Here is a 72089-nt window from a genome sequence, read left to right as displayed (position 1 = left end):
GATCTGGACAACTCATTCTTAGTTTTAATTTTCCACTTGAGAGTTCACTTGCTAGATTACTCCAAGCCTGGGATTTGGCCCGAAATTACACACTTCTTCCACTTATTCTCCTTCTTTGTTCAGCTCCTTCCAGTTCCTTTGCAATTCTGCTGAGGACACTTTCTTAACAGATCATTTGCTTATGAATTCTTGTATTGGATTCTGGGGATTTTAAAAGAGTGATAGAAGACCTGAGAGGACAGTACTACTTGGGAACCCAAAGCACTCTCATGGCTCCTCTGTTAGAATGAAGGAGAATGGAAGTTGGATGATATATGAAGTTCTGGCTTAGGACCATCTCAAATTGGGTCCAGTTGGTCTCTGGACCCATCTGGTAGTCATTTTCCAATTTCCTGACTGAATAATCAGGTGAACATATTTAGCATCTGGAAGCATACTCATGTTCATTCCCTAACCTGTGGAATAAGAGCTATTTTATAGGAGAGACCAAGTGGAAATTACCCAGGCCAAGATGGTAAATAAAAAATAATCTGTCCCCCAACCCCTGTGTAGATGGCAGAGATTAGTACCATCCTCAACACAGATGGTTGACTTGATTTTATTCTCATTTAATACATCATTCTATTTCCGGCAGAAATGAGATGAATCTTAGCAGGTGACAGTAGACTACCAGAAACTTTAGTGGACTACCAGAAGCTTAACCAAGCAGTAGCCCTAATGCAGCTGCTGTGCTGCATGTAGTATCTTTATAAGAACAGATTAACACTCCTTCTCATTCGGCTATTGAGTTGGCATATGCGTTCTTTTCAATATCTGTTATGAGTGAAGATCAGAAGCAGTTCACCAGGGTTAATAACAGTATGCATTTATAGACTTTTCCTAGGCCTTGGTTAACTCTCCTGCTCCCTGTCACAGTATATTTTGAAGGAATCTTTATCATCTGGATGTTCTACAAAATATCACTTCAGTTCATTGTTTTGGTGGTAGCATGTTCGTCACACATAAGCAGGAAATGGCAAGTACTTTGGACGGCCTGGTAAGATACATGTACTCCAGAGATTGAGAGAAACTCTATAAGGAGTTAGGAGTCTACCATATTAGTAAAGCTCTTAAAGCTCTATTAGTTTGGGACCATGCTAGGACTTCACAGCAAAAGAAGTGCATGCAGCAATGGGCCCATGTTCATGGAACTCACTGTCTTACCATATTCTCTACAGTCCTGTAGCAGCTGGTTTGATAGAGTGATGAAATGGCCTTTTGAAGACAAACACCAGCTGGGTGGCAATATCTTTCAAGGTTAAGGCAAGATTCTCCAGAAGCCTATGTATACTTTGAGTCAGTGCCCAATATATGATGCTATTTCTCTAATAGCCAGGATTCATGGGTTCAGGAATAAAGGGGTGGAAATGGGAGTGGCACCACTTAACTTAACTATTACACCTAGTGATCCACTAGGAAAATTTTTGCTTCCTCTTTTTGCAATTTTATGCTTTTCTGACCTAGAGGTTTTAGTTCCAGAGGGAAGAATGCTTCCACCAGGAGACGCAACAATGATTTCACTGAACTGTAAGTTAAGACTCCTGCCCAGGCACTTCGGGCTTTTGATGCCTTTGAATCAACAGACAAAGAAGGGAGTTAGTATGCTGGCTAGGATGAATGATCCTTACTATGAAGGGGAAATTGGACTGCTACTCCATAATGGAAGTAAGGAAGAATAGTATGTCTGGGATATAGGAGATCCCTAAGGGCATCCCTTAATATTACCATGTTTTGTGATTAAGGTTAATAGAAAACTACAAAAACCCAATCTATGCAGGGCTATACTAATAGTTCAGAACCTTCAGGTCTACCCCACCAGGTGAAGAACCATGATCAACTGACATGTTTGCAGAAGGCAAAGGGAATACAGAATGAGTAGTGGAAGAAGGTAATTATAAATATCAGCTATAACTTTTTTCTTTCTTTTCTTATTCTCTTATTATATAATATAAAATTATTGATGTTATATCATAGTATTTAAGTATTGTTAATTTTACATCATGGTATTTAAGTTATAAGACATCAAGGGAAGAGTAAATATCAAAGAATTACCTCCTCTTCTAGGGAAAAGGTTAGTGTGTTTTTCTTTGCATGTACAATAGTTTATGACCTTGTTATTGTCTTTATTTGGAGATTAGGTATGGTTTAAGGAGATGTATATGGGTGCCAAGCTGACAAGGGATAGACTTGTGATGGTTAATTTTATGTGTTGATTGGCCATGAGGTGCCTACATTAAACATTGTTTCTGAGTGTTTTTGTGAGAATGTTTCCAGATGAGATTAGCATTAGAATCAGTGGGCTCACTAAAGTAGATTGTCCTCCTCACTGTAGGAGCGCATCATCTAATCCTTTGAGGGCCTAAATAGAACAAAAGTTTTAAGAAATTTGTCCCTTTTTTCCCCTGCCTCATTTACTTGAGCTGGGCCATCTCACCTCCTTTCTGGCCCTTGGACTGGGATTTGCACCATCAGCTCACCTGGTTCTCAGGTCTTCAGACTAGGAGTGCATTACATCATCAGCTTTCCTAGATTTCCAGTTTGTAGCCAAAAGAACATGGGACTTCTCAGCCTCCATAATCATATGAGCCAATTCTTCATAATAAGTATTCTTTCTATAAAAAATATACTTTTAACAAGTGTCATATATATATATGTGTGTGTGTCATATATGTATGTCACATATATATATGTCATATATATATATGAAGAACCTTTGACTAATATCCTCTAAATACATCCTAAATAACATGTTTTGGCACCTTCAATTTCCTACCACTTAAAAAATAGGCACAATATTTGTTAAACCTCTTTGTATTTTAGTAGCAGCATATACCACACTTGGAAATATTTCTCTGATCCATTTATTGGATAGCATGGAAGACTTCCAATTTTGAGTGGGGCACAGAAAAATTAAGGGCTGTAGAGTAGTTTCAGGCTATAGTAGAAGTCCTTAATTTTTTTTAAGACTTCATTTATTTATTCTACAGCCCTTACAGCCCTTAATTTTTTTTTAAGACTTCATTTATTTATTCATGAGAGACACATACAGAGAGAGGCAGAGACATAGGCAGAGGGAGACGCAGGCTCCCTGCAGGGAAGCCTGATGTGGGACTCAATCCCTGGACCCCAAGATCATGACTGAGCCAAAGGCAGACACTCAACCACTGAGCCACCCAGGTGCCCCGGTGCCAAAAGACCCTGCTTCCTGGGTCTTTTGACTGAGTAGATCCCATTGTTCTAGAGGAATAGGTGGTAAGATACTACATGGCATCTCTGGCAGATCAAAAGGAGAATCCTAGATTAGTGTAGAACCCAAGTTTCTGGAACAGCCATATACAGCTGAGTACTGCATCATTTACAAAGCAGCTCCTGATCTGCTACTGGTTCTGGTAGATGTTGGTCATATGAAGATGGAACACCAAGTGATTACATGACCAGAGCTGCCCAACATGAGGTGGGTGTTTTCAGATCCACTAGGTGATAAGTTTTGGTGGGCCCAGCAGCAATCCATAAATACAGTGGAAGTGGTAGGTCCAGAAGCAGTTACCAGCAGGTTCTAAGGGCACATATAATTCTGACAAATAGGTGACTCAAATCCTCATGTCACCTATCTCTATGGTATTAATGCTTCTTCCTCAGTTTACACCTAGAGCTTTATGACTAGCTGCTGGAGGAAGAAAAAGTCCTGAGCTTAGTTCACAGATAGGTCTGCTTAGTAGGTTGTTTTGGTAAAGATCATTCATGAGTGGCCCAGAAGAACAGTGGTAGAAAGAAATTCTTTCAGTAGGCAAGGCTTTGGGCAGTGTAGTTGGTTATCTACTTTGTCTGGAGAGAAAGGTGGACCAATGTTAAGGGTATATACCAACTCCAGGGTGGTGGAGACTGGCTTATCTGTTTAGTCAGAGATGTGAAAGCAGCACGATTGGAAGATTGAGGTTAAGAGGATGGGTTAGAGGCAGCTGGATGGACTTATAGGAGTGGGCAAAAGGTGTTGGAATTTTTCTTTTTCTTTTTTTTTTTTTTGTTTTTGAATTTTTCTGTTGCATGTTAATGCCCACCAGATATCAGCTAGTCGTAGATCAGGTGAACAGGATGACTTAACCAGTAGATGCCAGCCATCCTTTGTTTTTGGCTACCCTAGTATGTTGTCTTTGGTTCCCCAAATGAACTGGGTATAACATCGTGGCAGAGACAAAAGGCATATGTTCTTCTAGCTATTGTTGCTGAATGTGCAACTTGTCAGCAGCATAGCCCCCTGCTACAGTGTGATGCTGAACACCTAATGTACTACTATTTCTCAAAGAGACCAACAAATCACTTAGTGACAAATTATTTACGTTGGACACCTTCTGTAGTGGAGAGAGCAGTGATTTATCATGACTAGGATTTACATGTATTTCTTGAGATGGATTTTCTTTCCTTCCTGACTGCAGTTCTCAGCTTCCCTGCTATCCAAGGGCTCATGGAGTATCTGATTTATCTGCATGAGATCTGACATAACATTTCTTTGAACCAAGCAACCTACCTAACTGCAAAGGAGGTATAGTAGTGGGTAAATGATCATGGGATCCTAGTGTATCACAAGTTCCAGAAGCTGTGGCCTGATAAAACTTTGTAATAGTCTTTTGTAAGCAGAGCTAAGGCATCAGCTTGGAAATTATACCCTGTGAGTCTGGCCACTGTCCTTCAGGATGCAGTATATACTTTGTGATGGTTAATATTATATGTCAGTTTGTTTAGGCCATGGTGTCCAGATATTTGGTCAAACATTATTTTGGGATGTTTCTGTGAGGGTATTATTATGAGATTAAAATTTAAATTGGTGAATTTTGAGTAAAAACAGATTGTCCTCCATAATGTAGGTGAGCCTCATCCAATCAATTGAAGGCCTGAATAGAACAAGTCAGCTCTTTGAAAGATTTTAGAGCAAAAAACCATGTTGACTATTCTGTCTGAGTGGTTGTACCCTTTTTTGGGGTCACAGAGCCCTTTAAAAATCTGATAAAAGAAAAAAAAACTGATAAAAGTGCTAGATGTTCTCACTAGTAAATTGTATATATGAATCATACACAGTTTATTTTGCGTATAAATTCAGGATGGATACTACGAGAAATCCCTTATTAATCTGCCAGGTTAAGAACTCTTTTCTGTATCTTCAGTGAAGGAAGGTCCTAGTTTTGTTATGAAAGCCAAGATATCCACAAGAAGTCAACAGATGGAATCAGTTAACACTGTAGTATCAAGGTTTGGACTAAGACATAAGTCTCCCTCCCAGATCATCCTACTTAATCTTCCAGAAGACAGAGATTTAAAAGGTGTAAAAAATATTTTATTTGACTTTATAAGTAGTCACTAAGAGGCCTAAACAGCATTGGGTTTACCATCAGTGGAATGCTTCCAGTCTGTTTAGTTTCAGAGCTCTTTTCTTCTCCTTCTCCTTCTCCTTCTCCTTCTCCTTCTCCTTCTTCCTCTTCTTCTTCTTCTTCTTTTCTTCTTCTTTTCTTTTTCTTTTCTTTTCTTTTCTTTTCTTTTCTTTTTTTTCTTTTCTTCTTTTCTTTTCTTTTCTTTTTTTTCTTTTCTTTCTTTTTTTTTTAAGAGAGGGAAAAAGGGAGAAAGAGAGCATGAGCAGGAAGGGGCAGAGGAAGAGAGAATCTTAAGTGGAGCTCGAACCCATGACCCTGAGATCATGACCTGAACTGAAATCAAGAGTGGGTCGCTTAATCAACTGAGCTACCTAGGAACCCCTCAGAACTGTTTTCTTACCCAACAAGTTTCTTCCTAAATGTTCTTCAGGGAAGAAGTGCTTATGCATCCAACATCTGAAGATATTCCATATTGGCTATTATAATATTCTCTTAATTTTCTTTTTACCATATTTGACACTAGCAATTATATTACTTGTTGATTCACCTGTGTCTGTTGACTGTCTTGCCATAGAATTTAAGCTCGATCAACAGGAAGACCTTGTTTACCTTACATAATCGTGCATCCCTAGAGTATTGTACAGTGCCATACATAAGTTAGAAGCTAAAAATATGTGTCGAATGAGTAACACATTTGCAGAGTTCACGGTAAGATTCAAGGTTATTTAATTTTCTTGAATGAGTACTTAGGAAAGCTCTCTGGGTCATTAATTGTGTTTGAAATAAATTCTTTTCTTGATGATGATGAAGATGTTAATGTCAGCTGCCTCGGCAGCTGCTGGGTAGTAAGCTGAAGTGAGTTGACCAGAAGAAAGAAAAGGACACACTAAAGCACAGCTTCAAACAGTATCCTTTAATCTCTGACTATTGGGAAGACCTGCCACGGATAAATTAGTCTATGTGCCAGGATCCCAAGGGAGCTGGTGAACTATGAGCAAAGTTAGCTTTGGCAGAAAGAAAGGCAAAGTCATGGATAGCAACAGATACTGAAAACCCTGGTCATAGTTGCTATTGAGAGGATGGGCTGATGTGGATATAGAACACAAAGCTCTATTCTTTTCTCACAGGTTTCCAACTAGTCTTTCCAACTAGTCTTTCCAACTAGTCTTGGGAAACAGCCATGTCAACACTATTAACTTCCAAAGGGAAAGACCATGATGTCATACTTACTCATTTCTATCTATTTTTTTTTTTTTTTTTTTTTTTAAATTTTAAATTTTTTTTTTTTTTTAAATTTATTTATGATAGTCATACAGAGAGAGAGAGAGAGAGGCAGAGACACAGGCAGAGGGAGAAGCAGGCTCCATGCACCGGGAGCCTGACGTGGGATTCGATCCCGGGTCTCCAGGATCACGCCCTGGGCCAAAGGCAGGCGCCAAACCGCTGCGCCACCCAGGGATCCCTTCTATCTATTTTTTATACAACTCTAATTTATCCAGAAATACGTGGAGGTACATTTATTGCAATTATTATTAATACCTTTCCCCCTAATACTTTAACATTTATTTTATATGAGTGGAAAGTCCATACCATGTAAACAAAACTTTTTTTCACATGTCTTATGTTACATGGTAAGTCACAGTTTATTATTTGTTGGAATGTTCATCTTAAGCATTAGGACACATGCATATTTCTTGCTGTTTACAATTTTAAACAGAACAAAACCTCAAATTAAAAAAAAAATTAAACACATGCTTGTAAAGCCCATCCTACACTTTTGTAACCAAATAAATACCCATAATCTTATGAACACACATACACAAAGAAAAGAAAAAGAGAAAGAAAGAGACTTGGCTTAGCATTTCTTGTTCCATTTTGCTCTGACTTGATTGTTTCCCTGGCCCACATCTAGGTCTGGAAAGTGGTGGCTTATTGTATCTGAGGTTAAGCTGATGGTTTTTATTTCCTGCTTCAACCATAAGCAAGATATCCAATGAGTATGTTTGGGAAGACTTGTTTTTTAACTCCATGGCTTGTTTTTAGCCCTATGGCTCAGTCCCATGGAGTATGGAGGAGTCTGAGCAAACTCTAGAAGACAGCTTCAGAGAACCTCTGACCATGAGGTCACATGTACACACAATTATTCTCATGGAATAGGTGGTAAATCCTCAAGATGATCTTGTTTGTGAGATACAAGTATCTCTAGGACATTTTCAAAGCCAGCTTCATACTATAATTAGCCCCAGAGTCGAAGTATACTGGAAATTACTAAGTTATGGGCAAAAGAATTAGTTAGGTGTGAAGGTAAGCTGGGCTGCTCTCTACTGTGTAGTTAAAAACAAAAAAGTGGGCACAGAGAGAGTACTTGTTCAGCCCTTTCTTCACCCACTGCATTTTCATTTCCCCTTCCACCACCCCAGAGGTCTAATAATGGAGTCTAACATCCTATATTCAGTGGAGCTTTAAAAATCCACAGAGTACAAAACTGTAGCAGGAATTTGGGGTTTGCTTTTCTTTCGGGTTTAATGTGACTTCCTAGGCTCAGGATCCATTATAATATATTCCTGAAACCTTGGGATCACGGAGGCAAATTCCCGTGGGGGAGCGTGGCTCTGCGAGTTGATTAGCACCATTTGCCTGCTTCGTCCGTCTCTTCTGCTCAGGTATTAGTTGTTCAGACAGCTGCGCTGGTGCTCTGCTCCCCAAGTCCCTCGCTCCATTTTAATGTGAGCCAGTGATGCAAAGTCCCCAGCTTGGCCTGTCAGAACTTGATAGCTCTGTAAACATTGAAATCTTTGTTGCCATAACACCAGGAAAAATAATATGGGATCCTGCATATAAATATAGTGGAGGCCTTGGGAAATGGGAGCATTTCTAAATGACTTGAAGCTCTGTCATAGCATAATCTCTTATAAATAAATGTCAACCCAGTCGCTGAATGCAGACTGGATTTTTGCCTGCCTATGGTGCTCAGCCTTCTAGACAATAGTTATGCTAAGGGATTATCTTTTAACATAGTGCAGTTATCTCCTTTGTTTGTTTTCTTTTTTCATTATTCACATAAGCCAAGGGAAATGAAAAGCATCTTATTTCAGGCAATAGGGCCTGTGAATGATTAACTCTGATTCCATGCGTTGGGACTTTGCATAGCAACCCCTTGGCTTATAACTAGAGAAAGACTCAAGGCAGCAACAGCAGCCCAGGGACCTGAGACTAACATTCTCCAACCAAGGTGGCGAGGAACAGATTAAGTCTAAGGACTGTGTTTATGAGTAGAATTCTCTGTAGCCGGCTCATTTAATTTTGCATTGCTTCTATTGCACTTTTTTTTGGTGAAGGTACATTTTGCTGACCTTTACTCTTATATTTACTCTTGCTTTTGGAGTACACTTGAAGGTCTGAGTGAAACTTGGCTATGATTAGGGCTTAATCTGGTTCATGCCACCATATTGTATGTTTTCTCCCTAATACTATCCAAAACTAGACTAACGCTGGCAAAATTTTACATGAAGAAGTGGAGTTAATGTAATGGCCTTAAGTTTTAATTTTAGCTCAACGAAATTTTTGTTGGTAAATTTTGACAGTCTTGTGATGATCTATATAGTACAAAGCATTATATGAATGGAAGAGAAGCAAATGGTGTGATTATATGGCTTCAATTAAAAAAATATGAGTCTGTAAAGGACCCAGATTATGCAATATGAGAGATGAAATCAAGACCAATTCCATATCTTTTATGGACATTTGGTGCTTAAGCATTTATATAACAAGGTCCATTTTCAAAGAAAACAAGATCTGAGTTAAAAGACTCAAGAAGAAAATGAAATGTAGGGTAAGGACAGAAGAAACAGTGGAGAATTTTGGAAAATGCATACAGTTATAATGGAGCCAAAATATTTAGGACACTTAAATTTAGACTGCAAGTCAATCCAGATGTTTATTTATTAACGTTAATAATGTTTCCAGTCTTGTTATAGAATACCAAATCCCGGGGGGCTCCACTTCTGAGTTTAAAGACAAATGCATGGTCTTTATTCTTTTCCAGTTCTGTTTTAATTTTAGAGGTTTTCTATAGCCATGATTTTCCTGTAAAAGTGTTTGCAAAATCTTGAGCAGCTCCCGATGCCTAGCAGAAATTCTGAGCGAAACATTGGGTCTAGCAAAGCTTTCCCCTCTCTGCATTTCTCTTCTTGCTTCCATGGCAATAAAGAAAGAAACTTGGCATAAGAATATAATCTGTTCCTGCCTGTTTCTCATCTGAAGTTGTAAACCTCTGCCATCCCACCCAAGACTAGAATTTCAGCTGGCATGGAACAGCTGTCTGCTTACAGGTTTATTCCGGTAGTAACCAAAGACAAAACTATTTTAATTGAAGGCCCTAGGCTGTTCTCCAAACCCTCACAATCTTTGGGTCATTCCCAAGAGGAAACCATTGAGGAAAAGGTACACATTACACCCTTTCTTATAGTTTTGACACACTGTATGTTTATGAAGTTCAGAACATTTTACCTTCTAATTTTTCTAGATGGGATGCCATTGAGAAAAGGAAGAAAAGAAAGAGGTGACAAGTACAAGAGCTCAGGCACACCAGCTATGTCAGTGGAAAGTAGGCTGTGGTGTATGGGAGAGGGAGTGTCTTAACCAAAGGAGCATCTGTTGCTCAGCTTCCCTCATAGTTATCATGTGGGAATGTGGAACCCTGGTGTGGCCAGATATGCTGGTTTGCCAGTAGAAGTTCTTGATCCTGATTTTATTTTTTAAAGATTTTATTTCTTTATTCATGAGAGATGCAGAGAGGGGCAGAGACATAGGCAGAGGGAGAAGCAGGCTCCCTGCGGGGAGACCCATGTGGGACTCAACCCTAGGACCCTGGGATCACAACCTGAGCCAAAGGCAGATGCTCAACCGCTGAGCCACCCAGGTGCTCCCCTAATCCTGATTTTATGTGAATTCTGTATATTTTTAAATGGTGGAAATTAACTTGAAGTGAAGCCAAACATTGTGAAGGTCAATGGAAACATGGCCCTTAAATGGCTAGGGCTGCCAGTATCTAACTAACCCCCAGGCTTTGCTCCTGATTCACTGCAGGTAGATTTTGCATTTCTCAGCTCCTTAGGTTCTAAAACTGTCAGGTGAAATAATTTATTTACACATTTCACTTTTTATTCTAGGCAGTACAGCATAAAGAAAAGAACACAAGTTTTGGAGTTAGGGAGATGTAGATTTTACTAGTTCCAGATTTTTACCAAATTGTAACCTGCATCACCTTAATCTCTTGAAGCCTCTCTTACAACATGTGGAAATGAAAATCTAGTTTACAGGGTCTCTGAAGGATTAAATTAACTGCTATCCATATATAAAATGTTTTGGCTGGCCCATAGGTGCTCTTTGCATGGGTGTTACTTTTCTGATCATTACCAGCAGGTGATCCACTTTGGAAGACACAAGGCCTCCATCCAAATGAGTTTCTCTCAGAATAGGGAGAAGGTTGTCTTTGAAGGTCTACTAGGGTATGCAATACAAATAAAGTATATCAAGAATCACCTCTAAGGCCTTAAAGAATTTGAGAATTTTAGAAGAAGAAAAGACCTTGAGGAAACAGACATGTCAACAGCTGAAAGTGAATGGAATCATCAGTTTTATTGTAGACATTAATATCTGAAACCATGGCAAGTGAATGCTTTTCCTGAATTGCAGTATGACATGTAAAAAAAATGACTTGTTATGAAAATAAAATCAAAGACTGTATCTGGAACTATGTTGTAAAGTAAAAGAATGTAGGTTAATAATTTTCCTCCTAATTTCTGTGGGACTATTTACTCAGAAATGTATGGATAAATGTCACTAGAATATTCCCTTCTTTTGTATCCAGGCGGGTCTACTATTAGGAAGATTTCTTCTCTCTTAGCTATCAGTCCATGATCTATGCACAATGGTGCCACGGGTCTACTCAACCAATTGCGGTGCATAAAAATTGAGTTCAAGAAGATGACTGATATTTTCTCCTCCTTACTTTCTGTTCAAAATTAGGTGCAAGTTAGAACTTCAGCATTCAAAGGAAGAAGCTTCCTTCCTTCCTTTTCTTGGAACAGCTGCAAGTAATAACAAAACAAAACAAAACATTCAGTCTTACACAGTTCAGCGGTAAAAACAAAACAGAGTAGTCATGTATTATGGTTCAATATATCTGGTGTTTTTCACATGACATATCCTCTTGCTTGATAAGGTCTCTTTGGCAGCGTGATAGGGAGTGGTGTGGTTGTGTGATGGATTATTTGAAGTGTTTGTCTATGAGCCCTTGATGTATTTACTGACAAAACTCTCTTATTCCTAAAACTTAATGGCAGGTGGTCCTGGTCATACAGGAATCTCAAAGATTCTCACTGACGTTTAAGAGTTGTAAAGAATAATAATAATAATATTGACATCTACCATGAGAGAGGAATTATGCTAGATGCTTAAGTGGACGTTGTTTATAATCCTCATCACTCTTTATATAGATCTTTATCTCCATTTTACAGAGGGATCGGTTGAGTCTCAGGCATAAAGGGCTTCCTCTGGCCACAAAGATGGTTAGATGAAGTTATGATTAAACCGGGTTTGTTGCTTTAGGCTGTCTACTCCGTACTTTCTCAAATATTTTAGGGAATAACTTGCCCCATTTCTGGGAATTCTAAGATACCTAGAAATCGTCAGAAAAGTCAGAACTCTCAACAATCTAACAGCCAAGCCAGAAATAGAACAAGCTCACTTGACATATAGTATAGGCACACTTATTTAAGATCCCTTGCTATTTCTTAGAAAGGAAGGAAATTCTCTCTCTTTTACTTCATTAACAACAAAGACAGAAATTGAAAAAAAAATGGGGGTAATAAGGAGTAGAATAATGAAAGATTGTGCCTGAGGAAAGTATAAAGAAACTAGCCTTTCTTTCCCCCTTTTTCCTCATAAGCTCCATCTTCTAAAATGAGTGAAGAGCTAGTAAGATAGACTAGAAAATGTCAAGAACTAACAGTATCTGACATTCTATAAACAACAGTGGTTGTTTAGTAAATATTGCATGAGCAAGTGAGGTCTTTGTTAATTTTCTTTGCTTTCATTTTTTCTGGAGACCCTTTTCTCCAAATATTTTTTTCAATCCTGATTCAATCCTAATGAATAATATGTAGGAAGTTTATCACAGAGATATAAGACAGGAGCAGAAGCACAATTTGGACAGTGTTATTACTATAGTTTGAACATACATTTAGATTGGAAAATAGATTGTTACGATGCAGAGTGAACAATTTCTCTCCTGGAAATGACAGCTGACTTACTTAGATTTTAAGTAAGTCCAAGGGCCATTCTGGATGTAGAAAGAAATCCTCACACATCCCAGGAAATAAATTAGCGTGACAAACCACAATGTAAAAATTGAGCATGATGTCCCTTTCTTTTCCTTCGGCAAAGAACATTTTGTTTATTCATATGTCCATCAGAAAACAAGTTTACATTAGAACATTGGGATAGGAATCCTCAGCAGTGGGAAAAAACATGTGAAGTGCAGTTCTTTGGAGAGAGGCAACATGAAGGCAAGGCAAAATCACAGAAGGCCAATCTTATCACTTAACATTGTTTACAGAGATGAGATTCCAGGCTCCTTACCTTCTCTGTGGCTATTGATATCACCATCTCAAAAATCATTTAGATTAGTGGTTCTGAGTTCCCCAAGGAATTTCCGAATCTGAGCCCCTGGAGAGAAGGAAAGGCAGAGGTAGAGCTTTTTCATTTTATATGATCCACAGATAGTTCTGATGTGCAAACTATATTAGATAGCAGGTTTAGACACTTTAGGTAACACTCCAGAGTTGCAGGGTTGGTTTTTTTGTTATTTACTCCAAATGAAAATGTATGACTAACGCTATGTTTACAACAGGTACCCAGTTTACAATAATGAAAGTACAGCAAAGAGATCCCTCCTTCAAAAGTATGAAAATATACTTTCCTTCAACACCCTATGATTTGTGAACTAGGTATGATAATATAGAAATAGAATCTTTAAAAAGCACATGTAATTAAGATAAAAAATATTAGCATAGTGAGATCCCTGATCAGAATCCAGGGGTGGTAGTTGGTTGAAAGTTCACTATGCCAATGTGCCTGGTTGATCGTGATGATTTTTCATCCAAAAGGCTAGAGACACTGATGGCAGGATTATGAACAAGCCTGAAGCTTTTAGAGAAAATAAAACTTTGAGAGAGAGGGAGGGAGAGAGAAGAGAAGGCGCAGATCCAGTATGAACGGATATAAAGTGAATATACCTCTTTTGAAAATAAGAGGAAAGAAAGTCAGAAGGAACTAGAAATGAACCAGTAAATGTGGGATGCCCCTAAACTCAATGTTGAGGGCATATGATTGGAGAAGGACAATTAGGACCAAGGGTTGAGAAGTGACCTTAAAGACAAAGTAGAAAAGGACCCAATAATTCCAGTGAGGCATGATCTGCAGCAGAAAGTGAAACTGGCAGAAACCAGTGAGGATACTGACCCTCAGAATCAGGAGTGGAAAGGTTGCCTGTGGCAAGAAATGGTGTAAACCACACAGAGGGCTTGGGCAAGACTAATGTTGAAAACCTCTGCCAAGCCAAAGAAGATGGAACTATATATTTGTAACTTCACTCTTGTAGTTATCATTTGTATCCTAACGGTCTTTTTAATTGTAGGAAAAGTAGTTGTACACTTGAAAGGACTGTGTGGGCTAGATCCCGTAGACATGCTGGGTGTGATGAATGGCCAGAGTTGAAGGAAAGGGCAAAGTTCAGAGGCATGGTCTTCAGAAGAGAAAACCACTCCCCTTAAAAAGTTGTCTGATGGCTGTGGGAAGCTATGCAACAGGAGTATCTGGAAACCTGACTAAGAGAACCATGTATTGGAGCAGGCAACCTTGCAGAGCAACAAATTCAAGAGCTTAGAGGAAATAAGAGGGCATATTAGTGAAATTTTGAGAAAGAAGCTTTAGAGAACTTGATGGAGATAATTCATAACAGCAGCTGAATAACTCAAGCGCAAGGGCAGGTTATCAACAGAAGTCAGGAAGAGGAGCATGAAGGAAACAGAGTTCAGAAAGCACTTTGGAGAAGGGAAAGCAGAGTGTGGGACTTAATATCTAGAAACACTCAAAAGGCTACGCAGAGACTTCTTGAAAGGACAACTCAGGGACATGCTGGCTGAGATGGTGATCCTGAGCTCTTCAGACCTGAAGTGAAATGGAAGGCCTGGAGCCAAATGGGTAAAGACCCCATGGTACTCCCTCTGGAATCTCAGAGTGAAATACTGGCTTGGATCTAGGAAAGGAAGGAGGTGAGACAAGATGGAAATCTACAAAGAGGAGCCTTTTGGCGACATAAAAGTAGTGCAAGAGAGCCCCTTGTGGAACTTGCTGAATACTCAAATAGTTGGTATTCAAATATTGTTGGCCAAATAGACTATTCTACAACTCAAATTTAGTAACAAAATAGAAAGGTTATGTGCAGGTTTAGTTATCTGTCTTTGTTGGACTATGGTAGAGGAGGGGATAATGCTTAGGAATGCCAGAGAGTGGTAAAAGGCTATAACCCAAGGGATGCAATTCTTGGAAGAGAAACCTTCCTACTGAGCATGAGATGATCATGTTAATTAACTAAGTTTAGTGCAGCGGGGGAACCATGATAGAGAAGTCTTCTCTGTGGAGTTATAGTCTTGACAATAAGAATACTTTAAGTGAATTAGGTAAAGAGCATAAGACATTGCATAATCATTAAAGAAAGAGAATCTGTTTAATTTCATAAAAGCATATAACATAAAATCTTTTTAAAAAAAATTAGTATGAAATACCCAGAAGTAATATTTGAATAACTGGGGTTTTCCAGTGGAAGGAAGAATTTATATTGAAAATGTCAACATCACAAAGTGAAGAAAAATTGTTTAGAACTATTCATTGTTGCAAGCAGGCACAGTCTGGCAAAGATTATATATCCTGAGCAAGAAGAATTTTTGGTGATTTGAATCAAGAGGACACTGTGACTTGTTTATAAGAGGTGCTCAGTATGTATTTGTTGAATGGATAAAATAAAAATATGTTAAGTAACTAAACGAACTGGTGAATAAATGAAAGACATGGTTGTATATTCCATTTGGTAAGTCTTTCTCCAAGATGGATTAGTTGCCTTTCCGCAGGCTCCCATACTATCATGTACATGCACCTATCTTATCTAACGGTATTCTATGCTCTTCTACTAAACCATAAGCTACTTAAGGGTAGGAACTAATTATTCTTCTTCATGATAACTCCAGTACTGACCATGGAAGCTTGAACATAGTAGACATTCAAGAACTGGTTGTGTAAATGAATGGCATTACTTGAAGGAGTACTAGCTTAACACAAATGTTAACATTATACATGCAAGAGTTAAAGAAGTACTTTTAAAGAAATACTTGAATAACATGTAGGAAGTTTATCACAGAGATATAGGACAGGAGCAGCAGCACAATTTGGACACTTTTATTACTATAGTTTGAGCATACATTTAGATTGGAACATAGATTGTTACGATGCAGAGTGAACAATTCCTCTCCTGGAAATGACAGCTAGAGAATTGAGGATGGAGACAGGCTTTTTACTGAAATCACAGTAGGATAGTGTCCTTCCCACCACCCAACTCCCAAATTGTCCAGACTCTTAGATTAAACATGGATTATTTCTTCAAAAATTTTTCCCAGAGGAAAGCCAGCATCTATCTCCCCCTACTGGTGTCATGTTAAGAGTGATGTTTGACTTTTTTTTTTTTTTTTTCTTTTAACTGAGAAATGTTTTAATTAAGATGAATATTTTCATTTGTTATTTAGAAAAAAAAGTTCTTACGCTTAATGAAGTTTAGGCGTCCTGCAGTGGAGGTTTGTGTTGCAATGAGCTTTACCAAGATCTAGAGTATAAATTGTTTTATCACAGATGAGGAGTAAATATAGTTGCTAGTGCATCTGCAATGAACAGATTTATATGATAGCAGATTATAATTGGCTGACACAATAAAGAGTTAAAAAACTTTTTATTATAGGAAAATTCAAACATGCACAAAAGAGAGAAAAACAGAATGAACTCCCAGGTACCCATTATCTAGTTCCAACAAACAAGTCATAACCAAGCTTGTTTCATTCTTTTACTTCTCCAAGGTCCTACATCCAGATCATTTTGAAGGACAGTCCAAGCAATCACTTCATCTGTAAATACTTTAGTATGTACCTAGAAGGTAAAGATGCATAAAATAGCCTCATATTACCATTTTTATGTCTATCCAAAATAAGCAATAGTTAAACCAGCAAAAATCCAGTGTACAAATTTCCACAATTGTTTTAAAATTGTAATTATTCATTTCATAGTTTTTTTGAAACAGGCTTTTAAAAAAGGCTATAGATTATAATTATTGGATATATTCCTTAAATCTCATGGGATTGATGAGATTTAAGTTTCTTCCTCGATCAATTTTTTTGGGTAATATTTTTGTTAACAAAACTATGTCATTTTTTTTCTGAATAGTGTTCCACAACCTGGAATTTGCTGACTGGATCCCCGTGGTGTTGTGTAACACATTCCTCTGTCCCCTGTATTTCCTGTAAATTGGTAGTTAGATCCAGAGGCTTAATTTTATTCAGGTTTGATTTATTTTTTTGGTGAGGTGCTGTTGTGTACTTCTATCACACAATGTCTGGCAGCAAACGAAGTTCATTGTCTAGAGTAGACTTTCTAGAGCAGCACTTTCCAGTAGAAATTTCTGTGGTGATAGACATGCTCTATGTTAGGACTGTGTATGGTCTATATCTGTACTTAATATCTATTCTATATCTACATATGGTAGCCAGTGGGCACTTGTGGCTCTTAAATGTGGCTAGGGTGATTGAGAAGCTATATTTTTAGTTATTAAACTTTTAATTACTTTACATTTAAATGTAAATAGCCCTGTGTGACCAGTAGCTACCCTATTGGGTAGTATAGCTGTAGACCCATTAATTCATTAAAGGCTGCCAAATAATAATATGATTATTCTATTATTTTTAAAAGTGTATTTGTCGTAATATTTATTTTTATTTTTTTTTGTTGTAATATTTTTGTAAAGAGAAATTTCCTCTTATGTTGCTATCATGAGGTTTATTTATTTATTTTTTAAAAAAGATTTTATTTATTTATTCATGAGAGACACAGACAGAGAGAGAGTAAGGCAGAGACACAGGCAGAGGGAGAAGCAGGCTCCATGCAGAAGCCTGATGTGGGACTAGATCCCGGGACTCCAGGATCATGCCTTGGACCGAAGGCAGGCACTAAACCGCTGAGCCACCCAGGGATCCCCTATCATGAGGTTTAGATCCTACAGAAAAGGTTGAAAAGTTGCTTAATTCTTCTTTTGTGTTTATCAGTTGTGAAAATACTGAGTTTTAATAAGTGAATAGTAATTTGAACTGCTCTCTGTAACCTTGGGCTGTATATTAGGGGAGTTATACCTGTGGTAGAGCTATCAGTTGGGGCCTTGCTTATAGACAGGTGGAGTGAAGAGAGTGTTCTCAAAAGTTTTAAATCTCAAACTCCTTGCAACCCCACACTTCTGCCACCTGCAGTTCAAACCTCTGCTATGTGAGGCCTCAGAGCTCATGCCTGCTGCTTTCTGTGTGGACCAGTTTCACAGGAATGGCCCATGGGGCAGTGCTTCTGCAGGGCAAGAAAAGCTGGCTCTGGACAGAAGCAAAACCAGGTCAGCAAACTCTTCTGAGTCAAGAAAGGACTTGCCTTTTAGAAAGGCTAAAAATTCAACTTAACATGTACTTGAAGCTGTTTTTACTTTTCTAAGCAGGCTACTCTTAGAGTACTAAGCTGTAGGTGGAAACTGAGGTGTCCCAGGCTACACTGTCTAACACTCAAAGATTTGGCTATGAAAAAGAATGGCCAGACTAAACACAGCCCAGTCATACCAAGAGGGCAAGAAGACTAAAAATTAGCTGCTGATTTGTCAGTCTTTTATTAATGAAAGATTTTGCTTTTGTTTTTCGTGTATTACCACCCTACCTAGGGAGGTGGCTTTCTTGCTTTGGGTTTTTATTGTATGAAGTTGCTTGTGAAATTTGTATATTTAAACAAAATGTAATATCTGTTGGATGCTAAAGCCCCTTGCTGGATAATAAGTTGTTTATTATGTAGGCATTACATATTTTCCTAGTGTCTTATTTTTAGTTTTTCTTAGAGTCTTGAAGGGTTGGGTTTAAGATGAGTGAGGCACTCAACTCGGGGTCAAAATTTAAGGGGGTTTCAAAAACTTCAGTAATGGAGATAAATGCTATTTTAATGCAATGTTAAAAAAATCAAGATTAATGCAAAAAACTTCTGCACGATAAACACTGTATGAAAATTTTATATAAAGGTGGGTGTGATCCCACACTTGAACAACTCTGCCTCACTTGCCTCACCCTAATCCTGGCCCTTCAATAAGACTTTATTTAAAAATCAGGCAGCTAGCCAATGAGGCATAGTTTGTTCATTTCTAAAAATATATTAAACTATTACTACAATTAAGGCATTTTTTGGCACCCCCTTACATTTTGGCATTCTATTCTTGGCCCTGTTTTGGAGCTAAACTTAGAGATGGTTAAATCCCACTATATCACTTCTCCAGGTAAGGCTTATGTGAAAGCTCATGGTTGAACAGATAAGAAATAATAGGGTTGAGATTTGTAATGGTTTTGTGTCCTCTACCTCCCCAGTTACATTTTTGAGGATAAGACTCTTGACTCATTATTTTTCAGTGATACAATGGTATGTGTAGAGTAGACTCCTTGATACTTCTACTTGCTATTGTCCTGCTATCTGAATTTCATTAGTTATCTGTGTGACCTTAAAGAAGATATTTTTTATTATTTTAATCTGGGTCTACATGACACTCAATTTTGGGTCAATTCAATGAAAACAAGAAGAGAGAGAGGATTGAAATGAAGAGAAAAGAAAACAAAATCCTGAAGCCAAAAACTAGTTGTGTGCCACTACACGGGCAAAAATAGTTGATTAAACATTTGAATTTTTATTTTTATTTATTTTTTATTAACTGGTTTGTGGTGTTGTATAGATAACAGACAGAGATTGCCAATGTTCAAGAAAAAGTAATCTGCCTAGTAGGAGTTTGTAGAATTAATCAACAAAAACTGAATGAGATCTGCAAAGGATATTCTGTTTTGGATTTGGTAATTATTATACCATCTGGTTAATGTTTCCTCATTTTCTTAAGAGGTGGCAAAAGGGGGATGCCTGGGTGGCTCAGCGGTTGAGCATCTGCTTTCCGCCCAGGGTATGATCCTGAAGACCCGGGATCGAGTCCCATATCGGGCTCCCTGTGTGGAGCCTGCTTCTCCCTCTGCCTGTGTCTCTGCCTCTCTCTCTCTCCCTCCTTCTCTCTCTTTCTCTCCCTGTGTGTCTCTCATGAATAAATAAATAAAATCTTTAAAAAAATTAAAAAAATAAACTTGTAAAAAAAAGAGGTGGCAAAAGGTAAAAACTTTCAGTCTAGTAACATCTACATAAAATAGGAAAAAGGTACGGGTGGAGGTGGTAGGGGACAGGGAAGGGAGGAGCTGGAGGAGAGGAAAGCACAGTCATCTTATATGGTTTTTTGGTTAAAACTGGGAAAGATTTGTGGGTTTCACATCAGTCAACTTTCATTATTCTTGTTCTCATCTTCTTTGATTCACATGGTTTCAGTTTCTTTCCAAACATCTTTGGTTCAAAACTTTATGGTCTTGAAACAGAGCAGTCGAAAAATGTTGACAAAAAGTTTTGGAAGCAAACACTGAATTTTGTACAACTTTACTAGCACTTATTTCTAGTGTGAAAGATGGTGCTACTATGCAATAAATGTGGGTTAGGAATGTTTATGTCATTGTTATGTAGCTACTTAAGCAGAGAAATAAGACCATGATGTTAGTATGTTTGCAGAAGATGAACTTATTGGAGAGCAATGAAATAGAGATTTTCTACATATTCCTTAAGGGACAGAGGCATATTTTATTGTGTGGAAAATAGGATTTCCCTGAACTGGAGGAGAGGTAGCTGTATTGCATACCACTGGCTCGCATTTTATATTGGATTTTAAAAATAGTAACTTAAAAAAGTTTAGGCTATCTTTTGAAGCTCTAGTGAGATGAAATAGGATGAAAGAGGAAAATTACTGAGAGATAGTGTTGGCCTTAAAAAAATAAAAGTGTGTTTCCTTGTGGAATCATCATTAGATGGATAGCATCTAATCTAATCATTTGGCTTACTTGTCTACTAACCCTATGATAGAGAATGAACTCCTAAGCCAATTCATTGCATGCATTATATATACTAACACACCGAAGGAAAATGAACTATTGTTAACATCCAGAGGTCTTTATGGGGTGACTAAGGCGCTGGCTTTATAATGTCAGTAAGCAGATTTCCTATTTCTAGGAGCTGAGAACTAAAATGAAAAGAAAAGGACATCTGAAAAAGAGTAAGCAGACAAAAGGTAATCATGCTAGGTGCATACAGGATACAATAGAAATGACATCATAACTCATTCAGAGTTCATTAATAAGTGTCTACTGAGGAGAGAGAAAGGAAAGAAAATGTATTTATCCCCAGACACTGTAATAAATACTTTCCCTATATTCTCTCAATTATAGTCAAATGGAGAGCATAACGCTGAGGCATCTGATAGAAATATGTACAGATGAAGGAGGAGACTGGCTTTCATTCAGGAAGGAATGGCACGAGAAATAGGGAATAGGTCAGTGGGACAGAAGTGGAAGATTTTCAAAATGTAATTTTGGAAGGTTGGCTAAGCTGGAACTGTACTGTGAAGGACATCTTAGGGCAAGCAAAGGCATGCTCGCTTTTTAATGTAGATAAAGGAAACCTGAGAAGATTCTGAGCAGACAGAGAGCTACCCAGGAGCTGTGAATGGCAGAGCAGAATGAGTGTGGGACATACTGGGGTCACTTTGCCACACAGTGAGAGGCAGAGCAGGCTCAGCTTGGAGTGTGGCACTCTTTTAAGGCTCTTTTGGAGTAAACTTTCCTAGAATAGGCTTGCCTAGTAGTGATTTATTTTATTGATTTAATTATTAACAATTCAGGTTCACAATCATTTTCTCTGGTTTGCAGTCCATCTAAAAGCATCTGATTATGTGAAATACGTGTTGAATAAATAAGACATTAAGCATTTAGAATATGCTAACATTTAGTGATAGTTTGTGGTGAGGTTTGAGGAAAAGCAAACAGGAGTATTGTTCTCTTCCTCGTATTAAAAACAATTTCTTGAAAGGAATAGGATTTCGGGAGGTCCTTGAAGTGAGGAGGGATGACCTCTATGACACTTTTGAAAGAGCAAAGGTATTTATTTGCTTCCCCCATTTCCAGTCCACTGGAGCCCTGCTGTCCCTTATAGCCAGACCACCCTCCATTCCACTCCAACCACTCTCTTGAAGATTTCTAATAAAATCATCTTTCCCCTTTCCTTGTTCTTCTTAAACCTCTTGCAGCATTTTGAACCACTGTTCACCTCCTCTCTTCTCTCTAGCCACATTTCTCTGTATCTCTGGATCAGATTCCTCATTTTACTTCCTGACAGGCTTCTCAGGCATCAGCCCTCAGCGATTCTCCTATTATTAACATTCTCAAGGGATAAACAGTTCTAGAAGCTTTAGAATCTTCAAATTTGCAAGAACTTCTAAGAGATATCCTTTTCTCCACAAAATATGATTTTTGGACCGGCTGAGGCATTTGCCAAAATAAGTTAAGGGCTCGCTCTTATTTTCACATAAAGTACAGGTGTTGGCTTCAGCGTCCCCCATTCAGGGAAGGTATTCTCTGTGGGACAATGTCAGGCTCCAGGGTGATATGTTCCTGAGGTACCTTATACTCCTCTTTTATGACAGACATCTTGTCTGAAACTGGCTATTTGTAACTCACTGAGGACATGAAGTGTGTCATAGGAATTCACAGCTGTACCCCTAAGACTTAGCCCAGGCATGCATTAGGAACTCAAAGACCATTTTTTTTGTTGGTTAATTGATTGAGTGATTGTATTCAGCGGTATATGTGTTTTACCTAATATTTCATTGAAGAGACATCATTTCCTTAGATATCCTTGCTTTTGTGTTATTTCCTCATTCACACATCTAATTCAGTTTCTCTTCGGGACTATTTTTCTGTATAAGAAATTTTTTTAAAAAATCATTCTATGAGCATTACTTTGTGCAGATAGAGGAGAAACCTGGAACAAAATCTCAAAAAAAAAAAAAAAAAATCTCTGCAGAAGAGTGCATGCAAGGCTTGAGGCCAGGCTCACAGACCCGTTAATCTTCCAATTTTAGCAAAATCTCAAATCACTGTGTGTCTTGGGCCTTCAGGTTTACTCCCAAGTGCTCAAAATCACAAATTTTAAGTCTACTCTTTTTTTTTTTTATTAAATATATCCATACAATTCACATTTTCTCTCGGGAAAGTCAATGGCTGCAACCCTTGTTTGTGTATCTCTAACTCAATCCTTTCATGTGAATCCACCATGTATCTGATTACAAAACGATGTATACTTTGGCTTGTGAAGTTCAGCACCTAAGGATTGTAGTTGAATGTTGTTGTGGTGCAGGGAGGCGTGAGAACTGGGTTCTACACTTGGCACTAAAGAAGCAGTGACTGGGTTTCTTTGGGGGAAAGGGAAGGTCAGTCTCCGACGTGCTCAGAGGCTGGGTGAGTTTAGGGGTAGCGAGGGGCTGAAGTAGTCACTTAAGGGATTTTCTTTCAAAATGTGGCTTGAGCTTACTTAAGCATCACATAGAGGAATGAACTACCCAAGAGAGTTTGGAACACAAAGGTGATGATAGTACCACACCAGGCGACGGAATATCTATTTTCTTGGTGAAATACACAAAACAGAGAGATTTATACTCTGGTCAAATTTCTTCCTCTCAAGCTTGGAGGGAAAAATATTCCATATTCATGGTCTCTGATATAACATTTTACTCGGGTGGTCAAAAGGGATTTATATCATTTGTTGCAAAATATCACAGTGTTATTTTTATAAGAACAAGGCAGAGTAGGGATGGGATTCTTAGGTGCCACCTGGTTTTCACACTTTGGCTGAAGTAAAATTTAATTGAGTTTTCAAAGGCAGGAAAATATTCTGTTGCTGGGAAATATAGCATAAAGGATTTCTGCAAGCTTCCTCTGGGTTTTTCTTGCAAGTTTTAAATGAGGATTTTCTGCCAATTTTCTAGCAGAAGCAGAGGAGACATAGCAGTTTTGCTGGTGGTTTTGATTATGGATTGTCTATATGGCATCAATAAAAATAACTAGACCTAGGTCTGATGGGCACTGAACTTGCTTAAAATGCTAATAAAAATTACAAGAGAAGGGAATAAATCTTAAATTTTAAATATTTTTTCTTATAATACATATGGAAAGACTATTTCTCAGTATTTTAGTGTTAAAAGTACAATAACTGGAGAAGAATATGTTCTCTTCAAAGTGCCAATAAAAATGCAAAATGTCATTTTCCAGTGCAATTCGGCCTGAAATCAACCTGTTTTATGGTAATTATGGGCTCTGGCACCAGAACATAGCAGAGCTTTAGAAAGATTGAATGAGTGATTGAGTCCAATCTCCTTAAATGTGAAACATATGAAATGATTTGTGTAAAGTAAAAACCAGAAAGCATTGTCACCCTCCCCACCCCAACCTATGCATAAAACTTCATTAATGCCTGTGGTAGTCATACCAGCATGAGGCAGTGGGTGAGAAAAACATTTTCAGGATAATAGAAGTAGTGTAGGAAAAATCTCTCATGTGGTGGAAGGGAAGTTTCTTATATAGGTAGAAATTGTGAGAAAGAGATAATGATGCTCAAAGTGGGTGAAAAGTGCCTTTCATTGGCAAGATTCTAGTATATCACTATGAAAGGAAAACCATATATATTTCTCATAACCACTATGGTGTCAGGCATAAGGACCTAATAATGTATCATCATATGCCATATGGCAGCTTATCATGAGGTGGCTACTCAAGCCAAGAGAAACGTGGCAACACTTCTCACTTTCCTCCCTGTTTCCAGTGTAACCTGAGCTCCTCATGATCCAGGTGTCCTGGCATAGGCATTGCCTTAGATCGATTTTTGTCTATATAATGGGAGAAATATCAAAATATTTAAATCATTTAAATCATTTAAATCATGGTGTTCAGGTGCCCCATTTTGTAGACCCAAATATAGTAGTGTCCGAATCTTCATAGGTTTCTTTTTAAAATCAAAATTATATATGTTTAAAGAATCAATTTTTCTGTGAATTTTGTTACACAAACCCATCAGCCCCTATACTCCCCTTTGATTTTTCCTCCTTCTCAGAGGTCATTGTTTTCAACAAAGCCAGCCCATCCTCTGTACTAATGTCAACATCTTCAAATGACAGGTTCCTATTACTGCTTCTTAATATTTCATGTTTTGACATTGATTATTACTTGCCTCTGAAAGGAAGGAGAATTTAGCTCTCACAATCCCCTATCACGTGCACACATCCCTTGTGATCCTACATTTTTAGGATATATAATTTTTGCTTGGTTAAGTATTGGGAATTTATATTTTTATGATTAGGTAAATACTATTTAAACTGAGCCATGCAGTTTTTTTTTTTTTTCAAGTGATTCCTTTTTCTTTCTTACACAACTTACTATTTTCCTTGGAATTAATAATTGTCTTGGTTTTCTGATTGATTGTGTATTTGTTTTTTTAAAATTTTAATTTAAAAAATTTTTTTTAAACAGTGGGTTTATTTATTTTTTTAATTTTTATTTAGTTATGATAGTCACACAGAAAGAGAGAGGCAGAGACACAGGCAGAGGGAGAAGCAGGCTCCATGCACCGGGAGCCCGATGTGGGATTCGATCCCGAGTCTCCAGGATCGCGCCCTGGGCCAAAGGCAGGCGCCAAACCGCTGCGCCACCCAGGGATCCCTAATTTAAATTTTTTAAGTGGAAATTTTGTTAGTTAACTTACAGTGCAATATTGGTTTCTGGAGTAGAGTTCAGTGATTCATCACTTACATATAACATCCGGTGCTTATTACAAGTGCCTTCCTTAATGCCCATCACCCATCTAGCCCATCCCCCACCCATCTGCCTCTATCAACCTTCAGTTTGTTCTCTATCCTTAAGAGTCACTTATGGCTTGTTTCCCTTTCCTTTTTTTCTTTCTCTCCTTCCCATATGTTTATATTTTTTTTCTTAAATTCCACAGGTGAGTGAAGTCATATGGTATTTGTCTTTCTTTGATTGACTTATTTTACTTAGCATAATACACTCTAGCTCCATCCACGGCATTACAAATGCAAAGATTTCATTCTTTTTGATGGCTGAATGGTATATATATATGTATATCACACATATATACCACATCTTTTTTTATCCATTTTGATTGATTGTGTATTTGATTGGTGTTCTGTATTCTTTTTTTTTTTTTTTTTAAAGATTTGATTGGTGTTCTGTATTCTTACCAACGGCAAACTCTAGGTCATTTTCCTAATTCTCCTTTCAGTACATTGTAACATATGAAATATTCTTGGAGAATCTCTCTGGGCTTGAGACACTGCACTTTTCTTTTGATTATTCACCATCATAATGTGACTTCTCTTTGTTTCTCTTGGATATTAGTCTTCTTGTTTCCTGAAACCACATCTTCCTCTTTTTTGGTTTGTTTTCTTGTTTTGGTTAACACAGTTTCCAGTGCTTGTTTGAAAAAGAGTGCATGAAATATACATATTTTGAGACCTTGTGCAAAAAATATTTGTTTGTATTGAGCTATAGTTGACATACAACATTATATTAATCTCAGATGCGTAACCTAAAGATTCAGTATTTGTATACCTTAAGAAGTGAGTCAAGAAGTCTAGTTAACATCTAGTCACTATACATAGTTATAAGAATTTTTTTCTTGTGACAAAAACTTTCAAGATTTGCTTTCCTAGTAACTTTCAAATATGCAATATAGCATTATTAACTATAGTTGCCATAATATACATTACATCCCTATGAGTTATTTATTTTATAATTGGAAGTTTGTACTTTTTGACTCCTCCTTCACACATTTCACCTACTCTGCAACCACTGCTTTTGGTAACCACCGATCTGTTCTCTGTACCTATGAGCCTTTTTTTCTTCTTTTTTTTAGATTCCACATGTATAAGTGAGATCGTAAATTGTCTTTCTCTGTCTGACTTACTTAGCATAATGCTTACAAGGTCCACCCATATTGTTGCCAATGGCAAGATTTCATTCTTTTTTTATGGCTGAATAATAGTGCATTGTGTACCACATTTTTTTATCCAGTCATCCATCAATGGACTCTTAGGTTGTCATCCATTATGTGCATTATTATTCTGGTAAATAATGCTGCAATGAACATGGGGATGCATTTATCTTTTCAAGTTAATGTTTTTTATTTTCTTCAGATAAATATCTACAAGTGGAATTGCTGGGTCATATAGTAGTTCTATTTTTAAATTTTTTTGAGGAATCTCCATATTGCTTATCATAGCAGCTGAACAAATATAATTCCTACCAGTAGTGCATAAGGGTTCTCTTTTTCCACATCCTTGCCAGCTTGTTGCCACTTGTTATTTTTTGTCTTTTAGATAATAGCCACCCTAACAAGTGTGAGGTGATATCTCATTGTAGTTTTAATCTCCATATCTTTGATGATCAGTGATATGGAGCATCTTTTACATATTGTTGGCCATCTGTATGTCTTAAATATTTTTATTTTATCCTTTTGCTTTCCTGGGAGTTTGACACAGAACTCTTGGTTGAAAATAACGGTCTTTCAGAAATTTAGGTCATTGTTCCATTTTCTTTTTGCTTCTAATGTTTATAGTAGATAATTCTGATGCTATTAAAACTCCCAGTTCTTTGTTTTTGACACATTCCTTTCTCCTCACTGCTCTGAATCTTTGTCCTTAATATGGTAAAACTTTATGAGAATATGCAGTAATGTATACCTGTTTGTGTGTTTGATTTTAATCTGAAAAATCATATCCTTTATTTTTGGTAAATTTTCTTTGTTCTTCATTTCTAAAACTACTATTAGTTGGATGATGGTTCTCTTGGACTACTTCTTTGATTTTCTTATTTTTTTCCCCTTATTCTCTCAGAGTCTATCTCTCGTCTTTATTTTTAAATTTATTATTCTGGGAGTTTTCTTAGCTTTATACTCTAATACATCTATTGATTTTCATTTCTACTAAAAGACTTTTAAAAATTTCCAGAGTTCTTTTAGTTTCTATTGATGTATCTATTTAAACTATTTTTGTTTCAGAGATACAAAACCTTTTCTTATGTTTCTGAGGATATTAATGGTTTTGTAGTTTTCTTTTGCTGCTTGTATGGTTATTTGTTTTTCCAAGCTTCTTGCCCCCCCTCCCAATTGTATCTGTTTCTTTCTTTCTTTCTTTCTTTCTTTCTTTCTTTCTTTCTTTTTTATTTATTTATTCATGAGAGACACACAGAGAGAGGCAGAGATAGAGGCAGAGGGAGAAGCAGGCTCCATGCAGGGAGCCCGATGTGGGACATGATCCTGGGTCTCTAGGACCATGCCCCAGGCTGAAGGCAGTGCTAAACTGCTGAGGCACCCGGGCTGCCCTGCATCTTTCATAATAGAGATATTCCTCAAAAGTCTGATGATCTCAGGCACCTGGGTGACTCAGTCAGTTAAGCATTCAACTCCTGTTTTTGGCTCAAGTCATGATCTCAGGGTTGTGAGATCGAGCCTCTTGATGAGCTCTGTGCTGGGGTGTGGAGCCTGCTTAGGAGTCTCTCTCCCTCTGCCCCTTCCCACTCCCCCCCCCCCCCCCTCTCAAAAATACAGAACAAGGGCAGTCCGGGTGGCTCAGTGGTTTAGCGCCACCTTCAGTCCAAGGCCTGATTCTGGAGACCTGGGATGGAGTCCCAGGTCAGGCTCCCTGCATAGAGCCTGCTTCTCCCTCTGCCTGTGTCTCTGCCTCTCTCTCTCTTTTTGTGTCTCTCATGAATAAATAAATAAAATCTTTTTTAAAAAAAAGGAAAAGTAAACAAAACAAAACCGATGATCTTTGGTTGTCTGTTCATATTATAAGTGGAGTACTAAAAACTGGAAATAATTTTGTTTTCTCTAACATGATATTCTAGGGACAAGAATAAACCTTTCCTCTGAAAGTAATCTAAAATGTTGGATAAAAATAATCTAGAATGCAATCATGTACTAATACCATAAGAGGGTATTCAGAGTAGGTACTGAGTAAAAGGAGGCACTCAGAGGTAAGCATAGCAGTGAAGATGGCTTTCATCTTGAAGATGATTACTGAACCTGAGCTCAGATGATGAAGGTCAAAGCCCAGGGCCTACCCAAGTTTCCTATGAGGAGGTATCCTTAAAGTTGGGATTATAAGGACTACCCCATCTGAATAAGGTTGGATACAGCCTTCCTTTTTTCTCCACTTCCAAGTGAAAACTTCAAGAAAATCTGTCTCAGACATTGATACTGGTAAAGAGGAAAAAATCTCTAAGAATTTATAATCATAGTTAACTCTTATGTGGATATGCAGCTTGAATAATACTAGCTAGGTGAAATACTATTTTCTGAGAAAATAACTGTCAACCTAGAATTCTCTATCCAGTGAAAATTATCATTCAAAAGTGAAGATAAAATAAAGACATTTTTTAAAGAAAACTGATAAGAATCTCTTTATAAGCAGTATGCAGTTAAATGAAAACATCAAACATTTATAAAAACTAGCTACATATTGAGCTATAAAACAAATTCCAATAAATTTTAAAACTGGATGTTACACAGATCCCATTCTGTGATAACCAACCAATACTTAGAAAAACTCCCTATTTTTAAAAATAAAGAAAAAAATACTTCTAAATACTTCATGAGTCAAATTAAAAGTCATGATTGATTTTTAATAATTAAAAAGAACTAAACATTATAACAAATAGAACTAAACATTATAAAAAATACAACATACAAATTTACAGTCTTAAGTGCTTGCATTATAAAAGGAAGGATAAAAATTAATAAAGTTCCATCTTAAGAAATTAGAGAAGTAACAGCAAAATAGCCCCAAAGAAAACAGGAGAAAGGAAGTAATACAACAGAAATATTCATGGAAGAGTAAGTAAAATTCAATGGTAATATTTTTTTTTAATTTTTATTTATTTATGATAGTCACACAGAGAGAGAGAGAGAGAGAGGCAGAGACATAGGCAGAGGGAGAAGCAGGCTCCATGCACTGGGAGCCTGACATGGGATTCGATCCCAGGTCTCCAGGATCGTGCCCTGGGCCAAAGGAAGGCGCCAAACCACTGTGCCACCCAGGGATCCCTCAATGGTAATATTAATAAAGTAGTTGTCTTATTTTTTTCAGAGACTAAATTGACAAATATCTGGTTAGGTTAATCAAGGCAAAAAGGACAGAATGCACAAGTATCCAATAATGGGCATAGAATGGGCAATGGATTTATGGTGCTATAAATAACAACAAATAATAAAAAGCTGTTCTCAAGAACTTTATGCCAAAAATGTTGAAAACTTAGATGAAATGACCAAGTACACTGAAAAAACTGACTCAAGAAGAGATAGAAAACTGGAGTAATATGATAACCTTTAAAGATGTCAAACTAGTAGCTAAAAAATTTTCCTACAAAGAAATCACAAAGACCAGACACTTTATTTATTTTTAATTTTTTTAAATTTATTTTTTTAAGATTTTATTTATTCATTCATTAGAGACACACAGAGAGAGATGCAGAGATATAGGCAGAGGGAGAAGCAGGCTCCATGCAGGGAGCCAGATGCAGGACTCGATCCCAGGACTCCAGGATCATGCCCTGGGCTGAAGGCAGGTGCCAAACTGCTGAGCCACCTAGACATTTTATATTAAAGAGTTATTGCAATCACTTAAAGCATTAGTAATTCCAATATTGTGCAAATTTTTCCAAGGCACATAAAAATCAGGAGATCAGTTACTTATTTGGTTGGTCTAGCATAACCCTGGCAACAAAAACTCAACAAAGAGAGAATAAAGAATATAAATGATCAGACTCATTCAAAAACATACATACCAGATTCTTAAGCAAAACATTAGTAAAGCCAAATCCAACAATGTATTAGAATTGACCATGAGTATAAATTTGGTTTAGCATTAGAGAATCAATTGATCTTGGGAGTGTCTGGGTGGCTCAGTCGGTTAAGCATCTGACTTTTGATTTTGGCTCAGGTCATGAAATTGAGCCTTGTGTTGGGCTCTGCACTCAGCAGTAAGTCTGCTTCAGATTCTCTCCCTCTCCTTTTCCCTCTCCCTCTGCCCTTCCTTCCACTTGTGGTTTCTCTCTAAAATAAATAATAATAAACAAATATAATCTTAAGAAAATAAAACCCATTAATGTCTTACAGTTTGAAGAAAAAAGTCATACAATCATTTCAATAAGAAAGAAAAGGCATTTGATAAAACTCAACATCCAATTATGGTAAAAAACTTAGCAAAGTGGGAATTAAAGGCATACTTCTGGTAAAAGGTGGCAAAACCCCCCTATACTAAATATAATGGTAAATTGTGAAATATTGAATACATCCTCAATACTACTAGGAATAAAACAAGAATGTTTTAACATTGTATTTGTAACCTTAGTTCAATAAGGCAAGAAAAAGAAATACATTTCATAAAGATAGGAAGAAGGAAAGAAAACTATTATTTGAAGATGATCTAATTTGTATGCCTAGACAATTCCCAAGAGTCCACAGTTAAATTGTCAGTTTTATAAGAAAGCATCTCAAAATTGTTTTTCTATAAATGAACAACAAACATTTAACAAATGAAATTTTTAATTGTCACTTACAGTAGTGTGAAAGGATCAAGTACCTAGAAATAAATATAAACTTTATGTGAGAGCTTTATGGAAAAAATGATAAATTGAAAGACAAAAGATCTCAAATAAAAGAGACATTTCATGCTCAAGGGTTGGAAGAATCAAACTTCCAGTAAGTTTCTTTTTTTTGAAAACTGACAAGCTGATTTTAGTATTTGTATACAAGTGTTAAGATCTGGAAAAGCTAAGACATTTTTGATAAGAATAATGTGCAGTGATTTAGTACCAAATGTACTATAGTAGTAAAATTAGTTTGGTATGATCACAGAAATAAGCAGGACAGTGGAACAACAAAAAACCCCTCAGAAATCTATCAATACCTGGATACTTGATTTATGATAGCAGTGGAATACCCTTAGTGGGAAAGGGTATATTTTTCATAATTTTCTGAAATGATTGGCTATCAAAATGAAAATTATAGAATTGGAATATGGCCTCACACCATTCAACGAAAATCAATTCCAGATAGATTAAACATCTCAGTCTTTAAAACTTTTAGAAGAAAATATAGGAAAACTATTTCTCTTTTACTTTTTTTCTCTTCCTCTTCTTTCTGATATGATACTTTCTATGAGTATAGAATTCTGGGTTGGTGGTCTTTTCTTTCATAATTTTGAACATATTCCATTGTTTCTGTTGAGAATTTAGTTTTCATTCTAATTGTTACTTGAAGGTACTGTTTTTTGTTTTTTTTTCCTTTGCTTTCAAGTTTTCTAGGCTTAGGATAATGCTGTCTTTTTCCTGAAAGTGCTTTGTAGTTTCTTCTAGTTTCTTCTTCTGTGGCCACTAGCATTCTAGATCACCTCGATTCAGTTTTGGAAATTGAAATTGACTACAGGTTAACTTTAGTTCCTATGATACCTTCTTTACTTTTGACCATCTTACTTAAGACACATTCTTTCAGCAATGCAATCACCAAGAAGGAGATTCACTGGAATCCATACTCCTTTGATCACCAAGAGTTTGAATATCTGTCTTCTTAGCCCTTCTGTACTTTCACACATAGTCCTATCTCAATATTCTAATCACTTGAGTGTATCTTAATAAAGCTTTGTTGCTTATTGCTGTATACCTCACACACTAGTTTTTTTTCTTCAAATTTTTATTTAAATTCCAGTTAACACCATAATTAGTCTTTAAAGCATTTCTTTCTGAATTATGACACTTAAGCATATTATTGTGTGATTTTCTTTCTGTCTGCATATTATATCATTTAGTATCTCATTCACTATTCCCTGATAGGCATTTGCAGTTTTGGTTCTTCATTTTTTTACTAAAATAAAGAATACTACATTAAACTTACAATTAAAGAGATCATATATCTCTTCACTCTTTTTCTTGGGTAGACTCTGAGAAGTATAATTACGGAATATTATGGACATCATGACACACACAGTCAGTTTGCTTTGTAGAAGGCTTTACTAATTGGCAGGTCTGACCAGCAGAAACAAAGTTGTCAGTCCCACCATACACAAACCAGCATTGAAAAAGTTTTGGTCAATCTAAATGGCAAATCTTTTTTAAAAAATATTTTATTAAAAAAATAAAAAATATTGTATTCATTTATTCATGAGAGACACAGAGGTAGACAGAGACAGAGACACAGGCAGAAGGAGAAGCAGGCTCCATGCAGGGAGCCCGTCGTGGGACTCGATCCCAGGTCTCCAGGATCATGTCCTGGGCTGGAGGTGGTGCTAAACCACTGAGCCACCAAGGCTGTCCCTAAATGGCAAATCTAAGAGACCCAAAAGCCTCTTGTTTCTCTATAATTTTCTTTTCTTTTTTTTAAGGTTTTATTTATTTATTCATGAGAGACACAGAGAAAGAGGCAGAGAAAGAAGCAGGTTCCCTGTGGGGAGTCTGATGTGGGACTCCATCCTAGGACCTGGGGATCACGACCTGGGCCAGAGGCAGACACTCAACCACTGAGCCACCCACGTGGCCCCCAATTTGCTTTTCTTTGATTATTAATGAGATTGAATACCTTTTTATAAGTTTATACACTATTTGAGTTTTCTCTTATGTGAAAATCCTTTTTGTGTCCTTTGCTCTTTTTGTTTTGTTTTGTTTCTATTATGATGTTTGTGTTTTTCATGTTCTGATTTTCTAATGGGGAATATAGCTACCAGATGGTTTCTTAATAGTACACTTTCCTTCCTCTACTGGATAGACATATTTCACTAAGGCAGCACATCAGCTATAGGGGAAAACAAGTGCTTTTTCTACTTCCACTGTGATTGGTCATAGGACAGTTTTTTTGTGTAATTTTCTAATTATGCTTGTGTATTACCTAGGTGACAGTAAGGAGTTTGGATTTCAAGTTTGAGAAGAACTACAGAAATTATTATTTAGACATTAGTTATACCCAGGTTTCCCCATCATTAAAAACCTTCAATTGTTATTCATGTTCTTTGAATATCCTCTAAACTACTTAGTACAACCTGAACAGCCTGATACCAGCCCGCTCTCTCCAACTCCATCTGGAGTCATCCTCTTCTTTGTTTACATGACTCAATAGTATAGGTTTCATTCAGCTCTTAAATCACACTTCTTTTTGGGCTCACAGCCTTTGTACATGCAATTCCTGCCACCTGGTGTGTCCTTTTAACTTACCTTTTGCTGAGCGAACTCCTCATATTAAGTCTCAAATTAAGCATCACTTCCCCTCCTACTTTTTTTCTCCCTCTTGACTCTTTCTTCTTTTTTTCTTTCAAGGATTTTATTTTTTATTTTAGAGAGAGAGAGAGAGAGAGATAGAGAGAGAGCATGAGCAGGCGGAAGGGGCAGAGGGAGAGGGAGAGGGAGAGGGAGAAGCAGGCTCCCTCTCCCTGCTCAGCAGGAAGCTTCATGCAGGGCTTGATTCCAGGATCCTGGGATCATGACCTGAGTCCAAGGCAAACAATCAACTGACTGAACCACCCAGGCACCCCTCAGGATCTATCTTTTAGCACACCTTTGACATGTGGTCTCCAGGAAGTCTGCTCTGCCTCTGGAATTTTGCTCAATAGAATTCTGGAAGCCAACCAGATTTTGCTAGTTAGATGCACTTTTGTGATATTTGGAAGAGAGGAAGTGAGGCAGAAGTGATTTTGCTACCTCTGATGGTAATCAAGGTCATGGAGACATGAATGCTAGGAGGAATTTTAAGTGGCTGGAATCAGTTTTCCTGGGTCTACTGGTTTCTGAGATTAAAGTAGTTGGTAAGCCTATTGACACTCTACTTGATCTGTGTAATTTAAAGGTTGAGGTTGCAATAGTTGTAGAGCTGCATTCAGTGTCCTAGTGTTTGATCACCCATTTCATGAGTTATTTATTTTTTTATTTTTTAAAAAAGATTGTATTTATTTATTTATGAGAGACAGAGAGAGAGAGGCAGAGACATAGGCAGAGGGAGAAGCAGGCTTCATGTAGGGACTCAATCCCAGGACTCCAGGATCACGCTCTAGGCTGAAGGCAGATGTTCAACCACTGAGCCACCAAGGTGCCCTGGGTCCATCTCTTTATTTAGGATTAATTTCTAGAAGTGGAAGCCCTGGGTCCAAACCCAGAATATTGTGAATTTTAATTGATATTGCTAACTTAAACTCTAAAAAGTTTATATTAATTTACAAGGCAAAAAAAAGCTATTTCTTTGGATACCTAACAATCCACATCTTTGCTAACATGATGGGTAAAATGTGTTTTAATTTTCATTTTTTTTAATTCAGCGAAGTTTAATTTAGTTTCCATCTTCATAATTTTGGTTTCTAGCATTATCCATTTCCAATTCATTACCTTCTTAATTTCTAATTTTAGCCATGTGCTGTTATTACTCTTTTTTATAAGGAACAGCCTATTCTTCTTACATCATAACATCCCATGGAATCTCACTGAAGATCTAAAACAGTTTTTAGAGGTCTCAGACATTTCTTTTTAATCTTTAAAAAGGTAGTGTCCTACCTGCCTTTTTACTATCCCTATGGAATTATTAGAGTTCTCAACTTACTGATTTCCTGAGTGAACAGAACTTTTTCAGAAGTGTGATATAGATAGAGAAATCAAAGTTCCTATTTTGATCTAATTTTCTTTTAGTATTTGAGCCCTCGCTTTTCTGTTTTTAACCCATTTCTGAGTTTTGGACAAATCTGTCTAGTCCTATCTTTGTAAGTCCTGGTTTCAACTCATGCTCTGAGGGATTGTCTCTCTTTGGCTCTTGGTAGATATGCTACCCTAGGCAGGTACTGGTCCTTGATGGGCAACACACAGTTATAGCAAGAAATGTTTCACAAATGATGTCTGATATGGTCTAGTTAAGATTAATAAAATCACACTGCTTAGAAAGAATTATCCATTGACTTAGAGTCAACAAAAGTTTTTTTTTTTTTCTAATATTAAAATATAGATAGAATTGTTTGGTCGGGGGGGAACTAACTTGAAATAAATCAAAAAATATCTTCACATTAATCGTTCTTCTCATATACTTCAAATTTGTACTTAATGCCTTTCTCCTCCTGGACATCAGAAAGAACACCTGGGTATTCTGGCAGAAGTTTATATTTCTCCAAATCAATTTCTGGGAAAAATGTGTCACCTTCAAATTCATGCATAATCCTTGTCACAAATAGTCTAAGATGGCCTGGTTTGTTCATGGCTTCCTTATAAACAGAACTGCCTCCCACTATCCAAACCATGTCCACTTTATTTGCTAATTCTGGTTGCTCAGTAAGTTTTAAAGCATCATCCAGACTTTTGGCAAGAAAATGAGCTCCTTGTGGAGGTTCCTTGAGGTCTCTGCTGAGAACTATATTAATTCTGTCCTTTAAAGGTCGATTCTTCTCAGGAATAGAGAACCATGTCTTCCTACCCATAATCACCAAATTCTGTTTACCTTCCACGGAGGAGTTCGTGGTCATTCTTTGGAAACACTTGAATTCATTCCTGAGCGGGGGCCAGGGCAGGTCCCCGTTCCTGCCAATGCCCAGGTTCTGGGACACGGCGACGATGCAGTTCAGCGTGCACCATGGCTGCGGCCCCATTTCATGTTATTGAGAGGCAGGCAGTTGCTGAGGCTTTCTGATTTCTATAGTACAGCCACTGTGATATGTTTTTGAATTCAATATGTCCAGAGGCAGACTCCTAACTCCTGATGTTCTAGACATTCCAATTATTTCAAAAGCAGTTTATTCCCTGAATTAACTATTTTATTGCTTACAATAGCTAGAACATTTTTGTTTCTTGGGTTGAAACCCCATGGATACAATATTTAATAGTAGGAGTGGGGTTATGGAAATAGGCCTTTAAAGACAGGAAATTGGTATTTGTTGTCTGACCCTTGGATTTGAATGCCATTACTATCTGGTTACCACTGGAAAACGAAATACTAGTAGTTCATGGCATGTAGTTGCAAAAAAACAAAAAACAAAACAAAAAACAAAACAAAAACCAAAAAAACCTACTTAAAATGTCATTGTGATACCCTCAAATTGGGTATTCTATTAAATGTGCTTTGTTTGACCAATTATCTATTATTATGTGAGACCATTAGAATACTATTGAAAAATTCAAGATGTAGTAGGATAGCTGCTTCTGGCTGTGCTAGAGAATTTTTTTTTAATTTTTTTTTTTTATTTATGATAGTCACACAGAGAGAGAGAGAGAGAGAGAGAGAGAGAGGCAGAGACACAGGCAGAGGGAGAAGCAGGCTCCATGCACCGGGAGCCCGACGTGGGATTCGATCCTGGGTCTCCAGTATCACGCCCCGGGCCAAAGACAGGCGCTAAACCGCTGCGCCACCCAGGGATCCCTGTGCTAGAAAATTTTGAAGAAAATAGTGGCAAGTTCTAGGTTCCAAATTCTTGGCTCAAGAAACTGGGTCCAAGGATCTACATCGACTGCTCTAAATGAATCTGTTATCTTGCAGTTGAAAGGCTAACATAGCTGAGAAAAGGGACATGAGTCTGTGGTTCCAATATGAGATGAGTTCACATTCTTGCCAGATCTCTTATAAGAACATAAAATATTAATAGGGAGAAAGTAAGCCTGAGACTTGAAATACAGCCTTTTGTAGATTTGGGTGACTCTTAATACCTTGAACCACCAAATCAGTCTGTGCTGCCCTAACTAGCAGTGGCATTCCTCCTTATCCTGTCTGGTAAGGTTAGTGGTGCCTCATTTGAGTCAGTTAGCTCACGAAGGGTTGTCTGTTGCCCATGCACTCTACCTCTGTCACCATTTGGTCTCTATATACCTACAAATCCCAATATGCCTTAGGGCGATAAGTACAGATGTGACCAGGTATGAGGTATTTAGGTAACAAAATCATTCCAAGATTTAGGTAACGTCTGTCAGAGGAAATCTGGGGGAAAGACATGTAACAGAATATAATGATGCTAGAGCAGAAAGGAAAGCACATAATTTTCAGGCTTATTGCATTGATATGGGTTCACTTACTAGACGTTCTGAATGCAATACAAGCTTCAGAATTTGAGGGCTGGTTCTCACTGTCTCAGTTAGTTGGCTTGAAACCAGAGTGTCCTTCTAAAGTAAATGAATTCAAGATGCCAGAAATTCCTTGATAAAAATTGATGAAGGGATCCAAAGATTTAGGAGTAGATTTATCATATGTGACCCACTCACTTACTTCTTCACTACATATCCTAAAAAGGTCCAGCATATACTCTCTCTATGAGGCAATTGAGAAGTAGTGTGGTGAGGGCTCATCATTGGAGCAGTGGCAGCAGCAGCTTTGTAGTGGTTGCTGTCCAGGAGGTAAGGTGTGAGATGGTGCTATTGAAATGGTCCACTCAATTTAAAGGCAGAATGCATGAAGGAATAGGGTGGAAGAGGCCATCAGTCACTGTAGTTGGGTGGGAGAGGCCATCAGTCACTGTAGTTACCAAACTTGGCAGCAAGTTTGGAAGAGTTCATGGGATGGTTTGATATGCAAGGATCTTTGGCAGTGGTTTGTTGATCCTGGATCCTACAGTATTGGAACAGATGAGCAGCATACTAAAGACCAGTTTGGTTTATATAACTGTATGTATCTTAGGACTGGTGGACAGTCACTGGTTCACCATACTTCATCATAATTCAAACTCATGGCTCCTTATTCATTTCCATACCTGAAACAACCTGCCCTGAACCACTTTGTCCAGAGTCTTCTTGAATGAAAAGGGGTTAGATATTCCTGAGGAATATTTCTTGTTTTTTTGCATGTGCAGATTTATCTGTTGTCTTTATACTTGATTGATGGTCTGAGTGAAAAATCATAGGCTCACTTTCTCTGTGATGATTTTCTGTATGTAGCTACTCTGTCTTCTAGAGGTGGCATCTTTACTATCTTCTACTATAGATGAGTTTCACTATTGTTTAGCCCTATCTTGCTTTTGCAAAGTATGTCTTTTTCTCTTTTGTAAGTCACTTGGTATTTTTGCCTGAATTTCCAATGCCTACTTTTTTTTTCTTTAGATTTTATTAGTTGCTATCCACTTATTGATACTTTTGAGCCAGTTTTTTTTTTAAAGATTTTATTTATTTATTCATGATAGTCACACAGAGAGAGAGAGAGAGGCAGAGACACAGGCAGAGGGAGAAGCAGGCTCCAGGACGTGGGATTCGATCCCCGGTCTCCAGGATCGCGCCCTGGGCCAAAGGCAGGCGCCAAACCGCTGTGCCACCCAGGGATCCCTGAGCCAGTTTTTCTTGGGACACATTGTACTCCTTAGCATGGAGATTGAAATTCTCTTTCATTTCAGAAAGAGAATTTTATTTTTATATATTTCTTGAATATATATTTCTTGAATGTATATTTCTTGAATTATATTTAAGAGCCTGCATGGTTCCATGCTTTTAGTTTTCTTCCTTGGGATGTGAAAAAATTTTGTTCACTACTTTCCCTATGTATCATTTTCTTTTCTAATCCTGTCAATCTCTTCATTTCTACGATAATCTCATTTTCCCTCTATTCCTTCCTTGCACTGTATGTTCATGTTTCATTTCCCCACTGCTTTTGAAAATCCTTTCACGTTTTGTGATTTGGGCTTTAGATATCTGCTTGTGGTGCTAAAGTGGATTTTGTATTCAGAATCTCATTTTCTAAAAGTCAGCTTTGTGTCTTTTTATTTTTTTAAAGGTTTTATTTACTTATTTGAGAGAGATGATGAACAGAAGGAAGAGGGAGAGAGAATCTGAAGCTGACTCTATGCTGAGCTCGGAGCCGGATGTGGTGCTCTATCCCATGACTGTCATGAGATCATGACCTGAGCCAAAACCAAGAGTCGGATACTTAACCAACTGAGCCATCCAGGTGCCCCTCATCTTTGAGTCTTAATTTAAGTAGTGATCTCCAAGCATTTGCTATGTGCCAGGGACTGGACATTTAGGAACTCTAAAGACAAATACCTTGCTTTTGAGGGCTTTTTAACATGGTAGGACATGAAAAATAAATAACAACAAGGAAACAAACAAAAAGCCCCAAACACCAAAAAGGACAGAATGTGTTAAGTGTCAAAACATTCAAAGTGGCAGTTTAGAACAAACCTGTGGTTCAGGAAAGTGCGGCAGTTAAGAACACCTTGATGTTGGGAGCATAGTACTCAGAATATGGTAGGAACTCAAGACATAATGAATAGATCCAGAAGAAAACTTATTTTCAGCTGAGAGAAGAGAGATTGATAATAATCTTGCTCCTGGTACAATTTTAGGAAGAAGTCCCTAAGCTTATATTTTTAAGATATTCTAGTTTATGTAATTATTGTTTACTCTTTATCTAGATTTCTTTCTGGATCAGTTTATCTGTCTCAGAGCTTAAATGTTTTTCATATAACTCTGCTGCCTTTGAGTAGACTTTGGAGAATGAGTCTAATATTAGCAGATGGATATAGAAGGGAGAGCATTGTGCATAAAACAAAGGACAGAACAAAACCACATGAATGCAAAATCGGGGCACCATAGGAAATAAGTCTGGAAATTCTGTGTAGGGCTACATTATTAAGGGCCAACCCAAAATATCATTTACTTTCTGGATAGAGGATTAAAAAAAACTAGATGAATTTCTGATAAATTCCCCATTTTCTGCATTTATCTTGAAAGATAAAAAGACACCAATTGTATTGATTGATATATTTGTCAAAAAGTTGACAGCACAACATTTAGTTTTATAAAGTGCAAACTTTCTAATTGACGGAGGCAGAATATTTAGTTATTAATTGTTGGTAATTGGTGTCATTTATCCTTTTATTCTTTTAGTTTTCATGATGGCCTATCATTGATTGAATATATTATTTGATTTTGTTATGCTTCGGTAGATAATTTTCCTTTCTTAGTTACTCTCACTTCTTCATCCCTCCCCTTCCCTCTTCTTTACACATCTTCCCTCATTTTTTTTTCTCTACTCAGTTGATTATCAGCCAATTAGTTAGTTATGGAGGCATATACTAGATGAAACATGCATTTTGTTTTTTTCTTAATGAGGTGCCTGGATCTTTACCTTTTTGGACACAACGCAGTATTTTTCATACCATATGGTCTTTGAAGTGTTTATAATGCTATTTTTTTGGTAAAAAGGAATTGTTTATTCATGTCATAAAATCAAACATTACTCTTGACTTATATAATCATAATCACCACCAGTACCACCATAATAACAGTAACCTTTGGGTTGACTAGACCAATCAATTTTATAATGTTACAGTTGTCTTCTGATCGTGGTTTTTATGCATTCATGAAAAAAGCAGAGAATAAAAGCTTAGTAGTTTACATGCTGTAAAAATTAAGAGGACATGACTTAGGATTAAAGGAGGTAATGATTTAATTTTGGAGTTGCTGAGCTGAGCTCTGGTGGTCTGGGAAGCTCTGGGGAGAATCCAGATATTGCAGTGACAGATTTGGGTTGGAATATTTTGTGAATGCAATAGCAGATGCACTTATGGAAGGCTTTTCAAATCAAGATGTTGCCTTACATGACCTTAGGATATGGTGGTTCTCCCAAGGCTCTAGATTTGAGGAGATGCTTTCTGTTTAGCCAAAACCTGAAAATTATTCCCCTTCGCACATTACTTAGTCATTTAAAATTACATGGTTTGCAGAAACCATTAACAGGATGTGTGTGTGTGTGTGTGTGTGTGTGTGTATGTCTTTAAGCCAGTAAACTCTGTTTACACTCTTTAGACAGCTTAAATTAAGGTAAATATACTTTATGGCAATTTTCCTGGGCTGTAAATATGACTTATATGTTTCTATATCGTTGCTTCCACTATGAACTTGAAATTGCAGTAATCGGGTCTGTTTGAAACTCTCTGGGACTTTGTGTCTTCTTTCAGTTTCTTAAGAGTATATACCTTGGACATTTTCAAAGATTTACTGAGGGATTAATAGAGTTAATATTAAAACTTTGAAAATCTGTACTTGTGGTCTTTGATCTCTTGAATTCTTGATATTGAGGCACCATTGATTATCTTTGCACACTGAACATTTGTTTGTAATTTTTTTCACTTTTAGGTACTGTTAATAAATAATAATATCTAGCATATTCATGACCAGGTGTTAATTGGCCCAATTCAGAATTAACCTCTAGGAAGTCTGCTATATGATAATCAAATACCATGAAATATCCTGTATAATCTTTAAAAGTATGCAATAAATTATATCACTCGTAGAGATTTTATATCTCATCCTATGATATTGCTTAAATCTCTATGCAAAGATGGATTCAAAAAGCATGAGAACTCTTCAAGTTATAAGCTTAAGTAGAAATTTTGATTATTTGTTGAATAACGGGAGCTGCACATTGACAATAACTATTCAAACTCTGAACCAAGATCTTAATTTGACATGATGGTATGTTTTAGCTTTGTTTGGATTTGCTGTCAAACCCTAAAAACATTAGCAAATGGTACCCGCGCTTTTAAATCATAAAAAGAAACCTAGATTTGTTTGCAGTTTTTTTAATCTGTTGTTAATAAACTTGAAAGAACACAGCCCTGTCTAATAAACACATCAAACTAATGGGTACCAGCGCAGTTCAGAAGAGTGTTTGTTGTTTGGTGTTTAGATTTCAGTCAGAATTAATCAACAATGGATGGGGCCTGCTGTATTTATTAGCAGCTCAAATCCCTGTGATTTAATGCCAGGTCCCTTTGACTCATTCCAGTGAACGCTGGCAAGGTTACAGCACTGATACATACTTACATCCTCGGGTCTTAAAAAGAAAGAGAAAAATAGAGCCTAAAATCAGACCACAGGATTGGCAAGAATTTCCCGAGAGCCATTTTGAATTTAGCCCTATACAGAGAGCCTGTGAATAGGAAGCAATTGATTCAGGAACAGAGGAGCCTTTTTTGCTGGAAGAAGCCTTCAGCTGTGCAGATGGCTCGCTGGCATAATCCAGTCTGCCTTTGTCTTTCATTTTATATATTAGGCTACTTTCTTCTCACACTCTATATTGCTTTTATTTTCTCCTTTTACTCCAAGCCTCCAAATTTTGGGGGCAAGGAGAAGTTGCAGGGGTTTGGCGAGGGCGGCTGCACTCTATATGCACTATCTCCCACAGATTATGAGTCGCTGGTACATTGCTGGAAATGCTGCTTGCTTGTCACAGTCACCGCTAGGCTGTTCTTTGTACAAAAGTGTCAACTTTTGAATGAAGCCTCTGGAAACAGATGTAAAGATTAATCTTGAGAATGCATTTTTCTGAGGCTCCAAAAACGTGCCTTACTTGTGCAATAGCCCCGGTCCTTGACATTTATTTTTTTCAAAGTGATCTCATTTCTCAATTACAAAGACTGACATTCTTTGCTGTTCATGTTCAGAAAATTCCACAGCCTTTACCCATTCTTTCTGCTTCCCATGTCTGGGGGCTGCCTTTCGAGAGCAAATTATTTGTGGAAAGATGTTATTTATCTGGAAACTCTTCAGTGAAAAGTTGATGGAGTCATTTTTACTCCAGGGACCATCTATCTCCCTTCCAAGATAAGATTTGCCCGGGCTCCCCTCCTACACCTTCCTATGGGAAGATAGCCCACTTTGGGCCTGATAAGTAGTTTCACGTTGAATGCCTTGTGGCTGTCTCACAGATCCTTTCACATCCTTCCCAGATTTTTCTTTCTTGCTCTAGGTCATATTGTCTTTTTTTCTCTCATTTGGAGGCAAATTTTGAAGAACAAACATACGCCAAAATGGGCATTTGTTCAAGTATTTCCATGTTAAATATTAGGCTATATCTCAAAATGTTCTGAAGCAAATCTGAATTTAAAAAAGAAAGAAACACTGAGAATGTTAATCACATACCTCTGTTTTTCTTCTGGAGCTCTTTGGTCCAATGACATGTTTCCTTTCAGCAAATAGGCTTTGTGGGAATGATGTGGGCTATCTTTTTTTTTTTTTAATTTTATTTTTTATTTTTTTTAATTGTAAATGTTCCACACACAGAGAATAAATACCACAGACTCCACCACTTTGGAATGACTTGATTGTGAGTCAATGTCCTTGTTTTCCCTCCTCAAAAATTGTCTTTTCCATTTATATGGGAAACACATGTACATAGTTCCTCCTTTCTTATCGTTAAACAATGTGTGTAATGCATTTCAGCTGGGGATTAAAAAGATCTGGTTCTTTAAACATTTGTATACGATCGGCAAATGTCCTAACATATAGACCTTTTTTCACTGTTGTAATCATTGCCTATATACTCAGCACTTTCTTTTGTGAGGCACATTTATTTTGGTACTGACATACTTAATTTTCTTATGGTACCTCTTTTAGGTTGTGTATCTCAAGGGCATTGCTTATAAAGAGGAACTTGACTCTCAAGTGAAAATGTTTAAGTTTAAAGACCGAATGCAGATTTTTGGCTAAAGATGGCAGAAGAAATGTGTTTGCATCCCAGTTTATTCCTTGAAGTAATAAAAAATAACAATGGTGTAAAACAAATAAGAAAGGCCATCCTCAATGAAACCGGGCACATGCAAGCCATGCCAGCAAAGTGTAGGTGCCAGAAACAGTGACGTTGGGACCAAGCTGAGATGACCTCAGTCTGCTGGCACATATATCTCTGATTCCTGGTAATGACCAGAGAGCGCTTTACAAGTTGGGTGCCCTGTCCTGAAAGGCCCCAACCAAGGATCTTTCTCTGGAATGACAAGAGTCTGAGGGTTTGGATTTGCTACAGGAAGTTATTGAATTCAGGTTTATGTAGCCAAGGAGGAGCAGGGTCAGGGTGTAAACAGAATTACTCAGATATCTCTTTTTATCACAAAAGGCTGACCACTGGGAAGAGGGAAGATGTTAGAAGGCAAATAGATTTGTTAGGGAATCACAGGCTGCTGGAGACTTACATAGTATGTTGGAGCCAGCTCATGGTCTACCGTCTAGAGCTGATTTGTAAATTTTTGATCAAAAAGTTGATCATTAAACACAGTCATTCAAAATTAAATTATAAAATTACAATAATGTTAAAAACAAAGGTAATAAGTACTCGAAACTCAACACTCCATATTTCCGTATTTTATTATTACCTAATGTTCTTGAGGCATTTACATCGATTGTATTTGATTGGTGAAAATGTTATATTAAAGTGCCCTTCTGTGCATTTCCTCCCAACCCTGTGATCAGTGATGTCACATTGGTAGTTTGAAATTAGCCATGGTGGAAATATTATACTATGAAAATCTGCAAATGCTGTAGATCAGCACTTCGCTTATTGCTTATTATTTGGACTTAGAGTGATAGAGAAAACATTAATGCTTATTAAAACGAACAATGTCACATCCGCAGCACAAAAAGTTGAGGAGGTATCCTTTTAGTGTTTGAATTTATAATTTGGTTCAGTGAGTAAGCTGCTCAAGTCACCAATGAAAGTATGATGTTCCCACATGTGTGTCTTTGCTGTTTCACTTTCATCTTACTTATTAGCTAACTGGAAATATCATCCAGCGTTTGCGTCAGAACCACATTTGCTTGTCAGTCGCAATCATAGGCTGGGTACGAATTTGGTAAAACTCAATAAAGCATTCTGGGAGAATCAATCGGCTGTACAGACTTTACAATTGTCTTTTGTGATTATTTTGTAAATTGTGTGCTATCCATCCTTTATATCAGTAAAGCAGTAAACTTATTATGTACATGTAAAATGCAAATATGTAAAAACATATGTGCATGTAAAAATGCACTGTTTTTAGGATAGTCTGTGAAGGAGTTATACACACCTACAGGTGCTTTGCGATGCTCCAGCAAGATAGCCTTCTCACTCTTTGTTGGGCACGGGAACAGAAAAAATGGAGGTTTAGTAACTTGAATGCAGGGACCATTGTAACTGGTGACATACCTAGGCCTGAAAATTAGTGAAAAGGTATTTTGAGACAATATATTTAAATTCTAGGGATCCCTGGGTGGCGCAGCGGTTTGGCGCCTGCCTTTGGCCCAGGGCGCGATCCTGGAGACCCAGGATCGAATCCCACATCAGGCTCCCGGTGCATGGAGCCTGCTTCTCCCTCTGCCTGTGTCTCTGCCTCTCTCTCTCTCTCTCTGTGACTATCATAAATAAATAAAAATTAAAAAAAAAAATTCTAGATACTCGCTGTCTTAGTTTTTCTTCCTGGCTCCTCCCACCAATCTCTGCTGGTGGTGAAAGAACTGTCTTCATTCAAGGATGTCATTTTCTGAAAAGAATGAACATGGGATCTATACACAGATACTGAACACAAAAGAAAGAGGAATAAGAGCTAATCCATGCAAACTGGCATGTAGAGAGTCCTTGAGTTATTATTCTTATTTTTATGATGTAAGGCCAATGACTAATTCACATCAGAGTAGGAATTATGCCCACAAGTAGAAAAAAACCATCTCAAACATAGAATTCTCCACATTATCAAATAAATTAAAGACAATATTACTTTTCTGAAATGAGACCTCACAGAAGGGAAACAATGAATCAAAGAAGGAAAAGTTGTGGAGGGATGGAAAGTATTGCCAGACAATCTGAGAAGTTTGGACCCAGCTGAGCTGTTTGAGTATATAGGACACAGACAGATCACCTCAGACATGAAAGAATTCAGGGAACAGAATACCCAAGCATCTTTCTTTAAAAAAGGTCCATGATGATGAGATCTAAAGTGTATATATATATATATATACACACACACACACACACTATATATATATATATATATATATTCCTTGACTTGAAATCAGAGAACAGGATCTCATTTCTAATGCTCTTGGAATATTATTATTATTTTTAAAACTTTTACTTATTTATTCATGAGAGACACAGAGAGAGAGGCAGAGACATAGGCAGAGGAAGCAGGCTCCATGCAGGGAACCCGATGTGGGACTCGATCCCGGGACTCCAGAATCATGCCCTGAGCTGAAGGCAGGCGCTCAACCACCCAGGGATCCCTGCTCTTGGAATATTAAAAACAAACAGACAAACTTATGTCTGGGAACTAAGAAAACCTCAGTAAATTGTGCAAACTAGAAAAAGAGGGCATAACGTAGTCACAGATCACAATACACTGAAACTAGAAATTTATTACAGAAAGAAAATAAATCCCAACCATCTAGAATCAAAAGCAACAACAAGAAAGATGATTCTCAAATAAGTTTTAGGCTCAAGAGAAAATTCAGAACTGAAGTTAAAGAGCAGGTAGAGAAAATACCAATGATAAAACACTATATACTAGAATGTACATTCTAGAGCTGAAGCCATGCTCAGGAGAAGATTCATGGCCTTAAGCTCAAATGACATGATCTTTTCACCGAATAAGTTAAGGGGAGAAAAACCCCAGCAAAACTATTTTTAAAGAAAGAGGAAGAAGTTTCATAAAATTACAGCAAATATTAAGAAATTAGAATACAGAAAGTAGAGCTAATACATAAATCAATCTCCTAATAACACAGATAAATCACTAGTTAACCTCAGAGAAAGAAAAAGGAGACAGTGCAAACCCACAAAATTAGAAACCGAAGGAAAAATAACCAGATACAGAGGAAATTACAAGAAATGTTTAAGTTTTTTTTTTTTTTACAGATATTGAAAAATCTGGGTACATGGATGATTTTCTAGGCAAGTACATATTACCAAAATTGATATCAGATGACAAGGAAAACTCAAACTGAACAATTGCAAGGAAGAAAATCCGTTAAAAAAATTATTAAAATGTTGTCCCTTTGAAGAAGGTCAAGGCTCATGGTGTTTAAAGCTCCACACACACTTCTCTGAAACTGAGTGGAGAGAGCCTTCCATTTTATTTTTGCAAAACTATACTGAAACCAGATTCTGAAAAAAAGGAAATTTCACACTTAGCTTCCTAAACTGGAAGTAACCCAAGGTAAAGTTAAATGATGGAAGTAATATGTAACCATTAAAAAGAAAAATATACAGCTGTCCTTAGGTGGATATAGATATATATTGAAATATAATATTCAAATAAAAAGGAAAGGTTCAGAACAATGTATATGTGTCCATTTGAGTAAAAATATGTATAGATTTGTTAATGGAGCATTTTTTAAATTGAAGTATAATTGACATACAGTATCTTACTCATTTCAAGTGTGCGTAATAGTGATTTGATATTTTTGTATTATACAAAATGATCCCCAGATGAGACATTTATTTAACAATGTGTTTTCACAAGATAGCATATTAAATGAGATTTTTTTTCTCTCTCATCCTTTATTATTTGGAATTCCCAAGTGCAATCACAACTCAATATTCCATGGAAAACGTAACCCTTCAATCAGACCATGAGAAGTGAAGTGCACTGATCCAGCTTTATCAGAAATCTCCATTAATTTAAAGGGGTAATAGTCAATTCATTTTCATCATATATTTCCAGTTTTCTTTTTAGCTACTTATGGAAAGTAAGTGCCATACTGCAGTTTTGAACAAAATAGCATCAAGAGATCTCACTCTTTTCTCCCCTTAGTAAGTTAGGATTCTTGATCTTTCTTGCACGTTCAAATAACATAAAATTTCTTAAAATCTTAGTTCTATCTGGCAAATGTACAGTTTATGTTAGGTTGGTGTGTTTGACTGTTCAGTCTGATGGGCACTATGTGGACTGCATCTGGGAAAATTTATAGAAGGGGGTCCAGTTCTCTTACAGGATGCTGTGGAAGCAGATTCCATGTGCTAATAATAGAATCTTCAGGGAGATGATTTTGCTTTTTGTGAGGAAAGAATGTTTTGAACTGCTGTATGAGAATTTTGGTGTCCGCAATATCCCAGATGTTGTACTATGAATTGTCGAGGCAAATGGTCTACAGGCAGCCAGAATTGGAGTATACAGAAAGCAGGAAAGACCAAGAAGTTATTGTAAAAATCTTCAAATACGTTGAAGGCGTATTTCAGTATTAGGTAAAGATTTTGGAGATGCTTGTTGCCAAAGTGTTTCTAGACCTGGTGATTATTTATGGTGTATTTTTAAAGGAATATTTGGATATATGATACTGATTGTTAAAATTTGCCCTACTTTGTCACATATGTCTCGCTGACACCAACTCTAGAACTCAGATATGTATTATTTGAGGGGGATGGATGAGTACCGGATCATTTATAAAAGTGGTAAGAAAAATGGAGGAATCTCTTAGTTGCAGTCTAGGGATGCTTCCTAGGTCCAGGACTCTTTTCCAGCATTCTTGAGCCCAGGCTAATGAAGTGCTAATGGGGTGTTAGTACTGGCTACTAGACCAAGGCATCCAAGAGACAGGAGGGTAAACACTCTTTGAAGTATGTGCCGAATCCTTTGAAGTGTGCTTCTACTGGGAAGATAAGCACTTTTCCTGTCTCAGAGATCTCTGGTTTGATGTCCTACACCCTATGGCATAGATTCTGGGCCAACACATTTGCTCTTTTCAGGTGCTACTTAGGGAAGTAACTGCATTAGAGGAGTGATTCCAAGGTTTGGCCATCTCATGTTCGATCTGGCTAACAGAGCCTCATATAGGAAACCCTTATGTAATTGCAAACTGGCTTAGGTGACTTTTCTTATACCTCACCCCTAAAAGAAATGAAAAATATAAAATAGGTCAAACCAGGGTATTATTAACCAGATCCCACTCTACACTTTTCTCCTCTTAGACTTCTCTCCTTTTCCCTCTTCAATACCCCAATTAAATAAAGTCAGAACTGTCTTTTACTGGTCTTTTTATCCTCAGTTCCCAGCATAGTCCTTTGTATACCTTGAGCACTGAATCCATTTAATTAATGCACATGAACGAATCGCTTCATTATGTGGACTAAAACCCTGAAGAAAATGCTCTGCTACATGATTCTTATAACTTTTAAAAAGGTTCTCAATGTAGCATAAAACCACATAAATAGGGCAATACAGTACTTTCTAATCTTTAAGTGTTTAGATCTTGTCCATCTTTTGTTAGGTTTATGCCTAAGTGCTTTATTTCTTTTGGGTAAATGGTATTTTTCTTTAAAGATTATATTTATTTATTCATGAGAGACACACACACACAGAGGCAGAGACATAGGCAGAGGGAGAAGCAAGTTCCTCTCAGGGAACCCGATGTGGGACTTGATCCCTGGACCCCAGGATCATGTCCTGAGCCAAAGGCAGATGCTCAACCGCTGAGCCACCCAGGCATCCCAGAGAAATAGTATTTTGTCTTAAATTTCAAATATTGTTTACATAAGTATATAAGAAAATGATTGGCTTTACTATATTAACTTTGTATTCTGCAACCTTGCTATGGTGGCTTATTAGTTCCAGTAGATTTTTGCGAATTTTTTAAAACTTTCTACATACACAGTCATATCATCTAATAACAGAGACAGTTTTCTTCTTTCCTAATCAGGATACCTTTAATCCTCTTCTTGTTGTATTGCATTATCTAGACTTCCCTGATGATAATAAAAAGGAGTGGCAAGAGGGGATATCTTTGCCTTGTTCCTGATCATAGTGGGAAAGCTTCTAGTTTCTCTCCATTAAATATCATGTTAGCTGTAGATGTACATGTTCTTTATATCAACTTGAGGATGTGCCCTTCTGTTTCTAGTTCACTGAGAGTTTTATGAGTGATTGCTGCTTTTTGTCACATGCTTTTCTGCTTCTATAGATATGTTTATGTGATTTTTCATATTAAGCCTGTTGATATCATGAATTCCATTACTTGATTTTTGAATGCTGAATCAATGTTGCATACCTGGGGTGAATCCCACTTAATCATAGTCTATAATCCTTTTTATGCATTCTTGGATTTTTTAAAAATTTATTTTTATTTTTTTATTGGAGTTCAATTTGCCAACATATAGCATAACACCCAGTGCTCATCCCATCAAGTGCGCCGCTCAGTGCCCGTCACCCAGTCACCCCCACCCCCTACCCACCTCCCTTTCCACCACCCCTTGTTCGTTTCCCAGAGTTCAGCATAATCCCCTCCAATTCCATCCACGTCGAAGCAAATGGTGGGTATTTGTCGTTTCTAATGGCTGAGGAATATTCCATTGTATACATATACCACATCTTCTTTTCTTGGATTTTTTAAAAAGATTTTATTTATTTATTCATAAGAGACAGCCATACAGAAGCAGGGACATAGGCAGAGGGAGATGCAGGCTTGCTGCGGGTAGCCTGATGCTGGACTCGATCCCAAGATCCTGGGATCACACCCTGAACCGAAGGCAGATACTCAACCACTGAACTACCCAGATGTCTCCCATTCTTGGATTCTATTTGCTAATATTTTGTTGAGGATTTTGCATCTATGTTCATAAGAGATATTGGTATGTAGTTTTCATGTAATGTCCTTTTTTTTTTTTTTTTTTTGGTATTAGGGCAACGATGGCCTCATTGAATGAATTAGAAGTATTCTTTTTGCTTTTAATTTCTAGAAGGGATTGTAGAGAATTTGTGTAATTTCCTCCTTAACTATTTGGTAGAATTCACCGGTGACCCCATCTGGGCCTGGTACTTTCTCTTTTGAATGTTATTTATTTTTTTAAAGATTTTTTATTTATCTGACACAGAGAGAGAGAGAGGACAAGTAGGCAGAGTGGCAGGTAGAAGAGGGAGGGAGAGGGAGAAGCAGGCTCCCTGCTAAACAGAGAGCCCAATTTGGGGCTCGATTCCAGGACCCTGAGATCATGACCTGAGCCAAAAGCAGACACTTCGCTGACTGAGCCACCCAGGTACCCTTCTTTTGAAAGTTATTAATTATTGATTCAATTTCTTTAAAAGATAGAGACATCTTTTGATTGTCTATTTCTTATGTGAGTTTTGGCAGATTGTGTCTTTCAAGGATGATCCATTTTATCTAGGCTTTCAGATTTATGGGGATAGGGTTGTTCATACTGTTCTGTTATTCTTTTAATATCCATGACCTGTAGTGATGTCCCCTTTTTCATTTCTGTTATCAGTAATTTCGGTTTTCTCTCCCTTTTTTTAGTTATACTGACTAGAGGCTTATCAATTTTATTGATCTTTTCAAAGAACCAACATTTGGTCTCATTGATTTTCTCTATTTCTTGTTTTCAATTCCATTGATTTCTGTTCTAATTTTTATGATTTCATCTACTTTGGATTTAGTTTTACTTTCTTTTCCTAGTTTTCTTTTCTTTTTTTTTTTTTATTTATTTATTTATGATAGTCACAGAGAGAGAGAGAGAGAGGCAGAGACACAGGCAGAGGGAGAAGCAGGCTCCATGCACTGGGAGCCTGATGTGGGATTCGATCCCGGGTCTCCAGGATCACGCCCTGGGCCAAAGGCAGGCGCCAAACCGCTGCGCCACCCAGGGATCCTTTTCCTAGTTTTCTAAAGTGGAAGTTTGGTGTATTGATTTTAGATCTTTCTACTGTTCTTCAGCCTCTCTATAAGCACTGTTTTCACTGTATCCCACAACTTTTACTATGTTGTATTTTCATTTTTATTTAGTTTAAAACATTTTTCAACTTCTCTTGAGATTTCTTCTTTGATTCATGTTGTTTAGAAATGTGTTGTTTAATCTCCAAGTATTTTTTAATTCTCTGGCTACTTTTATGTTGAATGTTTATTTTTAGTCCAAGACATAATCAGTCTGGATTCTTTCCTCCATTTTCTCCATGTACCTTTGAATGGAGAGCAGGGTGTTGTCATAAATTTTTCCAGTATCTTCTGGATGAATCCTTTTAAATGACCCATGAGTACCTCATAGTTAACAAGCTTCAATCAACTTCTTTTCTTCTATCCCAAACAGTTCTACTTCTATGATGCTCAATATACCTTACTGGTAATTCTGCACCCACCCTTTCTGCAAGTCAGAAACCTGGAGATCTTCCTAGATTTTTAGTTTCTCAGCCTTACATATGTAGTTGGAAATCAAGATTTACCAGTTATACATTTGAAGCCTTTTTTCTGTTCCCTTCTCACAATTCCCATTTTCATTAAGTTCAAATCCTCATCTCTAACTTGAACTTCTGGAATAGTTTCTTAATTCATCTTCCTGCTTTTAGTTTTATTTCTCCCATCTACCTTGCATCACTTTGCCAGAGTTATTACATATATATGTAATTACACATTAATTGTAACCTTATAACATTAGTATTAGATATAGATAACAAATATGCATTCATTATATTTTGATTTGTTTAAAATTATTTTTATTTAAAATTCTTCAGGACACCTGGGTGGCTCAGTGGTTGAGTGTCTGCCTTTGGCTTGGGTCATGATCCCGGGGGTCCTGGGATCTAGTCCTGCATTGGGCTCCCTGCTGTGAACCTGATTCTCCCTCTGCCTATGTCCCTGCTTCTCTCTGTGTGTCTCTCATGAATAAATAAATAAAATCTTAAAAAAAAATTCTACAATAGCTTAAGATTCTTCCTAATGCCTAGAGAATAAAGTATAAATCCCTTTATAGAGCATATTTAATTATTTTAATTTGACCTTTGACCCTTGACCCTTTATTGGTTCTTGCCTTCATTCTTAGAAATTTGGTTACTGTTCTGTAAGAAAAGGGCAAGCATACTTGTAGCTGCTCCTCAGAGGTCACCTTCCTGTGAGGTCTCTTGGAAATATTTTTTTCCCCTCCTCCATTTAAATGCTCCTCCTTTGTTTGTCCACAGGTCCTTTCCTTACTCTTTCAATGCCTCGCCCATTTTGTTTCAGGTAACTGTTTACAGGTAGACTCTCCAGCTGTGAGCATCTTAACTGTAAGGACTGTATTTTGTTCATCTTTCTTTACTCTTTTAGCCCAGAGCCTTGCCTGTTGTGCATTCCCAGCAAACGTTTGTTGAATGAGGTTGAATGTGCAGAGCTTTGTAAGATTATGGTGAAGGCCTGGTTGTAGCTTCATTAAACCTGAGCCATTCAGACCACCAAAGGAGCTTTGTCTGAAGGGAGAGTGGCACCAATTAGTGTAGATTGTTGCAAGTAGAATGGAAATAAGCTAGAGAAAAGCTCCAGTCTCATTGAGGTCCTGGGGGAACATACTTGATGCCTTTGAGTGAATATGGCTTAAAACTTGATTCATATGAATTTTTATTGTAATTTTCAGTGATCTTTCCTAGAGCTATAAACACTTAGATATTGTTAGTCAGATCCTTATTCCAAAAAAGAACGCCAATTTGTATTTTAGTTGTCTGGAATTGTAGTCCCTCTTTATTTCAGTCTTTTTTGTGCTTTTTGATCTTCCAGTTAGCTGGATCTCAAAATATCAATGAAATCTTTCCCTGGCAAAAAAAAAAAAAAAAAAAAAAAAAGAAATCTTTCCCTGGCAATGTCAACAACTCCTACTCTCTTCCTGACCCTCTCATTCCCTCTGTTTTTTGTTTTTCTTCTGTTCTAGTACTTTAGTAGTGTTTCCTGTAGTAGATCTATGTAGGCTTGCATCAGCCTGTAACCATGAGTTCTGAGAGGACAGTCACAGCATCTGTCATTACATTAAATTTTTTGCTGCAGGGCCTAGTAAAGTTAACTTGCATTATATAGGTGCTCAGTAAGTATTGGGTGAATATATAATTTAATAATGGGAGTGGCCTAATAAAGCCTGTGTAGATGAACAAATAATGACCTCAAAAGCAATTCAGAGATGTTCTTGTTTGAAAAGAATTGAGTAGGTGATATGGTTTAGACATTATATCATCTAAAGACTCAATTTCCTATGGCAACTAATGTGGGGTTAAGAGGACATTCTGTGTAGTTCAGCAATTTGAGGGAAGCCACAGCTGGATAGAGGAAAGAAATGAGTGTTTGGAAGGGCCAGGGGAACAAGATAGGAAATCCTCAAAGGCAGCTGTTCACTTGTACTCCTGGAAAGAGTGGGGGATTGGAGGGAGGAGAAGTCTACTGTTGTAAATAACTCAACTTGCCAACCACTCATTGAGCTAGCCACAGTGTCTGTGTGGGAAGAGTAATTTCTGATAAAAATAGAGGAGAACTTTCTCTTCTTTTTCTTTTCTTTCTCTTTCTTTCTCTCTTTTTTTAAGTTCAAGTACTTTAAAAGAAATTGTGGGAAGATTTAATCATAGGGTAGTTCTTTCTTTTCTGAAAGAAGGAAAAGACATTTCAATTTTAAATTCAGGGGGTTGAAATGATTATGTCATTTCAGCTAGAGTAGAGCATGTCAACAAGTGGACATGTTTTCATTGTGGAAAGTATGACTTGAAGATGTAACATTTTAAATTAAAAAAAGCAAATGATTTCTGTTGTGGGTTTTCTTTCCTCCACAGGGACACTTAGAACTTAGCTGCATTTAGAAATATAAACTAAAAATATCAGGCATTCATTCCTGTCTTAGAAATAGAAATCTTATTATGTGGGTTGGATTTCTTAATATGGTTAAGATATACTGAAAACAGAACAAAGGTTGTCCCTTCAGAGACAAACTTTGCTTAGAGGTATTCTGAAAGATTAGCCTGCTGATTTATTTAAATATTTATGTTTTAATTATGGGAGTTAGTAAATAAAAAGACGTGTTGACTACTACTAAGGTTCTTGATTTCTTTCTTTCTTTTTTTTTTGGTTCTTGATTTCTAGTTCAGTGCCTTATTTATCATGAAAATATCCTTTATAGTTCTTTATACCTAATAAACATTTGATAGAGATGTGCTGAATAAATGAATTTTAAAATATTTGGAGTGAAAGTGTTCATTAATTACTTAATGATGATATTAGCCACCAATAAGTACTAAATAATGATAATAAAGGTGTTGTTTATTAATTATATTAATATAGAAATTAGAAGTATAAAAATAATGATATATACTGGTCTTTTTAAACCCAACATTATTCCATTGTTTAATTAAACTGTAGTTTGTATAATATAACAATATTCAGAACAGTGTCATCCATAGAGAAATCAGACAGATTAACTCTGCCCAAATATGAATAAACATTCAGAACCATGAAGCTGTAGAGGTTATTAGCTCTGAATAAAAAGTGTTGAATAAACAAACTTCTGGTCAGAGTAATTGGTTGCTTTCTTTATTTAACTAATTAAAAGATACAGCTAAGTAGAAATTTACTTTGCTAACAAGGGACATTTTCCAAAGTGATTTTGCCACTTGCTCCGTCATGACTTTAGGCAAATTCTTTTCTTTTGCAGCCAAGCCTTTCATGCATGTCATTATTATTTTTTTTCTTTAGATGTAAGGACATGTGTATGCACATAAAGTAACATGTTGATTGTAGCTTCCTTCTAGATGTGCAAAGTTATTTTTTCCTATAACAGAATTTTCCTTTATAAACCAAGATGCTTTGTTATTAGTAACAAGTTATTTAGGCCTCATAGCCAATGGTACTTACTACCCTTGCAACATGTTGGAAAACAGCACAGATTTCAATGTTTTTAACATAGACATTTCAGGAGAATTAAAATCAATTTTCTTTCTTTTTTCCATGATATTTGTTTTCAGGGAAGCCATTTTGTTTTTTTGTTGAGGGGTGTGTGTGTCGGATTGCTTCACTTAATACATGGTTTCAATTCAGAGTTGTTCCCTTGAGTAATCTTGATCTTCCCACTCAGGGAGGCTGGATTCTGACCCCCTGGATTCCAATTCCTGTTGTGCCATTTATTACCGGCGTGGCTTCAGGATAGCAGTTCTGTTATTCAACCTCAGTGAGCCTCAGTTTCCTTATGTGTAAAATGGGCAAAACAATAGTAGGGCTATTGTAGGATTGAATGAGATAGCATTAAGGCCCTTCAGATGGTACCTAGAGTAGAACATTGTAAGCATTCACTGAAGGTTGTTGATTATTACAGCTGGACTTTGTATTTCTTCTCCTTTGTTCAGCCTTACTTTTTATGTTTTTCTTCTTCTCAGGTCAACTCTTTCACTTAACTTTTCCCAATGTATTTGTTTTTCCTCTTTTGGTGAATTTATTTTATATACATGAACATAGTTTATAAAATAATGGGACTGGTTCCCAGGAGATATTTTTTGAATAGAACTCAGTATTATTATGCTTCCTACCTTATGTATGGAAATCACTTATTTAATCATGAAAACAATATTTTACATGTGAAATACACCTAGATATTTTTACAATGATTCCTCTTTTAATGATTCCTGTGTTGCTGTATGTGTTTCTGGATATTCATTACCTTGCCTTTGCAAATTTCATGTATACCCCTACATGTACCTGCTTCTTTGCTCCTGCAGAGTCTTCTTTCTCTGGTTTCTACCTACCCGTATATTCCCCCTTGCCCTGTATTAGAATGCATTTTCTTCTAATATTGCTTCTATGTGACACTCATTAGCTTTCTATTCTGTATCCCAGATATCCTATGTTCAATCCAATGAGGCCGATAAAAGAGCAGAGTTAACATTTATTCAAATATGGCAGCAGAAAGAGAAAGAACAAGTTGATACTTCTCCTCAATGCACCCCCACCCCCCCACCTCCACTTCCCCAGTGTTTTCCGAAGCAATAGATTCACAACTGTCTTGTATGCTGGTGACAAGAGAGGAACAGTGAAGGGACTGGAGAAATTTTGCTTTCTAGGTACTTCCCAGTACTCATTGGATAGCATCCAAGCTCCCAACAGGGTGCACGTGTTTTCGGAGGCTGGGCCCATATAGCCTCTTTGACTTTAGCTTTTAAAATGTATACCCTCATATAATTTAAAATTTATATCCTGGTAATACTAAATGGCTTGCAGTTGCAAAGACACATGTGTCTTTGTTCACACCCTTTTGTAATTTGGAATGTTCCTTTGCCCATCTTCACCCGGCTGACTGCAAGACTCCAACCCATCTTTCAAAGCTCAGGCCAGGGACTGTCTCTGCTGGGAAGCCTTCTAGGACAGCCTTTCCATTCTTCATATGGTACCAAATGCCCTCTTTCCCTTGGATGCCATTGCACGCTGTGAATAGCTCTGTCATTATGTCCTTTCTTAATTTGGAATGATCTGTTTATGGGTCTGTTTTCTCTGCTGAATTAAATTCCATGACAGCAAGGGCCAGATAGTATTCAATTCTGTATCCCCACCATGGAGCATGGTGTGTGGTGCAGTGTATGCAAGCTAGAGTTATTTGTAGAACTCTTAAACTGACCTCACCGGGATCCACAGAGACAGTGATGAAGTAATTCTTACTTCCTTTCATGGGGCTTGCCTAATAATGGCCTCAGCATTGGAATTCCTTCCAGACAACTTAACCAGCCGGATAATCTAACCCGTCTCCGATTTGTGGTCTTATTCCAGAAGTGACTGTGTTTTCTAACTTGGGATTCGTAGCTTTATATTATTTGTAGACTTTTTTCTTATGTTGTAATATAGCTTGTTTGCCAACAGCATGTATTTCCCATTTAGTCATTTGTTCTACAGATCACTTATTAAGATGATGGACTTTCTAAACACATGAGACAAATGCCTATGAAATGCCTGAAACAAAATGGGCCATGTGGCAGATTTTCTCATAGAAGAAACCCGTAGGCACGTAATAGGATGCCTCTCACTACAAAACAAACAAGCAATTACCTGAGCCGCTTCCTGTGAGAAACTCAGCATCCTACCACCCATGGTGATGACTCCTGTGAGTTTTTTGGAGGGGTTGCATCATTCTAAGGAAATTCATTCATATGTTTTTCAACAAGAGCACATTTTATTTTCTTGGACAGAAAACAAACTATATGTCTTTGTTCAAGTTTACTTTCCTCTTTCTATTTTGCCTCTTGTTTTTTAAAAATGAATATTGAAAATGCAATTTTGAAAGGTAGTAGGAAAGACTGAATGGTGGTTGTCATAGGCTGATAAGTGGGGAGCAAACTGGGCTCAAGAAACATCTGGAATGTTTGTGATGTGGTAGTTGCTTACATTGTCTTCTTCTTGGCCTCAACATTAATCAGTGACTTCTAGAATTAAATTGGGGATATATTTAAATCACAGATGCTTATTAAGTCTGATACCAATCATATTTGATGAATCTGCTCTTGGATTTTCTCTCTGCATTACAATGACCTCTTCCTTTCTTATATTAATTTAAAGTTTTCAAAAATACTATGAAAATGGAACCTTAGAATAATTTATATTTGGAAATATTACTGAGAATAGATTTTACAAATACATCAAGTGAGATGATAGGTATATTTAGCTCTAGTAGATAAAAATCTATTGTGTGAAATGATAAGTCAATGTAATTTTTAGAGTGTCAGGAGTTCTGATTTTGCTTTATTTATTTATTTATTTATTTATACTTTATATTAGATGAAATACTAGTCATTTTGTAGTTTGTATCTACTGGAACTTCAGGCTCAACTTTCTAGCATCAGCTTCTTCATGTAAATTTATCAATTCATCTTGAACTCTTTGTAGAAAATCATTTATTTGAATTTAAATGCTCGAGTTTTAGTTTTCACTGAAAACTGATGTGTTTATTATGTTAGCAAGTTTAACTTAAATAGTTTCATGAAATTTGAGGTTGTAAAAGAAATACAGATTAGAGACAAATTGTGGGGTATTATGCACTTTCCATCTGGAAATTACTATAAGATTTTGATAGGAAGTCTTTAAAGTTTCATTTCATAAATAATAGTTTTTCAAGTAGTTATAGAAAACTACCTTATTAATGCTAAGAAGAAAACGCCTTCAGGGGTCTGTGATTATTAGTTATTATTCTCTATTACATGGCTTATTTCTCATAGTCTTGACGTTCAGTGGTAGAAATAAAATGAGATCCCTTAGCTGTGAGGTTAGATACCAACAAAGACTCATTTTCTGCCCACTGCTCATAGAGATTAAGAGGCAAAATTTTACTTCGAAAGCTGTGGTCTGATGGCAATGGGGTGTTTAGAAATCGCAACTTTGAATTTAAAGTTGGAGATGGTTGAGTTGGCATTTCTGTCCGATGTGGTTGAGTATCTGAAAGCAGTTCCACATTTCTTTATCAGGAAGCCAGGCTGACTTGTGATGAAAGATGATGAAGACAAATCCTAAACAGGGCTTCCTGTTTGCTTAAACCTCCAACCCAAGAGAAAATCGCTTCCAGTTTCCCTGGACAATCATGGTAATATATTTTCTTTTCAGATTGTTAACAGACTGTTCGGCTTGTACTTGGCATTTCAATCATAGGGAAAAAGGTGAAGCCCAAAAGACTGAATTTTCATTAGGAATCTGAAATTGGATGACCTTTGAAATTAACCTCTGCTTCTCCTCCTCTTCTCTTTAGTAAATATATTATTCGATAATTCATATTAATTGATTTTCTGCTCCATGGACAGGATTAAGATGGTTACTGTGATGGATATAAAAGAAGAAAATGTAGCTTCTGTCCTCAGAGCTCAGAGCTCACTGTTACTAAAAAAAAAAAAAAAAAAAAAAAAAAAATCAGGTCAGAATACAGATGTTTCAATTGAAAGATGGTAACTACTCTGAAAAAATGATTAGATTGTCCCTTTTAAGATGAATACTGTTCAAAATGGGATTTTTAATTTTGTGAATGATTTTTGGGATATAAAAAGGAGGAAAGAGAAGAAGTGGAGTTGGGGAAGAGAGCAAACTTTGTGGAAAGACTTAGAATTTTCCTAGAATTCTGGGATATCCAAACCATGTTTGGGCAGGGGATGAAAAACATAAGAAATTGATCTCAGCTTTATTTATGCAAGAAAAATTTGTTTTAAAGAGTTTGGCTGAAGATCACTATTATACTTTATGAACTGGTTTGACTGTTACTAATTTCTTCCCGGTATTCCTTATTTTAGAATATTAACCTTATGACCAGTGTTAAACATAAACCTTATGACCAGTTTTAACATTTTTTTTTAAAAAGGAAGAATGGCAAAATTTGATACTTAGAATAACTGATATTTAGAAAGATGAAATTATGTTAAAATAGTAAAGTAAGTTCTATAAACAATACAAGTAATTATAGTACCTTCCTGTTACACTAACTCATGTTAGCAAACATGGATTGAACATTTACTTCACTGACTGCCTTGCTAATTGCTGTACCTGCATTTCCTCATTTACCTCTGGGAATAGGGGTAAATACGTGGGATACATTTTATAGAAGAAGAAATTGGGACAAAGGTGAAGCAGTTTTTCCATAATCAACCTCAGTGTCCATACTTTACATTTCTACTCAAGTCTTTGCTTCTAAAGAACATTTTGACCTTTTTCTTGCTTTCTAAGCTTTTATCTGCTTTCATTTCTTTTTTCTTTTCTCATTCCTATCGTCTAATTTTCTCCCTTTATGTCTTAATCCCTCTTCCATTTTCTTATAGCATATCCCTGGTCTGTCATGGATTCTTTTTGTTTGACAGCCCACTGAATACCTCTTGTTGCTGTTGTGCTCGAAATCAAATGTGCGGATGATAGCCTTTTTTTTTTTTTACTTTTACAGTCTGATGTAGATATGAATATGCCAGATACATACATGTGTTTTGTTTGATTAGAAGTTGAAGTACATGCCAACAGAGGCCTGATGTAATTCTTTTTCATGAAAGGGGCAGAAAGGATTCGAAAGAATAAGAGATTTATCGTTTAACACATTCATCTATACACACATATACGCACACAGTTGTTTTTCTTGGGAAGCAAATGATAGAGACTCTGCCCATAAAACATGAGCAGCATGTTTGGTCATCCTGTAAGGAAGCCCAGCAAATTCTTCCTACCACAAGTTAATTGTCTATTAGAATACAAGGGTTTCACGTTCTTTCCATCAACTCGCATCAATCCCTGACATCTACTGTGGCAGAAATCTGAATTCTTAGCCTGTTGAAATGTACAGATAGTCTTTCAGAAAATTCAATTTAGAATATGGCACTATCTTTACAATTTGGAATGCCAGTGGAATTTGGACATAATCAATTAGATAGGCCCTTTAACTAAGATGTTCTTGTAGAGTACCCGTTGTCCTGTACGATGCTCGTTATTTTTAGATGGAGCTATGATCAGGATAAAGGCCAGGCTGCCACTGGAGAGAAGCAATTTTATTGGATAGTTATGTTTTGAGTGGCCATACAGGTAATTGAAAGATGGATTGCCCTGATCAGATAAAACCAAAATAATCTCAAATTGCTCTGTCTTCTCAGTGCTTTCAAACCTTGTTATTTCAATGATTACAAAACAGTTTGGCACGCATGAATTCTTTGACAATGTTTGGATTCTCAAATTATAAAAATAAATGTTTTTACATCATGCCTGACCCTTGCTAGTTAGTCATTAATGGTTTCGCCCAATATGGAATTCTGAGTCTCATCTACATAATGAGTTAAAGAGGCTAAAAAATGTATAAGAATATATTTTAATTGAATAGTAAGCAATATGTAATGCCATATATTCATAAGAGATGATGCAACAGAAGTGGTTATTTTTTTTTTTTTTTGACTTATGTTCTGTTGTCTTCCCTGAGCAGTTTATGAGTCAAGGGGCAGGGTTAGGGCCCATAGGTGGGGTTATAAGCCATCACCATCATGTTTTTTTAATATAGCTAAGCTTCTGTCAATGTTTTTGCATATCAAGGTCCATACACAATTTTACTGAAAAACAAAAAACAAAAAACAAAAACCCTGGGGCAGCCCAGGTGGCTCAGCGGTTGAGCGCCACCATTAGCCCAGCGCATGACCCTGGAGACCTGGGATTGAGTCCCGCATCAGGCTCCCTGCATGGAGCCTGCTTCTCCCTCTGCCTGTGTCTCTGCCTCTCTCTCTCTCTCTCTGTGTCTCATGAATAAATAAATAAAATCTTAAAAAAAAATCCTGCAGCTAAAATTGTTTAAAAATTCACGGTAGTAAATTAATATTTGATACTATGAAAAATGTCCACTTTATATGACCTGGAAAAAAAAAAGCTGATTATAAATCTGGAAGATGGAAGCAGTACTGGAAAAAAAAAAAAAAGGCAGGGGGTGGCAGCTGGGGGAGTGAAGCAAATCAAAACAAAGAAAACTCAAAAAACCCCCAAAAGCTGAATATATTTACAAGATTGTTTTGTGTAATCTACAAACTGAAAGAAAAAGACACAAAAAATGTGAATAACATGTTTGTACTGCTTCATTTGGCCAAGCTATTAAGGATTACAGGAAGAGAATGTGCTATTGCTTAAGATGATGAGAAATTTATATTAAAAAAGAAATACTGCCCGTAGCAGGAAGGGGAAATTGTCCCATTAATTACCTGGTTATCTTATCAGGGCTCTAATTTTGGGGGTTTCTTGGAATGCAGGGCTGACTTCAGGAGCAGAGCTCCGAGCTGCTGGGGCAGTGTATCCGAGCTGAGTGGTTTGCGGTATTTGTGTTCACTCTGCGTTCAGGCTTCAGAGAAGGAGCATTGGCCCCCCGGAGGTTGGGCGCCCTTGAGGGTGAGAGGGCCCTGCTTGTGGCAGAGGGGGTGGGAGGGTAGGAGTGGGGATGTGTGTGGGGGGGCAGGGGGTTGAAGGGGTTGGGGAGTGCCCCCAGCACACTCGGGCCAGGGAAGGGGTCCTGTGTCCATCCTCTGGGTCAGGGCGGTGTCCGACTGGACACCCCTTCAATAGAGCAAGTCCTCAAATCCAGAATCACCCGAAGGCAACAGGGCAGAAATGAGACTGGCTGAAGCCACTTCCTTCGCAGGTAGTTGAATGATGCTGGTTCTAAGTGTTTGAGGGCCTTTGCTTCAGTCCGTGAGATTACAGGGTGGTTACCTCTCAGGCGGTAGAGGTTATTCTCTTTATCTTTCTTTTGTAGAAATAAGCATGTAGAAATTTTGTAGTTCTAGTAAAGCATCCATATAGTCTCTGCTCAAAAAGAAAATCAAAGAATGCTAAAATGCAACATGGTGTATGTAATTCAAAATATTTATGTTCCTTTGGACCTCCAGAAAACAAATTATTGTGTGGAGAATATTTATCTTCCCAATTTGAGTGCAAGTTTAAACTTTAATCCCATTATTCTTGGCCCTCGAATCGTGGGGCTCAAAATCGAATTTCTATTTCTTTTTTCCCCCCAAACTATGGTATTTGTGGATTTAATTTATACAACTTCTGAATGATGCAACTGGTTGCCCAAATTGATACAATTAATTACAACAATTTTTAAATATCTCATAAACCTTCTGATCTTAGAGGATGAGGCTTTAAGAGTATCTAGGTAAATGGCTAGCAAGGAAATTAACCCATATATCACAATAATAATGAGCATGTAAATAAAAATAGTAATACCAAAATAATAATAAAAATACAATAAATTTTATTTATTTATTTATTTTCTTTCTTTTTTTTAAATAAATTTATTTTTTATTGGTGTTCAATTTGCCAACATATAGAATAACACCCAGTGCTCATCCCGTCAAGTGCCCACCTCAGTGCCCGTCACCCAGTCACCCCCACCCCCTGTCTACTTCCCCTTCCACCACCCCTAGTTCGTTTCCCAGACTTAGGAGTCTTTCATGTTCTGTCTCCCTTTCTGATATTTCCCACTCATTTTTTCTCCTTTCTCCTTTATTCCTTTTCACTATTTTTTATATTCCCTGAATGAATGAGACCATATAATGTTTGTCCTTCTCTGATTGACTTATTTCACTCAACATAATACCCTCCAGGTCCATCCACCTCAAAGCAAATAGTGGGTATTTGTCGTTTCTAATGGCTGAGTAATATTCCATTGTATACATAAAACCACATCTTTATCCATTCATCTTTCGATGGACACCGAGGCTCCTCCCACAGTTTGGCTTACAATAAATTTTATAATCTTGCAAATACTACCCCTTTTTGAGTTCACAAAAACATATATATGAAATATGATGCTGACACAGCCTTTCTGTGCCAATATTTCAACACCAATAAAAATTGCAATCAAATTTTCCCCACAACCATTGTACAGGATCACCTGCCTTTTCTTAGATGTTTATGTTTTAGAAAACCGACATAAAATTGGTATCAAGCAATCCTGGTAAGCAGGATTTGTGATCCATTTAACAAAATCTATACTGGAAGAACTGTTTACACTGGATGACTCCTTGATGTTGCTGGCCGCTGAAGTGGGCGTGACTGCCAGCTGATAGTAAATGTGATACATTTTATATGAATTTTATATGATTTCACACACATTCCCTCATTTCAGTCACATGTAAACCCTGTGAGATAGATGGGGCCCAAATTAGACATTTTTACACATGTGAGGAAAATGAGATCTGACCAAGTTAGGCAATTTGACCCCGGTCAACATGTCCAAGAGTCATGTAGAGTTAGGAGAGGACCAGGTTATCGGGCTCGTCTCGCACGCATACTGCCACTCAAGCTTCCTCTTCTCGAGCTCTTGCCCTCCTGTCCTTGCTCTTAGCAGCGATGCTGTGCCCTGCAGCCCAGGGCCAGCTCTGCATCCTTCTCCTTTAGTCCCAAGTCAGGTGGGCAGTAATGCGAACTCCTCTTCATAGACAAAGTTAAGAATCCTTTCTTTCCTGAGCTGCTTGTCTTCAGACAGGGAAGCTGAGTTCCAGGTGCAAAAGCAGAGCTGGGCTGCGGGCTGAGCATTCCTTCTGCTTCACGTTGGTTGACATCAGTGTGGCAAAGGGAAAATGCTACTTAAAAACGCAGCTGATTATTGCTACATCTGCCCCCAAACGAGGGGAACACTAGCTAACTGGAAGTGGTGGCTTTATATTTAGAAAACTCCTTTTTGTGCCCTTTGCATGAAAAGGCCAGCCCTCCGTTCCCCTCCTTGGACTGCGGTGGTGCCATAAGGTCTGAGCAGCAAGAGAGCTGGGATCAGAATGACCTGTGGGCTAAGGTGGCCGAGTGCTTCTAATGGGAGGGTGTGTTGTGATGGCTATTAAAAGTGTTGGGAGACCTCCACCATTGTTTAAGTGAAGTTTCACAACTCTGCTAAAGAGATCCTCCCGTGAGGATCTTTGAGTGGTGTCTGTAGTGTCTGCAGGGAGAAGAACTGAAGAGAGGGGTTGGTGGCTCACATCTGAATCTGCATTGGAAAAATGGAAATAACAGCTGCTAGAAGTTAGAGTGAATTCTAGATTTCGGTGGGAAGGAGAAAATTGATGTAGTGCATAGGGCATAAGCCACAGCAGATCTGTAGGGATCTTGGGCAGGGCAACAGACTGACCATTTGATGCCAATCTGCCAATTTGATGGGCATCTCAAAGGTTATGCTGACTTCGATTGACTTCTTGCTTACACACAAAAAAAAACTGAAAAGTCATTACTGATTACTCTTGAGAAACCTGAGAAGAGGACATGGCCGGTGAAGTATCCTGAGAAGGTTCTTAGATTTATTTTACTGTGGAAACCAAGAAACTGTAAACATCAGTTGGGTCAGCCTTCCTTTTTTCTTTCTCCTTCCCTCCCTTTTTTGCATTAAGGGAATCTAAGCCTAGATCATTGTCCAATGTAGCCAAGGCCAGATGGCCTGTGAGTGCTCACAGAAGTAGGACTAGAATGCCACTGTGGATTCAGAATCAGAAGCCCTGGTTCTGGATTATACTTTTTTCTTGTCTTCCTTACCTTCATGAACTTCAGTGGCCTCTCTGGTAAAATGGGGAAAGCAAAATCATATTTGGGTATGATTTGGGGGTATTTGGGGGACCAGATAAGATTTGAAAACTGTCAAGGAATGTTAAAATGTTTTACTGGTTTATTTAGGAGGTTATTTATGGTGTTATTATATGGAGAGGATTCTTCTGGCTTTTTTGAAAAAGTCTGAAAACTGTAGCAGTGGTATAATGGAAGTGACTTCATTGTTCCTTGTGCGTGTGAGGATGCAGATCGAGGCAATGGGGCAGGTAGTGAACTTTATAGAGTGTCTTCTGGGACAGTGATCTTCTTGTGTTCTTGGTAAGCCTTCTGAATGATATTGCTTTGGCTTTTACACTTTCTTATCTTTCTTTTTTTTTTTCCTTGAAAGAATTAGAATGAAATGTAAAAATTCTCATTTTCCCTTAAGGAAGTTAAGGGTATTTCTTATAAATCAAGAAGTTCAGACACACCATCCATGGCAGCTTGAGGTAAACTCCTATTGTGTTTAATTGTGCCTTTTGAAAGTCAAATTCCGGAGGATTCTTGGTACAGTGAGTCATGAGGAATATTAGGGACATTGCATGCTCCTAGGCTGGAAGGGCTGTCATGGCCACTTACTACCTCATCTCCCCTTGTCTCCCATTACGGCTGCACAGTACTCGTGGGAGAAAGTTCTAGGGGTTGGAGGGAAGGAGAAAGAGATTAAGGAATATAAATCGATATGGTATCATTCCTATAAGAAAAATAATCAGCTTCACTTTCATCTTCCTGTAGCACTTTTGTATTTGGTGGGAAAAAATGAGCAAGTGAAAGACATTATTTATAATGAATGGTCTTCAAATTTATCTTCACTTAGATTACTCTTTGTGATAATGTCTTAAAACTTCTAATCTTTTTAAACCTGAGTATTTTAATAGAAGCAAGTTTCTTCTGTGAGAGGAATACTCCATAGACGTGTTTGCCTCTAGGGCCTGGAAAGAAAGGAATCTGTTTTACATCTTGAAGCAGAACTCCTCTGCCTCCCTTCTGTTCAGCCAGTTGTAGGGAAGGATCTACCCCTTTAATCACAGAGGCAAGAAAATACCAGAGCAGATGACTTTGGCAGGTTTGCTAGAGGCTGGCGGCAGGTTGGCCAGGCCAACAATCAGTGGCTTCCAGAGTTCAGCATGACAGGAAGCTGGGGGCTGCCACTCAGTCTGGTCATTAGTTAGGAACTACTGAGACTGTTGATTAGTCCTTGCAGCACTGGAGAATGTGTGCATATCTGGCTCAGGGGACAGCGAGGTCCCAGAACATCCCAGACATTTGGTCGTCAGCCCTTTCATTCCCCCATCACTCAGGAAGTTAGAAAGAAAATGAAAACAAATTAAAAAAATTAAAAAAAAAAAAAAGCATCCAAGTTGTTTCTTTCATTTTCCATTTCCTTTTACAACACGATTTTTCAACATTCTAATGAAATGCTAAGTCATAGATATAAGGATGTCAAGAAGTATAATTGCACATTCCACACAAACTAAGCCTCCTCTGAGCATGAGGAAACTAGGAAATAAATTACATTCTGATTCAACTTTCACAATAAAATTAATACTATTTAAAAAATATCAATGAATTTGTGAACTTCTCTGAAAGGTGAAGAACAGTTGTGACAACATTATCTTGAGAGGATAGGGAGAAAGGTTGGTGGGAGGGCGAGAGATCATTGGGACTGGGGAAGTAACAACAGCACACCAACACAGAAATAAGGGTTGGAAACTGGCCTCCTGCAGTGGCGGCCACTTCCTTCTTCTGTCTACTTAGCTGTACTCTGCAGACACACAATAATCACCCCAGCGGGTCTAGGGATCAAATGACGGCACTGCTGAAGGATTAAGAGCAATTCTATCCTCTTGGCTTGGACTTTGGAATTTTCATTAAAATGACCTTGGGTGTGGTGAGAAAGGAATTCAGGCAACAGGGATCAAGTCTTAAACATCTTACCTGGGAAAACAACCAAAGGGCCCCTTTTAGAAAGAGCCTTCTTTCTGGGCCTCAAGCAGAGCTGTCACACTTGTTTTTCTAAGTGTTTCTCACATGGGATTAGTCTCCAGATATGTGAAAAGTGAGGAGTTTAAGGGTCTTAGGTAGGCAGAATGAGGGGAAAAAATAAACTGCAATAAGCTAGTGGTAGACCAGACCTCTTATATTTTCTAGGCTCTGTAGTCTTGACTTATCTGGAGACTGACCTCCTTCTTCCTCTTCTGATCCTTTTGTCTTCAACAGAAGAGCTGGTACTCCATCTGCTCTTCATATCTGGTTATTGTGAAGAATACTGTCTACATGCAGAGACCATGTTGGTCTTGCAGAGGCAGGAACTTACCTCTACAATTGTGGACAGATTGGTTGCAGGGCTGGAGAATGCAGGCCTTGGAATGGTAAGCTGGAGAAGGCAGTGGCCTCAAGAATTTAATGATTCCCCAAGTGGGGAATCTGGAGGCAGACAATCTGATGATGACTAACAAAAGTTTATAAAAAGAATGGATTTATCAGAGTGGTTCTGTGTCTATGAGCTTGTGGGGTGCAAGATACCATTTTCCTTATAATAATATTTTCTTGAAGCAACTTAAAGTTATGATACTTGCAATAAAGGAGACTGAGCTAACATATATTAAGTCAACTGTTTTGTAAAGGAAGAGCCACAAAGAATAAAGTGATTGTAAAAAGCATTAATAATAAGAGAATATGTAAAAAAAGGGTTCATCATTCCATTCTTGCAGAGCTTCCCAACCTGTTCTGGGTTGAGATAATATTATCACTAATTGCAAACCAAATTAGAAAGACCATATATCCCTACCTAAAGGATTATTCCCCAAATGTCTCTGATTAGGAATGTTAAATGGGTATGTATATTTGTATTATAATATATATTATACTATATAATATACTGTACTACACTATGCCATATATTATTATATATTATATTCTTATACCACTATCCAATATTGTAATAGGCCTGCTTGTTTTTCTGGAACTTGTGAATGTCTATACCTATCTTTCTTCTCCATTTTTCTAAGTATAGAAGAGAAAATATTTAGTTTTTTTTTTGTATTTCACACTGTATTTATGTAGTAATAGAAAATTATAGCTTGATGAAATCACTATATTAATTTACATCCTGGGGGAAGGAGTTCAATATTTCTATTAAGAAGATAGTCAATAGCCATATGAGTCTGTCCTTAGAAACTCTGGGAGAATATGCAAATACACTATCATAAGTCATTTTAGCAAGGTCATTGGATATAATATCAATATGTAAAAATCAATTGTCCTTCTATGTACCAGCCAAAACCAAACAGTAAATAAAATTTTAAAAGACATATGTAGAAAAGAGTTAACACAGAAGACCTGAGAATGCTTATCTCTAGAATGGTCTACTTGCGAGGTAGTCTTTTAGCTGCTGTCTGGGAACCTGAATTTCCGGAGGGGTCCAATGACCCTAACTGATGAGAATTGTCCACTGTGCCTAAACTGTGCAAATAATGTAGTTTATTCTGAACATCTGCTTTCCTTCTGGGAGTCTGGAATTTTGATACAGTGGACACTGAGTATTTAATGAGCTTTCCCAGTAGACAACATTTTGCATGTATTATCAAACTTATTGCCAGAGACAAATATGATAAAAGATATGTAATATCTCTGCATTGAGAACTTAAAAATATTATTGAGGACAATCAAATAAGGTCTAAATAAATGACATGTCCACAGATTAGAAGATCCAATAAACTGTTAATACTTAAATTCTTCCCAAATTAATCTATAAAGTCAACGTACTATCAAAAAATTTCAGTAAGTTTTTTAAGGAGGTTAAATTTCATAAGCTAACCCTAAAATTTACATGAAAAGACAAAAGCCTAAGAATAGCTAGGGTAAACTTGAAATGAAATAAAGCTAGAGCATTTATATCATCTGATGTAAGGATATAATAAGTAACTGAGACAGTATGATACTGATATAAGAATAGGCCACCGGAATGGAATAGAGTCCAAAAATAAACCCACACCCATATATGGGCAAATGGTCTATGACAAAGGTAACACTGGAACACAGTGGGGAAAATATGATTTTTTTGATAAAAGGTACTGCATTAATTGGATATCTATTTGACAAAAAATGCATCACATACTATATATATATATATATCAATTCCAGATAGACTGCAGATTAAATGTAAAAGATAAAATAACACTTAGAGAAAAATATAGGTGAATATCTTTCTGACTTTGGAGTAGATAAAACAATTGAAACAGGAGTCAAATACCATAATACAGAAGAAAATGGTGCTGCTGCACTAGAATATAGTAATAAAAGCAAGAACTGCTTATATAAAGACATGATTAGAGACTGAAAGAGCACTTTAGTACATGGAGCTGACAAAGGACTTATATTTGTAATATCGAAGGAAATATCACAAATTAGGAAGAAAAATCAGCAACACAATAAGAGAGTGGGCAAAAGTTTTACCAAAGAGAATATGTATACATGCAGTAAACAGAAGAAAGGATGCTCTATTGTATTAAGTATAGGAAAAGGCAAACAAACCACAAGTGATACCAAGATGGCTAAATGAAAACGATGGAAAATACCAAGAGTTGATGAGGGAATTGAATCCTTCATATGCTTTAAGTTGGAGAATAAATATGGTACAAACTGCTTAGCAGTATCTCTTAAAGGTGAGCATATGCATATTTCATGATCTGGTAATTCTACTCCTACCTGTCTACCCAGAAAATATGCGTTCATATGATCACCACAAGATAATGTGGTAAAATGACATTATAGTCTATTCATCTAGGCAAAAATTAGAAAATAACCAATATCTATCAATAGGAGAAAGGATAAATAACTTTTACTGTTTTTTTTTTCATTTTTATACTTTTACTGTTATTCAACTAATAGGTTATCATATAGCAATAATAATGGATGGTCTACAGGATATGCAGCAATAAAGATGAGTCTCACATTCAGTGTAAAAGAATACATACTTGATGGTGCCTTTTATAAAGTAGGAAAATAGGTAAAACCAGTTTGTGGTGTTAGAAGTCAGGATAGTGGTACTTTGGGGATGAATAGTCACTGTAATAGGCCCTGGAAAGGGAGCAGGGGGAGATTTTGTGATGGAGACTCTTGTGTGGTTGTTTTTAATTTGTGAAAATGTGGCAAGCTGTACACATATGATATATGAACTTTTCCTCCTTTGTTTTTTCTTCAATGAAAAGTTAAAAAACTGGCTTAGGGCTCCTTTTGTTTATCACTAATATATTCATTCTTCATTAACATAATTCTTTCCACATGTAAGGTATGGTACTAGTTGATAGAAATTAAAAAAATAAATACATATGTTCTTTGACATAATGGAGTTTTTAATTCTTTGTCACTGAAGTATACTTACATATAAATCATTACAAACTCCAAGGAGATCTGTTACAAGGGCTTTAGGAGTATTGAAAGTGGAATAATTGTGCAGGGGTGGGAGCAGGGAGTTAGGGAGCACTCATGGAGTATACAGTGTTTAAGAAGAGCTTTGAGGGATGAGAATTTCTTATAACCTAGTACTTTTCTGCTTTGCCCTTTGATATCATGAACTTCTAACCTAGGCTGCACATTAAGATTATCTAGGCAACTTTCCAAAAATCAATAATAGAAATCCGTTCCCAGGAATTCTGATTTTCATTGATCTGGAGTTATAATCTGGCCATCAGTATTTCTTAAGTTTTCAAATAATTTTAATGTGCAACCAAGGATGAGAATTTCTGATATAGGCAGGCAATGTGAGAAAGATATTCCAGAAGAAAAGAGAGGAATGAGACACAGTGGCAGGAAACTAAATGACTTAGCAAGGGTGTAC

The 72089-nt window shown here is 37.2% G+C and overlaps 1 protein-coding gene and 1 long non-coding RNA gene across 2 annotated transcripts; one reads left to right on the top strand and one right to left on the bottom strand.

Moving 5' to 3' along the window:
- Positions 1 to 35722: 35722 nt before the first annotated feature.
- On the bottom strand, positions 35723 to 36358 carry LOC609048 (dihydrofolate reductase). The gene is made up of 2 exons (XM_038564512.1): positions 36278 to 36358; positions 35723 to 36227 (listed from the first exon to the last, which is right to left on the bottom strand). The coding sequence occupies exon 2, from the start codon at positions 36205 to 36207 to the stop codon at positions 35800 to 35802; it is 408 nt and encodes a 135-aa protein (XP_038420440.1). The 5' UTR covers positions 36208 to 36227; positions 36278 to 36358; the 3' UTR covers positions 35723 to 35799.
- A 2911-nt stretch (positions 36359 to 39269) lies between these two features.
- LOC119864381 lies at positions 39270 to 59766 on the top strand. Its single transcript, XR_005373766.1, has 2 exons — positions 39270 to 39644; positions 59650 to 59766. It is a non-coding gene; the product is annotated as an uncharacterized LOC119864381 (long non-coding RNA).
- Positions 59767 to 72089: the final 12323 nt, after the last annotated feature.

This window comes from Canis lupus, chromosome 19 (assembly GCF_011100685.1).
Source record: "Canis lupus familiaris isolate Mischka breed German Shepherd chromosome 19, alternate assembly UU_Cfam_GSD_1.0, whole genome shotgun sequence".
Classification (NCBI taxonomy): domain Eukaryota; kingdom Metazoa; phylum Chordata; class Mammalia; order Carnivora; family Canidae; genus Canis; species Canis lupus.
The sequence above is the reverse complement of the archived record's forward strand: the minus strand, read 5'-3'. Positions and strand labels throughout refer to the sequence as shown.

Bases quoted from the DNA above. Each gene is read 5' to 3' on its own strand.
- LOC609048 (XM_038564512.1), bottom strand. From the start codon at position 36,207: ATGGGTAGGAAGACATGGTTCTCTATTCCTGAGAAGAATCGACCTTTA.